This window comes from Erpetoichthys calabaricus, chromosome 17 (genome assembly GCF_900747795.2).
Source record: "Erpetoichthys calabaricus chromosome 17, fErpCal1.3, whole genome shotgun sequence".
NCBI classification, from domain to species: domain Eukaryota; kingdom Metazoa; phylum Chordata; class Cladistia; order Polypteriformes; family Polypteridae; genus Erpetoichthys; species Erpetoichthys calabaricus.
The window spans coordinates 52269900-52341988 of NC_041410.2; the positions used below are offsets into that span (position 1 = coordinate 52269900).

The 72089-nt window shown below is 39.7% G+C and overlaps 1 protein-coding gene across 3 annotated transcripts; it reads right to left on the reverse strand.

Moving 5' to 3' along the window:
• Positions 1-233: 233 nt before the first annotated feature.
• On the reverse strand, positions 234-50220 carry adpgk (ADP-dependent glucokinase). Of its 3 annotated transcripts, none has more exons than XM_028823932.2 (8): positions 50047-50220; positions 46374-46646; positions 29291-29516; positions 17985-18047; positions 14775-14895; positions 11735-11931; positions 7515-7613; positions 234-2696 (listed from the first exon to the last, which is right to left on the reverse strand). In XM_028823932.2, exons 2-8 carry the CDS (start codon positions 46613-46615, stop codon positions 2142-2144), a joined length of 1503 nt encoding a protein of 500 aa, XP_028679765.1. In that variant the 5' UTR covers positions 46616-46646; positions 50047-50220; the 3' UTR covers positions 234-2141. The 3 variants fall into 3 exon arrangements, with proteins under 3 accessions (XP_028679765.1, XP_028679766.1, XP_028679764.1); XM_028823933.2 differs by having other exon boundaries at positions 234-2693; positions 49952-50218; XM_028823931.2 differs by having other exon boundaries at positions 49952-50218.
• Between the last annotated feature and the right edge of the window lie 21869 nt (positions 50221-72089).

The following is a 72089-nucleotide window of genomic DNA, read 5'->3' on the forward strand; positions in this document are numbered from 1 at the left end:
GCCACGACAAAATGGATGATGTCAGTCTGTCTTATAGGGAAACTAAAAATTCCTAGAATTGTGATAAAAAGAGAAAAAAAAACAAACACAACACTATTCTATTGACCGATTCCAGGAATTTCTCGGTCCCCCCCTCATACATTCAAACAAAAAAAATCCTTCACTCTAAAAGAAAAAAAAAAGAAAAAGAAAAAACCATGACATTCCACACAACTGAAACAACTGCGAAAGCCGAAGTTGTAATACATTTTATTTTACACAGCAGGAAAAATTGCATAAAGGCTAAGGACTTCTTCATTTAATGCACAATGGTTCACAGGCTAGTGCAGTACCATATGAATCTCTTCCTTCCAACAATCCTATTCTCTACATTCCAGTATATACGAAATATGTGTGGAAGCAAGATGTCTGTGCTGACAAAGAGACTTTCCATGTCAAAATTAATTTTATGAAACTATTTTTATTTCTGCTCAGGTTGAAGCGATTGTAGTAGCACATTAAAGGGCATCTCTCCTAACGCACGACTGTTACTTTGGTGTTAAATTTGTTTACCGCGGCCGCACTGATAGCGGTTTAGTATGGAACATTTCACAAATTTATATTGTGAACAATAAATTATTTCGTATAAAAAATACCTTTTTTTTTTTTTTTCTTTTGTTACATCATGCACACACCTGAATTAGTTCACTTTGAGAAATCTCTATAAAAATACAATAGTAGTAGAGAAAAAAAAATAAAAGCTGGTAATTATCACTGAAATATATACTTGGATAAAACATTAAGACTTCACAAGAAGAGCTGAAAATTGTTTTGTAAAAAGCTGTAATTTTCATATTTTTTTGTTACATAAAATGTGGCTTTTTGGGAGACAATTTGAAACCTTACTGGTAATTTTATGGACATGAATTTCCCACAATTTAGCAAAATCTCAACACAGCACTAGAAATAGCAAATAAAAATATTTTACATTTTATCAAATCAGTTACTTAAAAACAGGAAGCTAATACTAAATGAAAAAAATTCTGCATTTGGAGTGCTTGTAAAGTACAGATTGACGCCATCTCCCACCTACTGCGAGTGCCTCCCATGATGCAGTTTCTACAGTGTTTCGAGGAGATCCCACTTTAGTTGCAGAAATCAACTCCATGGCTTTTAACCGGTGCTTTCTAGTTTTATAATTAATGAATAAGTTCAAACAAAGCATCCTCACTGTCCTGGTAAATGTCTCACCAAACACTAATCATCTTGTAGACTCTAGAAAAACAGCCAGAGAACTTAAAGAATTACATACAAATATATACATATTGAGTTAAATTCCTTAGAATTTTGTCAATTCAGACTTGCACATCAATCATCCCAACTGATTTGCAACACAGGACACTAAATAATCTCGCCATGAGCATCATCTTTCAGTTCACTCTAAAGCTTGATAACCCTGTACCTTTAATAATTAACTGATTTTGCATAATTTTAAAGTTGATGGCTATTTAAAAACCTCTAACTTGACCCAAAGTTTATGGTAACAGCATTATAGAACAGGATGTGCACATAGAAAAGCTCAAAGAATGTCAAGGCACTGTAGTGTCTCTAACCGTCTGCACCAGTTAAACCAAAGTTCCTCTGACAAAGACTTTTTGGACATTCAGGGTGTGCATTTTTTTACAACAGCATAAGACCCTCTAGATTCAAAAGTGAACAACATATTGGATGGATGATGGATACATTTACAGTGCATTCTGTCTAAAGGTCCATAAGTTTTATGAAAGAGAAAAACAAAGCCATATCTCCACTCATCCAACAAGTATTGCACACTTGAGATTTCATCTTCTAGAAACAGAGTGTTGTTCCACCCAGCAACAGACAGACACAAGAGTGCAATGAGCATTCCAAATTGAACATAAGGTAAGCCAACCCTTGGCCTGACCTTCACTAATGTTCAGGTATTGTGGGAAGTGTTGAAGAACCTTCCCCATTTGTATCAATGGAAATATCAATTCTAAATTTGAAATGATCAATTACTACATACGGTTACGTCTTAATCATCACTGTGAACATTATTCTTGATTATGTGTTCCAAAAAATCATTGATTTCTTTCTGTTTTTGCATGCTAAGGGTGATCATTTGGCTTAGTCAGTATTCATTACTTTTTGATCATTTCGGAATATAGCAGTCCTTCTGCTGAGATGGCGTCTCCTAATCCTACAGTCCGAAGAGGATTTTTACAGACTAAAACAGGTGTTAAAAAGAAAGAGGTGTTTTCTCTTTGCCACACAGTAACAGGGTTTGATGGATTTAATGTCACTTTATGTCCAGTGCCAGAAGCAGAAACTTGGAATTCAAAGGGAATTTTAAGAAAGACTCTGCCGATATCAATCCTTTCCGTACCACAAGCTTGAGTTCCTGCAACTCTTGCTCCTGCAGACACTGCCGACACTTGATTGGACCAAAAACCATCTGTAGTGACCAAGATATGATAGGCCAAAGTGTGGAAGTGGATACGGGTGAGACTGGCTTCACTGTTTTCTTCACCATGCCCGTACTCCTTGATAATCCAGAATAAGATGTCACTGACCTTCCCTATGTCTGGAAAGCCATTCCAAGAATGTAATTCTGAATGAGGGCCAGAACCAGCTTGAGAGACAAACAGCAGTTCTTGTTCATTCAGTCCAATTGAGTTCACTCTTGGCAGGACCTGCTAACAAAACAAAGTGAGAGGTTACATATGTAGAAAAACAAACAAACATTCTCAGACCCACTTACTCTAGCCCACATTATATAAGATTGGGCACAAGAAAGAAGTCAGCCTGGGTGGTGTGCCAGTCCATCACAGGCCTGCCTCACACAGAATGTTAACAATTAAGAAATGCCAATCCATCTAACACATATTATTGGAATATGGGAGGAATACCAAAATACCCAGAGAAAAATCCACACAGACACAGGAACAATATGCAGACTCCACACAGACGATGACCCAATATGAACCTAAAATGGTGGATCTGGGAGGCAGTGGCACAAAGCACTGCAGTTAGATACATGCACAGCAGTAAATTTTCTATCATCATCACAGGATATCACACCTATGACAACCATGACTTTGGGAGAAAAAGCTTAAAGAAGTTAGCTTTATCTGAACGCAAACACACAATACATACAGGTTGAGTAATCCTAATTTGAAATGCCTCTGATCATAAGTTTTTCAGATATTTTTGGGTTTGGAATATTTGCATATACATAAGAAGATAACCTGGAGCACCCTTCATCAATTTGGAAAAATGCAGTCAAACCAGCTAAATGATAACTCACGCATATAGTAATCCATATTACTGACCCATCATTATAATGTGCCTTGAAGTGACAAACATATTACACCTGAAAAGTGATGAACATGATGCACAGACTGTTTTAGTTCCCTCTTAAGAGGGCCAATGCTGCGTATTTGCACTTAAGAACTTTTTGTTTTTGCTGTTTTTCTTCAGTTTTTATCAGTTACCTGTTGTCACTTCTCAGGGAGCGACCATCTAGGTCGGTATGCCAGCCCATGCCTGCTGTCTTATCACAGCAGTGGCATTCTAATTCATCTGCAGTTTTAACAGTGTTGCACAGCACTTCTGAATGCAGGCATTACTGTGTCGATTCACTGGGGACAAAGCTTGTTAAGTGTATGTCATTGCTCAGAACAGCTTGATCCTTCACAGGCTCCCCCATTTCCCCCCCACATGGCCATCATGTGTTTCCTCATGGTGCTCAATGCTTTGCAGGAGCTCCTTCTCCCCACCCCCAGGTAGTCAATGGTGTGTAGTTGCTTTGTGGTGCTCTAAGGGTAGAAGGATGAGAACTGACTATGAATGGCAAATAGTGCCAACAAATGTGCCCAGGCCATTTAATATCTTTGTAGAATAAGCAATACTTGATCTCTTTCCATACCTGCTTTAGTTAATGACATATCAAAGGCATGCACGTATACAGGATACAACTGATTGTTATTTAATCACTTTTAAGAGGGCATATGGCACTTTTTCAGTGAGCTGTAACAGTACCAACTAATTTGTCCATCCATGTCTGTATAATGATAGAAGGAATATGTACAGAAGACATCTGAATTATTACAGACAGCGCCCTGCACTATCGGCCAGGCAGGCTTCACGGACCAATTGCTCATATGTGATATTTCTGAGGTGGTCTTTACTGCTGTAGGAGGTCAGATTCACAAGCACACCTGCAGGACATGCTCACTGTCTCTCCCTCTCTCTTATAAGCCAGATCATAGTTGAAGATGCCGATTAATATTGTAAAATAAGTTTGTAAAGCAGTCACTTTGTAACGGCCAACCCCGTACCCAGCCGGCAGCTACACCTCCAAGACCTGTGGCCTGGATAATTTACTGAGATGAATCTAACTATCAAGCCGTACCTCTTAACAAATTCATTTTCCCCCCACAATCGACGGTGTAAATATAAGCACGCAAAAAAGCAGATGATGTAAAATTAAACTGATTAAATGTATTAAATGAAACAAGACAAATGCAAAAATAGAAACATATATAAATATAAATATCCCTCCACCACATCAACAATGAGACACCACCATATATAAATACAACAAAACTCTCCCTTGCCCCTGTAACATATAACACAAAACATGAATAACAAAAATGAATGATATACTGAACGATTGTGAACTTGAGTCCGGTTATAAAAACTGTCCTGAATACAGATGACTGAACTAGTGGTAAATGAGTCGTTTGATTTTCCCGGCAAATGGAACAACCTCATCGTGATTCCTCGGCGTATGGTGGATGGCGAATCGACCCCGGGGTCTCAGCAGATGAAGGATGAAAGCAGTCCGGCAAAATGAAAAACAAACTGGTGCAAAGGCGCGATGTGGAAAAACAGCAAGTAAGTTGATACGTGGTTGAAAACGAATGGTCTCCTTTCTCCTCTCTTCTCTCCTTTCTGATTACTTAAATAGTCCTGTGACGGCTGTAATTGATTAATTGCGAACAGGTGTTTTCCAGGTTAGAGGCTGTGGTCTTCTTCCATCATCCGTCCCCCTTTACGGGGACGGCATTCACTGATACACACAAACAGCAAACGGGACAATGGAAACGAGACGCACTCAGAACTGACATTTGACAACACTAACTATGTAGCCCCGCTACAACTTAAGAAAATTACTGTGTAGATGCTTCAAGATCAGCTTCAAGCACAAAGGGTAAACATGTCTTCAAGAATGCCCCCCAAAAATTATTTAGCATGCTTGTTCATGACATATAAATAAATACATATCGAAGTTCATAACAGTTGGGCTGCTGCACAAGATCCATGTCTCAGAATTATTTTAGTAAAATACTCAACACTACACCCCATGAAGCATACCACCTGACTCTCTTGTGAATGGTAACTAGTGGGGTTTTTTTTATTATTATAATTATTTATAAAGTGCTTCTCGCACTGTACATAAAGAAAAACAATTAAAACACACAGTTACAAACAGTGCAAATTAAAAACAAACTAACATTCCAATAGACATAACCACAAACAGGATGACCAAATGGCTACCCAAATGAAAATGTACCTGTTTAGGCTAGCATCTGTTTATTTTTTAAATATATCAATTTTATCAACAACCTGTAAAGCACAAGGAAGGCTATTTTGGTGTAACGGACTGAAAAGCCCGATCCCCAGGATTACTTAGCCGAGCATGTAGAACAATAAGGCAGCTAGGATGAGCTGACCTAAGTGGGAGACTAGGTGGTATAATGGTGTAAAAGATCAGAAATATACTGTGGTATTTGACCATGCAGAGCTCTACAGGGGATTACTACAAGTTTAAAACAGATTCCAAATTTTATCGGGGGCCAATAAAGAGAATATAAACTTGGAGTAATGGGAGACCACATACTGGAGCAGGTTAACAATCTAGCAGCTGTACTTTGAACAGACCGAATACATAGAAGTAGGGTTTTGCTTAAACACATAAATAAAGAATTACAATAATCAAGGGCGGCATGGTGGTACAGTGGTAGCACTGTTGCCTCACAGTAAGGAGACCTGGGTTCGCTTCCTGGGTCCTCCCTGCGTGGAGTTTGCATGTTTCCTCTCGGTGCTCCGGTTTCCTCCCACAGTCCAAAGACATGCAAGTTAGGTGTATTGGCAATCCTAAATTGTCCCTAGTGTGTGTTTGGTGTGTGTGCGCCCTGCGGTGGGCTGGCATCCTGCCAGGTTAAAGTGATTTAATTCCCTGGCTGGGATTGGCTCCAGCGGATCCCCCATGACCCTGTGTTAGGATATAGTGGGTTGGATGATGGATGGATGGATACAATAATCAAAAAGAAAAAAGCATGAACTAATGTCTCCATTTGAGCACTGTACACAATTGTTCTTAGTCTGGATATAATCCTTAGATGATAAAAACAAGAATGAGATAAGAACCTAACATCAAGAATCACTGGTCGAACATACCACAAAGGTTCCAGACACAAGATATAAAGTTGAACTAAACAGTCGATAACCTGAGACTGATTGCAAGTGCAAATCCAGTGGGGCAATAATTAAAACCTCAGTTTTTTTTTCAGTATTGAGCTATACAAAATTAGCAATCAGACATTTATTAATTTTCACTCAGGCATTCAACCACTACAGATAAAGCATGAAAGATAAATATTGTCCGCGTAAATGTAATATATTATATATATGGAGAAGATTTAGAATGAGACAAAATGATTACAGCAGCATGGTGGTGCAGTGGTAGCACCGCTGCTTTGCACTAAGGAGACCAGGGTTTGCTCCAAGGTCGTCCTTACGTGGAGTCTGCATGTGTTTTCTCCATGTGCTCCCACAGTCCAAAAACATGCAGGAGAGGTGGATTACTAAATTGTCCCTGGATAGGGTGTGTGTGTGTGTGTGTGTGTGTGCTTGCCCTGCGATGGACTGGCGCCCTGTCCAGGGTTTCTTCCTATCCAGATTTTAGCCAGTGGGAGCAATGATTGATCCATAAAAAACATTTGCTACCTCTCCTGTGTCACATGTTGTTTAAATACACGTATCATGTCCAAAATCAACACAAAATCATATGCTGGGTTTATGAGCGGGCAGTGTTGAAATGTTTAAAAGATTAACACCATTTTCGTAATTCTTTCAAATTAAACATCTTGCAATCTTATGATTTCTACCAGTGTTATATAAAATGTTTATGGTCTTAAGTAGCAGGGCACTCTTTCAAATTAGTTTACAAATTTCTCCTTGTACATGCTTGTATTATTCACATCATTCCCATCATAATCATCCAGGAACAGGAAATCATACTTTTTTTTTTTTTTTTTTTTTTTATAGTATCACAAAACAGCCCTATAGCTATAAAACACAAAATGAAAAAACTAAAATACTCTGTACATAAACAACATGGAGATAGAGCCTTGTGCAGAACAGCATCACCTTCAGTTTCTAAGCCCTTGTGAGCATTAGAAAAATGCAGCAATAAGAAAAAACTGAGGCTAAACCTATACATTTACCTGTTTCACAATATTGTTCATATAATCTTTGTCAGTCATGCTTGCCAGCTCCAGGTGGATAGGCACTTTATTAGGGATGCTGGATATGGCTGCAACTGCCTAGAAAAGAAATATGTTATGTTCTTATATAAAGTAACTCAAAGAAAACAACATACTGATAAATGCATTTTTGGGTAGGGTTGTCACTTGAATCAAAAACCGCAATTCAAAAACATTCAGAAACATGCATGTTGGACTATATGGGGATGTGAAAAACTGTTTTTTGATTTCCTCTATTATTGCAGATTTTTGACACTCAATGTTCCCAGGTTCATCCAAAATCTAATGTTAGAATAAAGGGCATCTCACTTACAGTAGGTGATTTATTAAATGAGAGTCCTCTTGCACTTGATAAACGGTTTTGCTACTTTTAGCTGCAATGATTACAATCAGATTCTTCCTATATTTAAATATCAAGCCATTCATATCCCCATGGGGCACTTTCAGCCCACTGTTCTTTGCAGAACTGCATTTATTGAAAAACACTCGCAGGATTTTGTGCAGAAAAGTACTTGTTTCAGGTCTCGACACAAAATCTCTGTTAGGTTTAAGTCTGCACTTTCACTAGGCCACAACAAAATGTTTATTTACTTCTTTTTAAGCATACTAATGTGGACTTTCAGCAAGACACTGATCCAAATGTTCATCTTAAGAATTTTCTTATACTGAGCAGAATTAATATTTTTTCAGATATGGAAAGTTAAAGGTCCTGAGGCAGCAAAGCATCCTAACACCATTACCAAAAAGTACAATTGTTAATTCATTTTTTATAAAAATCAGAAAAGCCTGAACAAGCTTTTCATTTAAACATGTAAACTGAAGAAAAAAAAAATCATACAGAATATTAGCAAGTCGTGGTTTTCATTAGCCTTTCATGAGCGCAGTTTCAGGATATAACCAGTAGACACTACATTTCTGCATTCCATGGGTTAATCACATTATTATAGCCATAAAACCATAATATTTTATTTATCTAATGAATTAAGCTACACAACACCATCAGGCTTCAAAGCCATTCATATGGATTTGGGCCCACCAAACCATAATGAAAGCAATAATCTCCAAATGGAAAACACTTGGAATAGCTGGCCCCTGTAAATTACTCTCAGTGGTGCAGGGTACAATCACCCTGGAAGTCGCAAAAGGGTCCTTAAAAACATCTGAAGACCTGCTGGGTTTTTTACCTCAGCAAAGGTCAGTGTTCATGACTTTATAATTAGAAAGACAGCGGAATAAATTAAAAACAGATGAGACAAAAGTGTAATTTTTTTTATCTGGCATTAAGAAAAAATAGCATTCCACAATAAGACCTTGACACCAACCAACCAAAAAGGGTTGGGTTTTGCTACTTGTAGACATTATTCATAAGCATAAAAAATATGTTACATGAACACCCAAAAATATGATATTACATAAGAACTAGTGGCACTCCAATTGACCAGTGGTTGATCTAAATGGGCTGATTTTCACTCCATATGACTTGACTGGTGATTGATAAATCTCATAAACCGATCGGCTTTTCTGAGTTTTATTGTAGTGAAGTTGTGATGCCCCTTTACACAAAGTATTACAGTACTTAAAGAAGTGCACGTGTCATTTTGTCATGCTTTCTGTAAGCACAGAGCTGTCAGGCAGATGTTAGGAGAGAGAAGACCAGAATTTTGGCTTTTACATTAAACAAAGTGGCATAATAAGCTGAAACAACAGAATCTTAGGAGTCATCCCTGTGCAGGGAGAGGAGAGGCACTTTATATATACAGTATACATTTGGCAAGCTGAGCTCAGAGTGGAAGAAAAGTGCATCAGAGGTGCATTTTCAGCAGAAATTCAAAGAAAAGCTGCTTTAAAAAATTCAGGCCTTTTCATTTTGTTCTTTAATTAAAAACAAAAACACCTTGTCTGCATGTGGACAGTGAGCAAGTTTGTGTTCAGTAAAGGAGCTCATATTTTGATATAGAAAAAGAACAAAAAAAAAAAAAAAAAAAAAGGAAGAAGAATCTGTCTGCTTGGTAAACAATAGTGGATTTTTTTTATGGTCACTGAACAATAAGCCTACATAATTTAACTTTATTAATAAAAAATGAATATAATGCTTCTACATAGCTGGTTATGCAGGAGCTTACTACATTTTTAAGATGATCAAGAAAAGAAATTGTATTAAAATCATTCAATTGTAATAACATGAAATCGAACTGAAGGGTTTCGCGTCAGGCCCCATTGAAGGGCGTCCGGTTCCGGCCCCAAGAAGGACGTCACGTCTGGTTCTCTGCCTTAAATACCAAACAACTTTTCATGTACAGTGGAACCTCGGTTCACGACCATAATTCGTTCCAAAACTCTGGTCGTAAACCGATTTGGTCGTGAACCGAAGCAATTTCCCCCCATAGGATTGTATGTAAATACAATTTATCCGTTCCAGACCATACAAACTGTATGTAAATATATATATATATATATATATATATATATATTTTTTTTTTTTTTTTTTTTTTTAAGTTTTTAAGCACAAATATAGGTAATTAAACCATAGAATGCACAGTGTAATAGTAAACTAAATGTAAAAACATTGAATAACACTGAGAAAACCTTGAACAACAGAGAAAACTAACACTGCAATAGTTTGTGCTATAGCTCTACCAACCGCTAGCTAAAAACTTTTTGAGTTTTAAGCACAGGGAAAAAAAAATGAACATTTGAAAAAATCCGTAATTTAATAAACCACCAAGAAAAGTAACATCAAGCAAAAGTAACAAAATCAAGCCCAGCGCATTCTTTAACTGCCTTCCTACCTTATGCGTCCAGCTCTCTCTCTTGCGCTGCCTGTGTGTGTGTCGTGCTCTCTCGCTCGCTGCACAGGAAATGCACAGGGAGAGACTGAACACGTACAAACCAAAAGGGAAACTGGCTTGTTCATATACCGAGTGTGTGGTCGTGAACCGAGGCATAAGTTTGGCAAACTTTGGTCGTAAACCGATTTGTATGTGTACCGAGAAGTTCGTGAACCGAGGTTCCACTGTACCTCAGTTCTGTTTTGGATTCCATTCTGTAAAGATCATTGCTACTTATTTGTAGCCAGGATTCAAGTATACGGGTGGCTACCCCAAACGTTTTTTGTGTGTTGAGACTGGTTATTTCACACTACATACACATATCCATACATTGCAGAATATACATCTCAAACACCTAAGTTCAATAATCAACAATCAAGTGAAAGTTAGTGAAATGCAGTTTAGTTTCAAGGCTGAGAAGGGAGTCACAGATGCAATTTTAGTGGTCAGATAAATGCATTTAAAGCATCTGGCTACTTTTCTTTCTTTTTGTGGACTTGCTTAGATTGGAGCTATGTATTTTTTGTGTAGTTTGGGCATTTGAAAGACAGTGTAGGACCTGCTGTGCAAAAATTGTTTTAACCATATGGTCACGATTTGGATTGTGGACATTGCCAGCTATAAAAAAAACAAGCAAAAAAGCGGACATATCAAGATTGGATCTTCATTTAAACATGTTTAGATGAAGGCGATATAACTGGAAACATAAAACAGTGAAAGCTTAACTTTGCAATAATTTATTCAGTAAAAAATGAACAGACATGCCGTTTCTGTCACTGGAAAGAAATAAACCAACCCTTGACTTTCATAGCTGGTTTTGCCCCTGCAATAAGGTGTGTCCTTTAACTGTCTAGAGGTCTCCAACATTGGCTAGGGTAAAGTTTTTCCAACTCCTCCATGCAGACTCTCTTCAGCTCTGCAATGTTTGAAGAGTGTCCTGTCCTATTGAAAATCCCTCAAAATATCTGGATGGGATTCAGATTTAGGTTTTGCCTTGACCAATATTATTATTACACCTGTATATATCCAATTTTCTCTTTGGCGTGGTTTGCCACAACTTAAGTCTGCTGATAAGGAGAGATGGAGCATACAGGAGGACCTAAACACATTAAATTAGACTTCACTACATACGATCTGAAATTGATTACATAGAGAAAATGGCTTATAAATGGAATAAGTGTGTACGTTGGAATGGGATGAATGTCATCTTATTTCATATTACACTGTTTAAAGTGAATGTGCTACGTTTAAAATGCACATGGGCTGTGTAAAACCTAGTTTTCTTATTTGCTTACACAAAATTGTGACTGAGAGCAAATACTAAGTTTGTAGATAGCAATAAGAAATTCTTACCTCATGAAGTCGATGCTCCCAAACTTCTCTTCCTTGACCTTCCATCATATGAAGGCCTGACAACACCACCAACTCTGGTTTAAACTCTTCCAAGCTTGCAACAAAGGTTTCCAGCACATTCATCTCTCCATTAGACACATCATGAGAAAAGATAAAGCGATTTGCATTGGGGGCCTGAGATGAGCCCCACTTTTCTCCTAAAAGGGTAAATGAAAGTACAGTGGAACTTAATTCGTTCCAGCACTGAGCTCATATAGCGAATTTCTCGTATCTAGAACAAACTTCCCCATTGAAAATAATGGAAATCCAGTTAATCCGTTCCGCACCCCCAAAAATATCAACATAAAAATCAATTTTCCTAACAAATAACACTGATAAATAATATAACTGTAGTTTACCTTTATGAAGAGTCCTGGCTGGCTTGAGGGAGACGATAGGGAGGTGGGGAGGAGGAAACGGGTTACTGTGGGGAAGGAGAGTCCCCCTCTGATTCAGGAAGGCTCTCATGTTTATCTATGGTTTCTTTCTTAATTTCAACGGCCATGGCTTCCTTTTTTTTCTTTGCAGCACTATCTGAGGCAACAATCTTCTTGAGAGGCATCGTGGAATAATTATTTTCACGTTAAATGCAAAAAAAACAATGAAATCACAAGCGCACAAACGCGTAGATCCTCACTCTACGGGAGAACAAGGAACACTGAGTGAGCTGACGGGCGGGCAGCGTTAGCTTGGGTGAAACCCCGAGTCAAGGCGGATCGGGAAACGCGTCACGCATACCACCCACAGCCTGGCTTGTGGCTCGTTAAGCGAGCCAATGCTCGTATTTAGATCCGAATTTTTTGCTCATACTTTCCTCGTATCTTGAATTTCTCGTATACAGAGGTGATTGTATCTCGAGGTTCCACTGTATACTAGATTAGATAAATTATATTAATCCCAAAGGAAAATTTGGGTACATACAACAGCAAAAATATAAACTTGGATAGAGATTCACAAAAGATAAATAAAAAAATGTATATTGCGCAGAAATTTCAGAATAAACTTAGAGTACATTGGGAGGAAGCATTGAACTGCCTGATTGGGGGGCTTTTCTGCCCACTTCTGAGGCTCTTTTTAGCATACAGTGGATTAATGAGCCTGTGGCTAAAAGAGCTCCAAGTCTCCTGGAGGGGATTTTTCAAAATGGCATCCAATCCAATCGCCACCCATCTCTTTTCCACAACAGCATCCAGTGTGCCCTGTGAATGAGCAGGCTTTTCCAATAAGTTTGTTCAGGTATTGTGCTTCTTTCGAGCTCAAGTTGGTTCCCCAGAAGACCACATATAGAATACCACATTTGCTACTATGGACTGGTAGAACATTTCCAGCAGCTTGCTGGATACATCAAAAGACCAGAGTCTTTCCTTAGCAAGTCCAATCTGCTCTGGCCCTTCTTGTACAAGGCCAGTGTGTTGTCAGACCATCCGGTTTGTTGTTTATAATGACCCCCAGGTACTTGTAGCTCTGCACCACTTCCACATCCTCCCCCATAAGATGACTGGTCTCAGAGGCTCCTTGGCACACCAGACGTTCACCACCAGCTCTTTTGTCTTGATGTAGAGTTGCTGGTTGTTCTCCCTGCACCAAAAGACAAACTCCTCCATACCTTTCCTATACTCTGAGTCATCTCCATTATTAATGCAGCCCTTGATGGAGGAGTCACCTGAAAATTTCTGTTGGTGGCAAACGCCGGTATTGTACTGAAAGTTTTTACATATACACACACACACACCACACAATAAAATTACCAGCTACTTCAAAATTAAGATGGCTTTTAATAGTTATTTTCTATTTATATGCCATATGCATCCTTTTCCTTCAGAGCAGGAATGTAGGTAAAATATTTCAAAGACTGGTTCATTTAAAATAGTCCAGGGCCAAAGTTTGAATACCCTAAGCCCAAGAAGTAAAACACACCCACAAAATGGTCATTAACAGATAGAAAACTTAAGAACATCCAAATGTTGAATAAAAAAGCAATGGTGGCAGTGTGATGCTCTGCGCAATGTTTTGCTGGGAAACTGTGGGTCCTGGCATTCATCTGGATGTTACTTTGACATGCAACATTTCCCTAAAGATTGTTATAGACCATTTACACACCTTTATGGCAAAGGTATTCCCTGATGGCAGTGGCCTCTTTCAGCAGGGTAAAGCACCCAGCCAGTTCAGGAATGGTTTGAGGAACATGGTGTTGACTTGGGCTCCAAAGTCCACAGATCTTAATCCCATTGACAATCTGTGGGATGTTACGGAAAATGAAGTCCAATCCATCGAGGCCACACCTCACAACTTACAGGACTCAAAGGATCTACACTGCTAACGCTTTAGTGCCAGATACCACAAGACACCTTCAAAAGGTGTTGCAGAGTCTAAGCTTGGACAAGTCAGAGCTGCTTTTGTGACATGACAGGGACCCAAACAATATTAGGCAAGTGGTGTTAATGTTGTGGCTGATCAGTGTACAATATAAGGCATTAATTTTAAAAAAGCGAGTAATCTTATTGTACAGGTAATTGGGCCATTTGTGTAGTAATTCAAAAGTTAAATTTTCAGTAAGTACTTAAAAATATCCTAATGCTGAGGTTTACAGCTCTCCCTTTCTCTGTAAGGCCTACACTCTAATAGGTATCAGTATAACACAACAGAGAAAAGGCATCAGAATCATCACAGGGGCTGGTTGGGAGAAAAGTGAAATCAAGATACATTTAATATAACCAATTAAAACACAAGTTTAAAAACTGACCATAAAGCATGTGTCCCAAGATAAAATGGAATAAACAAAACACCCCATCCTTAGTGCTGGAGATAAAAACTGTCAAGTCAAAGCAAACCCCCACTCACTCAGTTTGATCAGAAGCATACATGCAACACATACTTCTTAATAACTTCTTAATAATGGCATGCCCTCCATCTTATGTCAACTGTTTACATTTCAGGATCCACAGCAAAACAATAATTTGCCTCAAAACTTACAAAACAGAACCATTTTTTTCTTATTTACCTGATTTGTACTCCAAAATGAGATGGTACTCATCAGTTTCCTGAAGGGACTCGGGTGGAACAAGGATCTGCTCATCTAGAAGTTCATGGAGTTTGGGGCCAACCGGACCACAGAGTAGCACCTAGGCATTATGGGGAGTGAAAAAGCAGCCTTTAAATTTTTGAACATAGACTCACACTGCAATTGGACCTGAGCTGAGCCCAGATTACAAACACTGTAACTTTATAGGTAAAGGTTAAGTAACTTCTCTGAAACACTGAGCTAGTTCCCATTATATTACATTTACATGCAATCTCTTAGCAGGCACTTTTATCCAATGCGACATACAAAAGAGCTCAACATGATCAAGTAAATGTCAGTCTGGGGACTGTTTTTGAAACAAGAACAACAGGACAATATTACAAAATTGATCTTCATAAGTGAAGTGCTTTAATCCAAACAGAACACAGAACTAGCTAATCATTTTACAACAGCCTATCAATAAATGCCATTGTCAATTAGACCAGTGACTCCAAATCTCAAACATGGGGACCACATGTGTCTACAGGTTCATTCCTACCAACTTGTTTTTACTAGAACTCCTAACTTAATTAAGTTAGCTGTTATTTCTGAGTTTCTATGTTTTTAGGTCAAATGTACGAATAAAAAAAACAAAAAAAACAACTATTACAGTAATCCCTCGCTATATCACGCTTTGACTTTCGCTGCTTCACTCTATCGCAGATTTTATATGTAAGCATATCTAAATATATAAAACGCGGATTTTTCGCTGCTTCGTTGGTTTCTGCTTGGACAATGGGTCATTTTACTTCTGGTACATGCTTCCTCAGTTGGTTTGCTCATTTGATTTCATACAAGACGCTATTAGCGGATGGCTGAGAAGCTACCCAATCAGAGCACGCAGTAAAGTTCCTGTGTTCCTAAGTTAACCAGGAAGTCTCATCTCGCTCATTCAGCATCAACGTGTTTCACTGTGTAAAGAGTTAACTTTTGTGCTCTTTTGTGTTTATCTTTTTGCATAGTCAAGCCCTTCATTATAGCTCCAAAATGATCTGCTCCTGCTTCAGGGGCCGTGCCCAAGCGCCAACGGAAGATGCTAACAATTGCAGAAAAGGTAAAAGTTTTGGATATGTTGAAGGAAGGGAACAGCTACACCGCTGGAAGGAGAACAACGGCGGTGCTACGCAGTCGCCTGAAGAGACTCCTTTAGAAGAGCTGTAACGTTCTCCTTTGTTATGCAGTAAAGTTAAACTCATCGTTATCGGACAAGTCGTCGTGTCATAATTAATTTTCTACGTACAGTACTTAGTACATGTACGTACGTTTAATGTCATTGTACACACATTTTACTGTATACAATTTTTCTTGCATTGTACTTATTTATTGCTGGTGGCTTGTCTATCGTAATGGCTGTAACATAACATTTAACATATGTGATATCGGAGACGCTCGATATCTATAATATTTAGGTTTTACTGTATATAAACAGTGTGTTTACATACATAATTTCAACGAATCTTACCTAATATCTAAGAGAATACAAAGGGTTTATGCTGTATAACTGTGCAGGAAATTTTTATAAGAGTGTGGGAGAGTTTATAAGGGCTTAAAATATATAAAAATAACCATATAAACATATGGTTTTTACTTCGCGGATTTTCACTTTCGCGGGAGGGTTCTGGAACATAACCCCCGCGATAGGCGAGGGATGACTGTATTTTGTAAGGATGTACCAAGCATTTACATAGTGATAATTTAGAGGTTTGGTTTTTCAGATTTTCAAAGTTGAAATAGTTTTTATTCTGCTTTTTCAGGTGTTCTGGATGTTTACTCCTTTGTCTCCTAATGAGCAGTAAGTGGGTCCAGCACTCAAGCAGTGCCCAGGTGCCTGTGCAGCTCTACTGATTTTTAAGTTTCATTGTAGATAAACATTTAAGGGAGCAAACTATACAGAAAATGGCAGATTAATAGACAGACAACTAAAGAGAGTTAACCATTGTGGAGATAAGCCCAACCACAGAGACACCAAGACACACAAGTCCCAAAACACGTTTATTTTCTTTGCTGCCTTTCCAGCACACAGTACACAAATCAACAACAGCAATTAAGCTCAGTCCTTTTCTTCCTCTTTGTTGCTGCTTCCATTCCTCTCCCACAAGCTCTGTCCTCTGTGAGGCGGCCCCTTTTTTATGTTGTACCCGGATGTTTTCCAGGTGCTCGTTGATGACCTTTCTCCAGCACTTCCTGGTGTGGCGGAAGTGCTACCGTCCAAGGTTTAGGAACTGTTCAGGTGCCTCCTGGTGGTGGCCATGGGCCCCAACTGGGTTGTGCTTCCAAGCTCTGTTCCCATGGCCCTGATGCCAACCAAGGTGGCTGCTCTCTCGTGCCCCGGGGGAGATATTATTTCTCCCCCAGTCCTTCCATTCTCCAGGCGCCCTGGCTTGGCAAGGGTCCCAGCCATCAGTCACACCATATAAGGCTATGGTAAAATACAAATAATTCTTAACGTCTTATAAAAATCACAATGCTCTGAATCTGGTTGTTGGTAAAATGACTCGCTGACTGCAACAAAAACCTGCAAGCACAGAGTAGGACTGAGTTTGAGGACCACTAAATTTGAAAGATATTCAGAGAACATGAGAGTCTCCAAACACTTCTTAAATACGGTGAGGGAGTCAGCAGTTCAGATGGAGGCAGGAAGCTCGTTCCATCAACTAGGAGCTACATATGCAAAGTATGGATTGAAATGTGATGCCACCATTCACTAGCAGACCTGACTGATCAAGAAGGAGCATAGTACATTAGGAGTGTGTCCGTATATATAGGTGATGACTCACTGATAACCCTGTAGACAAGCATCAATGATTTGGATATAAATGTATGCTGCTATATCTATCTATCTAGGAGAACCAGTGTAGTTATATGAAAAAAGGAGTGCCATGTGTCTGTCTGGCTGAGGAACATAAGACATGCTGTTACATTCTGAACCATCACATGATTATTTATACTTCAGGCTTTTCATTTTTTAGTTTTTTTTTTCCAGTCTCTTTAATATGGTTTTAAAACAATACACTTTTGCATTCACAGTCTTAATTATTACTTTTACTAATTATATGTTTCTTTCTCAAAGAATAAAGCAATGTTGCAATATATTTTTTTCAAAACCACAACCATTTCTGATGTGGTAAAATACATAAGAATTAAACTTACTGTCACTTGGGGATGTCTTGCTAACTTCTGACCGATGAGGGCTGCATTTCCTCCTACATACACCTAAAAGATGGATGAAAACTGACAGTTAGTGAAATGCATTAAAGTATTTTTTCTTTTATCATCTTTTTTTTTTTTTTAAACCTAAAATTACATACAATTAGTACTTTTTGTAAAAGTAATGGGCCACACAAAAAACAACACCTTTATCCTACAGGTTACAAAGATACAAGTACTGTATATCTTGTATGTTGAGGTCCAAGAGTGTAACTATAGTAATATGTATATAATGTGACATATTTAATACAGTGAGGTATACGCTTACATGCCTCGAATTAACAATACAGAGACATATGCCCTGATCTGGAGTCCAATCAATGAGATGCAATGCAGTTAATGTCTACCATGAGCTGTTGGTATTCTCTCCTTTTTCACTGTGTGCACAATTATTAGGCAAGTGAGTATTTTGACCATATCATAATTTTCATGCATATATTCCTTCTCCAAGTTGTATAAACTTGAATGCTGATTTGATTTAAGCATATCAGGTGATATGTATTTGTGTAATGAGGGAGGGTGTGGCCACCCTATAGGTGTGCATAATTATTAGGCAGCTTCTTTTCCCTAGGCAAAATGGGCCAAAAACAGATTTAACTGACTCTGAAAAGTCAAAAATTGTAAAAAGTCTTTCAGAGGGATGCAGCACTCTCCAAATTGCTAAGATATTGGGGCGTGATCATAGAACCATCAAGCGTTTTGTTGCAAACAGTCAACAGGGTCGCAAGAAACGTGTTGAGAAAATAAGACGCAAAATAACTGCCACAGATTTGAGAAGAATCAAACGTGAAGTAACCAGGAACCAGTTATCCTCAAGTGCTATCATATTCCAGAACTGCAACCTACCTGTAGTGTCTATAAGTACAAGGTGTTCAGTGCTCAGGGACATGGCCAAGGTAAGAAAAGCTGAAACCCGACCACCACTGAACAAGACACATAAACTGAAATGTCAAGACTGGGCCATACGGACTGATGAGATGAGAGTGACACTTGATGGACCAGATGGATGGGCCAGTAACGGGCACAGAGCTCCACTTCGACTCAGACACCAGCAAGATGGAGGTGGAGTACTGGTATGGGCTGGTATTATTAAAGATGAGCTAGTTGGACCTTTTCGGGTTGAAGATGGACTCAAATTCAACTCCCAAACCTACTGCCAGTTTTTAGAAGACACTTTCTTCAGGCAGTGGTACAGGAAACAGTCAGCATCTTTCAAGAGGACCATGATTTTTATGCAGGACAATGCTCCATCACATGCATCAAAGTACTCCACTGCGTGGCTAGCCAGTAAAGGCCTTAAAGATGACAGAATAATGACATGGCCTCCTTCCTCAACTGACCTAAACCCTATTGAGAACTTGTGGGCCCTACTTAAACAGGAGATTTACAGGGAAGGAAAACAGTACACCTCTCTGAACAGTGTCTGGGAGGCTGTGGTTGCTGCGGCACAAAAAGTTGATCGGCAGCAGATCAAGAAACAGATTCCATGAATGGAAAGCTTATTGCTGTTATTGAAAAGAAGGGTGGCTATATTGGTCACCGATTTTTTTTCTTCATACCAGAAATGTTTATTTGGAAATCGTGTTGTTTGTTTATTATTCTCACTTTAACAGATGAAAATAAACAAGGGAGATCGGGAAAATGTAAGTTTTTTGATTTAGTTGCATAATAATTCTGCACACTAATAGTTGCCTAATAATTGTGCACACACGTGTATTCCCCTGATAATGTTCACACTCACATTTCCTTTGCATAACATTCAGGTTTCAGGTTTATTAATATTTTGGATTGACTGATGGCACTGTATTTGTTTCATATTAAAATGAATCCCAAAAATACAACTTGCCTAATAATTGTGCACACAGTGTAATGTGACATATTTAATACAGTGAGGTGCACGCTTACATGCCTCGAATTAACAATACAGAGACAGATGGCTGATCTGGAGTCCAATCAATGAGATGCAATGCAGTTAATGTCTACCATGAGCTGTTGGTATTCTCTCCTTTTTCACCCTTTAAAAATAGACTAATTCTCTAATGCAATATGGTTCTCCTCATGAGTTTCAAATGTGCTTAGTGTACTATCATGTTGACTGCATTTCTCAGCCACTATCTGAGCTGAAGCATTTTTGGAAGGAGCAAAAAATACTTGTTTCTTTCAATCTGAAGAAAAAAAATCTTTGTTAGAAAGAAAAAAAAAATCCTGTGGTTCTTAACTGGATGGAATTATATGACATGAACACTGCTTCAGTAAAACATAACACTGACAATAAAGGTGAACTTTTCTTGGTCAGTTTTACAGCAAGCAAAAACTAAAAATGATGCAGATGTAAACTGTTTTATCAAGAGTACTACAAAAAAATGAGGGCATTAAATATATGATAGTTTTAAAATGGCAGCTAACTCTAATAGTTACATAAGATGGCAACTATAGATCAAATGATGTACTTTCTATACAGTTTCATCTTGCAAGACTCCACAATAGCTTTGATGATAACACTGTCAAGAACTGAACACAATGGAGCAGGAAATGGATCTGGCAATTGCAGTTTCATTGCATCCTAAGGGTATAAAGCTAACAGGGACACATTATCCACAACACATCATTATTTTCATGCTGGAAGGCTCACCTGTAGTCAAGCTGCAGTTTTCAGGCAAGTAGGAGTTGGACTAGAATAACCTAATAATTAACAATGAATTTCACAATACCACTGCTTACCACAAAAGCCTTGGCACAACTGGCAGTAAATAAAAAAAACAAAAACAAAACAAAACCACAACATCAACAATCCAGTGATTAATTTCAGGGTGCTTTTAGAACCACACAATCTTCTTGAGCAATTCACATATGCTTAGAAGGGAAAAAAAAAAGATTAGAATATGGCATCAAGTCATGCAAGCAACCCCTTGTTTTTTATTATCCTTTCATAACTGGCAGTAAACACTGCAACGTCCTCCATACTGTCAACAATGAATTTGTAAACGGGGGGAAATCACCAATGTTTCTGAATCTTGTAAATAAAAAGTTTTTTTTGATAACGTCACCATCAGGTAGCTTTAAAATTGTTTGTGTACCACTTTACTTAGTACTACTTTGCTATTGCCTACTCTTTGTCATCATTAATCACTCCAAAAGGCTGAGAATGAGATTATAGGAGAACCTAAATATATATATATTGTGGTGGATGGCCGGGGTCCATGACCGGCCGGGACGCCCCTTTGTTATATGCTCGGTGGGAGCAGCCATGGACAGTGCAATACCTCCCCCCTTGACATTAGATGGCCGCCCCCCTGGGTTGGAACGGTGCCTCAGTTTCCCGCAGGGCTCCATGGGAACTGGAGTTGGGGGCAGCCCTGTTGGGTCCTGCAGGCGCCACCAGAATGGGCTGCAGGTGAAACTCCTGAGCCCTTGTGTAGCCGGAACTCAGCAATCAAGCATCTGGAGCACTTCCGGGTGAACTATAAAAGGGGCCAGCAGCCACCATTCGAGGAGCCAGAATCGGGAGGAGGAGGACAAGGTTGCCAGGGAGGAGTGGTAGAGGAAGAGAGAGTGCTTTATTGTGTGTTTTATTTGGGGTTTTGTGCTTGGGACTGTGTACTGCCTGTGGGACACGGGGAAGACGTGCGCCCACAGGTGAAGAAAAAATGAATTGTCTTGTTTATTTTACATGTGCCTCCGTGTCGGGTCGGGCACCTATATAGCACCTTTTTCACAGTGGAACATCCTGGCATTCATCAGCAATTACAGTTACACACACAATTCTAATACATCCACAGACTGTATTTTACCACCCTACAGGTGTCACACAAATGAGGATTCATTCAGAACATTTATTGTCAAACATTTACAAAGGAACATTACTTCAATTATATGTTGTGACAGACAACACGGTTCAAGGATTATGGTGAGAAATAAATACAACAGCCAGAAGATGATTTACACAAGTCAAAATTGTAATGAGATAGCAACCCAACTAACAGGCAACCAAAGCATGAGGACAAGACAGAAATCAGTCAAAGACGAACAGGAGGTCAACTAAAGAAAATGAAACCTAACACTAGGGCTTACTAGTTTTAAAGTCAGCTACCGCTAATAAGAATTTCAAGGATTTTATCCAACTAAGGAATAAAGTGCTCCATATTTTTATCATTATATTTGATGATATAATGAATGTGACGATCGTGATCACGACACATTCTGTTGCATTACGTAAACAAAGAATGAGATTTAGGATTTAAAAAAAAAAAAAAAAAAAAACTTTCAGGAAATAATTCAAAACAACGCAAAACACCCAAAACAGAATCTACACAACAGAAAAAAATACCAGAACTAAAAATAAGTATAAAATGCCTTAATCATTATAAAATATTGTATTTGTATATTTTTAATACAGACTATTTTGAAACAATGTATTGTATTTTGATACCGCTCTATTCATTTTGACATATGTTTGCACTCTCATCAAAATCCTTTCTGCACCAGTGGTGAGATTCTGTTGTGTTGTGATGCATTGCAGTCGTGTATTTCCACTGAAGGTTCAAGCAAGTCAAGAAGAAACCAACAGCCCTAAGTAATACAGAAGTAAACATGGGCAGGCAGAACCTGAACCACCTAAGCTTCACCAATGACACTGTCCTTCTTACTAGGACATTAGAAAAAAGCATCAAAAATGCTCTCTGAGCTCACCCAGGCAGGCTCCCTTTAATGACTCCACATCAGCTGCTCAAAGAAACAAAATGATAGGGAATCTCATCACGGGCAAACATCCGGTGATGTTGGATAAAAAGGCAATGCAGACACTTGGATAGCATCTTATGATGCACAATCACCTTGACAGAGAGATAAGCAAACACAGAGTGGTGGCTTGGGTATACTTTATCAATAATGGGGATGTCCTGAGGAAGATGAAGAACCCCATGCTACAAGGAAATAACTTCAGTGCTGCTATAGGCCTTTCACTCCGACACTCTATATGACAGAGACTCAGACCACATCTCTCTGTTCCTGTACCCAGCCTACAGACAAAGGCTGAAACAAACAAACCCTATCATTAAGCAAGTTAAACTTTGCACCCCAGAGACTGAGAGCACCCTGCAGGACTGTTTTGCTCAGACAGACTGGGATGTGTTTAGGGTTGCAGCCACTCTAGAGGACTCTTCTATCAGCATACAGGACTATGCCGAGTACGTGACTGGGTACATTAGCACCTGTAATGACAACATCATGCCCACAATACCAGTCAGGAAGTTCCCCAATCAGAAGCCCTGGATAAACAGTCAGGTACGCCACATGCTGCGTGCCCGCTCTCTTGCATTTAGATCAGGCACTGAGACGGAGTACAAAGCTGCGAAGTACGGACTAAGAAAAGCCATCACAGCAGCCAAGAGGCAGTACAGAGAGAAGCTGGAGGGCTTCTATTCTACTGCTGACTCTGGAAGTATGTGGCAGGGCCTACAGCACATCACAGACTACAGGACCACCATCAGCTCCACAGACAGTCTGTCAGATGATCTCAACACTTTCTACACCCGCTTTGAGACATCCAGCAACAGCACAGAGTGGAGGCACACCCACTCAACCACCCCCCCCCCCCCCCCCACAGTCTCTTCAGGTCAGGTACACAAAGCACTAAGGAAGATCAACTTTCGTAAGGCAGCAGGACCAGACAACATCCCTGGGTGGGCTCTCAGAACATGTACGAACGAGCTGGCTGATGTTCTCTGCTCCATCTTCAACCTTTCCCTCAGTCACAGCATCGTTCCGTCCTGCTTTAAGACTACAATCATTGTCCCCCTTGCTAAAAAAAGCCCACCCACCTGCCTGAATGACTACAGGCCAGTAGCACTCACTCCAGTCATCATGAAGTGTTTTGAGAGAGTGGTGCTGGCCCACATTCAGAGCAGCATACTGGACACTCTGGACCCCCTGCAGCATGAATACCAGCCTAACAGGTCCACCTCAGATGCCATCGCGGCTACACTACATTATTCCCTCTCCCATCTGGAGAACTAAGACTCCTACATCAGGATGCTCTTTGTTGACTACAGCTCTGCCTTTAACACGGTTATTCCCCCAAAAACTCACCCATAAACTGTCTGCACTTGGCCTGCACCCCACCCTCTGTGACTGGCTCCTAGACTTTCAGACTGGCAGGCCCCAGTCTGTTAGGACTGGTAATAAAATTTCAGCCACCATTATCACAAACACAGACACTCCACAGGGATGCATCCTCAGCCCCATCCTCTACACCCTGTTCACCCACGACTGTATCGCTTCCCACAAAGATATCCTAAAGTTCGCAGATGACACCACAGTGATAGGACGCATCACTGGTGGGGATGAGGCGGCCTACAGGAAGGACCTCACTTTGACACTTAACACCACACAGCTGGTCAAGAGGGCTCAACCGTGGCTGTGCTTTCTGAGGAGGCTGAGGAAGTTTGGTATGTCGACTAAGATCCTCGGCAACTTTTACAGCTGCATTGTTGAGAGCATCTTGACCAGCTGCATCACCGTGTGGTACGGCAACACTACTGCTATGGACTACAAATGCTTGCATAGAGTGGTAAAGACTGCTGAGAAGATCACCAGGACCCCACTGCCCTCTCTGCAGAGCATCTACAACTGCAGAGTCCGCAGGAGAACTGCCTTGATCCTCAGGGACCCCACCCACCCCCAACATGAACTGTTCACACTTCTACCCTCAGGCAGGAGGTATAGCAGTATAAAATGCAGGACTTCCAGGCTAAAGAACTCTTTTTCCCAAGGCCATTAGACTCCTAAATAACTTACTGGAGTTTATAATCATGGTTCACCTCATTCTAGCTACCTCACACAACTGTATTTGACTTGTCCTTCACACACCTACCTGCACAATTACACTTTATACTTCTGTTTTTATACTTTATGCTGCCACTGTTACTTATCTATCTGCTACTTATTATTTATGTTTATCTTTATACATTGGTTTTGTCATTTGGAGTGGACAGCAAAGAAAGAATTTCATTGTACAGGGAAACGTGTTTCCTTAATGTGCACATGACAATAAACTTTGAACTTAAGCAGGAACCAAGTGGCTCCACATTATCCACTGCAGACTGGAATGCCATCCGACGGGTTACACTACAAGACAGCATGTAGAATGCCCAAGCAGTGATGATTTTAGGAAGCAGTCCATACTGTTGGACCCCCATCGACTATGCTAAGAAGTCCACACACAGATGTGCCAGAACACATCATGCACAGCACTAACAAAGATGGGCTTGGACAGCCATTGATTGGGTGCTCCACAACATCAAGACACTGATGTTTTATGCTTTCAGGGAGGCTTCAAATCTCTTCTGTGAGCAGCTTGGTATGTCTCCCTATAAGGTGTTGCATGGTTATGAGTCACACACACTGGATGACCTCAGATAGGGACCGGGTACTCTGGAGGACCATATTAGGATCTACATCCCAGAGCTGAATAAGGGAACCCGTAAGTTTTTACATAAGTTAGTCAAGGTTACCCTTTCAGGTAAAATACTTATACTATATTATGATAAATGAGTAATCTTTCATTTACTGTATATGGATTGCACCAACAGAAGAGGGTGAAGTGTTCAGGATTATAAATGAGATTAAGGAACAGACCTAAGAAACTAATGATAATCAGTTTGTACATTGCAAATGTGCAATCACTAGAGAATAAAACAAAGTCTGGCTGGGGCTTTTAGTGCATCATGGAATGAGGGCCTGTTGCACTTTTCTATTTACAGGAACCAAGCTTCACAAAATACTGGGGATTCCGTTAAATACTAAATGTGCCTCTCTATTTTGTTCAGACTGGACTGTGGCATATAGTAACGGCACAGTTGTGGGCATGTACAAAACTGTTCCTATTAGAAATAATGTATGCACACTAGTTTGCCTTAAGGGTCAAACAGACTGAAGAAGGGGACAATTCCTACAGCCAGAATGCAGTAACCCACCTTAACAAAAAGTCCTTTTTGAATTGTCATTCAGCACCATCATCTTCCTGAAGTCAATAGGCAGGCTTAGATCATTTGGACTCAGCTCACTTTTGCTTTCAATGTTTACAAATGGTTGTGTTACGAAACAAGAAACAAACACTATCATCATATTTGGTACTGGTTCTGATTACCAATTGTGCAATGACAAGATAAGCTTGTAGGAGGGAGGTTAATGTTTTCACCGAATAGTTCAAAAACAATTACATCCCCTAGCATCTGCCAAATAAAAGAACCTGTTGAGGAATATAGTGTAGCCGTATAGTGGTGTTGCTGAAATAGTAGCTCTAAGTTGCTTAGTGGTCAACATCTCCGAAGATCTCTTATGGTCCCTCAGTGCTAACTATTTCATTAAGAAGACAACAGTATTGTCACTTTTTCTGAAAGGGCTAAATAGCGCCAATCTGTTCAACACCCTGCATTCTCGCAAACCACTGCAAATGCACAGTGGACAATATACAGACTAGTTTCTTTTCAGTCAGGAATGGCAGACTGTAGTAGGTTGCCAAAATGGCCCAATTCATCAATTTACCTAGGCTTCTATGACTACGGGACATTGCACAAGAAAGGATTCTGAAGAAAGCATCTTCCATTGTCTTAAAACCTCCCCAACTCATATCAGTAACAAATGGTCCCACTTTCACCCAGCAAGTAATACCTTAGCATTTGATGGCACTCCAACAACCTTGCAAACCCTCAGGCCATTAATCTGTTAAGTTACATAGAGTCTGCTCTATGTTGCTTGACCTATGACCAAGACTACACTATGTAAACAAATGAACCACCAATCAACTTGTACTATTGATGCAACGTGACGGATAATTCTTCAGCACAGTTAAGGCCTTGTCACATTTCATGACTTTTGCAACAATTTTCAGTCACTGATTTTATTTACTTATCTTAGAGGGTTGGAGGCAATTGTAGAAATCTCCTGTGAGTGCTCGTCATGTAGTGTGAGTCACTCCAAATAGTCTGAGACCCACCTCAACAAAGTCAAACAGGTCAGATTTTGTCTTAAGTCACAGAGGTAGACTCTGTGTATGTGAAAGATGATAACCAATGACCACTCAGCATAAGTTAAATGCACATAAATGCAGTGATAAGGAATAAGGAACATATGTGTTTTGGTTGTCACAAACCAAAGAGAAGCTTGTCTGTCTGATGTCTTATATTGTAAAGAAAAATTTAAGAAAAAAGTGGACAAAATTGAGATTGAGGTTGCAGTACTGTAAATCTTTTGCATGGCCATTTGCTCCATTAGGCGGCATGCAACTGGCTGTAAGAAAAGTGAGGCAAGCTCGCAATACTTTGGAAATGTGAAAGTGTGCTGAAAAGCTGTCTCCCGTCTTCTAAAAGCTGACCACTCCAGCGATTTCTACTCTAGTAAACTGACATGCATATTGAGTAGCAACTGTAGTCATCAAATTTGACATCTGCTTCAACTACAACTCATGTAGTGTGGCATTGGCTATACTTGCATCATCTCATCATTTCTAGTTATGTCTAATATATATTGTATGTTAATAAAAGATTTATTGATATAGTTTGCCACTGATTTATTTGTTAAGCTACTTTAGAACACTGCAGCATGTATTATATTGTTGTTTCTACATTTTTAAGCAGGGGCAAGCATGGTTTTACTCATAGTTTGAGTCTGGGCCATACATTACAATTCAGTCCAAAATACCTGCCAGTAAAAATCACTAAAATCAAATATTATTTTCCATTCAGATGTATCAGAGCAAAACTTTTAGTTAATAAGTTTTTTTCCCAAATTACTCTTAATTTGAACAATCATGCATTTTTAAAATTTCTTCCATTAAACACTTCTGTAAACAATTAAACATTAATCAGGATTTTCAATAGATACATGCAATTATTTGGATAGAGGAAATTTTCTGAAAAATAAATTTTAAAAAGTAAGCTTTTACCATATTGCATGGAGTCCCCCTGCAAAAAAATAACACCATTTGTTTGAGTTGGAGCTCTCTCTAAAAAGTCACATTTTAAATATATAAGCATAAAATATTAAAGCTGAATGAAGAAAAATATCAATGTAATTGAAAACACAAGTTAGTAGCAATTTTTAAACATCAGAGTTAAATGATTATAACAGTCTAAGATAGTACTTATATGCATATAAATAAAGTAAAAAATGTTGGAGCAGAAACTAAAAAAAAAAAAAGTGTCTGGGTTGAATTTTTCCTTTTCTAGCTCTTATTTTATCAAATTATTTACTAAACTGAATATCTGAAATTGATTTCTACACAATTCAAATGAAATTTGAAATCAATTTAAAATGTACATTATACAAAAAAGATTTGGAAACAAGTGTCCAATACCTCCAGGGAAACAAAAATAAAGTGTGAATAAATGTACAAAGGTAGGGACAGTGAAGGGAACAAAACACCAAATAAGAAAATCTTGTTTCACATAGCACCAACACGCACGCTCAAAAATGAGATATCATCACTCCTGGCTTAGGGTGAGTGGAGTGTTTGAGGTAAAGGGCCATAATGAGTTGAGATGGCCATCTCAGCTTTTATTATAAAACTCCTGTCAAGAGTAAGCTTGGGCAGATGGATATTGTTAAACCATTGACCAAGTGCCTGTCCATCAACATACAAATCAGGCATTCTCCCACTGCCCCTTGTTAAATACCTTCTGTAAAACTGGCCATATATACAACCACTACAGTAAATATGCCCATTACATTTCCTGATTTTGCCCAAAACAAAGGCAGGTTCAGTTGCTTCTTCCCTAGGTACGAAACCAAGATACAAGCCGATTAAGAAGGTAGGCTCAATTATGGTGTGCACTCTTGACCTGTTACTCTTCATAACTCTGGTGTGTATCTGAGGTAGGCTGTTGTTCTTCATTGTAATATTTGTTGGATTAGATAAAATAAACTTAATTAATCCCAAGGGGAAGTTTATTCATTTATTTAGGTTCTGTAAAAAGCTACATTTCCCCTTGGGAAAAATATTGTACTGTTTATCTGTCTATCTATCTAACTTTCACCTGATCCTCAATTTTTTTTCTCTACCACTTTCTCAACCACCTTTACTGGATGCTTTGAAAACCTGATAGGTCAATGGATCACCCTCCACATTTCAATGGATCATTATTTTCTGAGCTCACTGAAAAAAAATTTACTTCTTTCCCAGCTTACTAAAATACTTCCTTACACAGGTCTGTTAAAGATTTGTGGAGAACATTCCAATAACAGAAAAATACCTGAGCACCAGGATACTCAGAGGCTGCCCGTGCAATCCTTTGAAACATCTCCTCATCAGAATAGAAGCGCTCAGCTGCTGCACCTTTTGACATATGATACAGAAATGCTTCCTTCAGATCTTCTTTTGAACGCAGAATTTCATGGTCTTTTCCCTTTCCAGGTTCTAGGGCAAGAGCCTGAAGAAGTCCAACTCCTGTCACCACAACATCTACACATGCATTCACTCTGAGAAAAAGGAGACAAAGATAATCAGTTCTGCACACAAGGCACATTTTCAAGCATCTGACATTATTTTTAAAACTATGTCAATTTGGTTTCAAGCATGGGAAATTGAGGGTGCTAAAACTAGTTTAACATCTTTGAATACAGTTTCTGAATTTTAGTTAATATATACATTACCAACCCAACAGAATAAACTCCTATTTACTATTGAAAACAGCTGTATACATCATATATTGCACCATACACGACTAGGGAAATATGCACAGTTGGGGGAAATAAAAGAAAATATAGCAAAACAGTACTTTTACTGAAAAACAGTATGATAAACCTATGCCAATATAATTTCTGAGGTGCACAGAACAATGCTATAATTGATGTTTGGCAATAAAAGACTTAGAAACATAGTATTGGATATATGTGTGAAGGGTCAACATTTTAAAAAATGTATGGTTGTGACATTACTAATAGGAACACCAAACCATACAGTATAAAAAGATTAATTTCAGTATAATTATGTATTATACACACAAACACACACTTATACAGCTCTATAAAGCTACACATTCTAGACTGATTATCTGATGATAACTGTTAAATGGAAGATTACTACATTTATTTATATATAAAACAAAAAATATGAGCGAAGGCTTTAGATTTGTCAAAAATTTCGATCTCCAGTTTTCAATGGATCTCAAGATTTTAGGGTCCCCTGATACCGAAAACATCAATATCTTGATGATGGGTGTGTGTCTGCCGGTGTTTCACAGTTTCTTAAGGACGGTCTAGAGCTAAAACAGCTGGACAGAAAAAGAAACAGGCACTGTGGAGGAACCCTCAAATATTGTAATTCTGCAATTAATTATGAATTCTTCTTGTCAATTGCTATCATAATGACCTATATTATGATCAGAAAGATTAGAATCAGAGCAGTAAATAATTACTAAAATGTTATAGAATAGATCAAGTAACTTGGTTCCTATGGCACAAAGCCTACTGACGCTTATGTCCAAATTTTTTTCTTTCATTATTATAGTAGACCAGATACCCGCCTCCTTGCCCAGCTCCATCCTGCCCCAGCTCATTACACCCGTCTCACTCACTCTTCTCTTGTCCCTCCCATGACAGATTCCTCTCAAAAGCCAAGTTATCAAAAAGCATTAATCGCACCCTCAGTACGTCCTATTTTTTCAATTCATGAAACGTTTATCATTGACCCAAAGCTGCATGGTGATTCACATATTCCTTATTGGCACAGCGTTTCATTAAAGCGCAATCTACATCAGGAAGCATACGAGTCGTGTCTACTGAAAGGACGAGCCTCTTCATGAAGGAAAACACTGGAGTGACGCGTTTTCTTCTCAATGTTGATCAGAATATTCCTGCTTCACAAATAGCCAATATTATATATATATTATATATATAATTAGGGCGGAGTGGTGGCTCTGAGGCTAAGGATCTGCGCTGGTATCCCGAAGGTTGCCGGTTCGAATCCCTGTCACTGCCAAAAGAGATCCTGCTCTGCTGGGCCCTTGAGCAAGGCCCTTAACCTGTAATTGCTCCAGGGGCGCTGTACAATGGCTGACCCTGCGCTCTGACCCCAAGGGGTATGCGAAAACTACCAAATTCCTAATACAAGAAATTGTATAAGGCGAAATAAAGAACAAAAAAAAAAAAATATATATATATATATATATATATATATATATATATATATATATATATATACATATACATATACATATATACACACACACACACACAAAATATGCTGTGTGTGGTCAACTGGACAAAAAAAAAAAAAAAACAAAGACTCCCTAGCAGTTTCACTATATTCATGAACTTGGAGAGGCATCAGCTAATTCTTAAGAATTACCCAGGGCAGAGGATGTGAGCTGCCCCAATGGGTTTCATAAGAACACACTGGTGATACCATATTTTAGCAGTATTCCTGGCATATGAGTCCTATTAATTTTTGTCTCGAGAAAATACCTTCAGAAAGACAATGTTTTTCGTGAAAACTTGCTGAGGTGTTTCACTTCCACGTTTTTAAGCTTCAGCATTTGCTTTCTTTTGATGTTGTGTCTCTTCATCTGTGTCATTAGCAAGATGTTGTTGTGAAGCAAGATTTGCTGCACAGAGATCTTTAGCAGCAAGAAGTGAGGTGCATGCAAGCGCTGAAAAAATTTAAAAGTACATGAATGCACCATCTAGTGGCTGTGGTTGAGTGAGAGCAGAGTGGACTGCTCCATACACAGACACAGACACAGACACACACACACACACACACACACACACACACACACGTGTTTTGTTTATATAGGTCTAACAATAATAATAATAATATTAAAGTGTATACCAGTGGGTGCTCCAGTTCTAAAAAACACCCAACACAAGCAGGCTTGGACCAAAACATAGAAGGCAAAAGGACTTTTATTGCGGGAAACTCTTAAGCAAGCGTTTCTCACCACAGCCACAAGTACCCCCAGCAGTGCTTCCAATGACATGATTCTGCAGCCCTGAAGCACTTTCTGATGGGGTTGAAGCCCTACGGAGATACACCTAGTGGCCCCCACAAGGCTGTCCCTCAGGACTGCAATATAAGGCATGTCTTGTGGGCACCCATGAGAGCATCCTAGCCAGGGGTCGCTGCCATACAGTTAGGTCCATAAATATTTGGACAGAGACAACTTTTTTCTAATTTTGGTTCTGTACATTACCACAATGAATTTTAAATGTGTCAACTCAGATGCAGTTGAAGTGCAGACTTTCAGCTTTAATTCAGTGGGGTGAACAAAACGATTGCATAAAAATGTGAGGCAACTAAAGCATTTTTTTAACACAATCCCTTCATTTCAGGGGCTCAAAAGTAATAGGACAAATTAAATAACTGGAAATAAAATGTTCACTTCTAATACTTGGTTGAAAACCATTTGCTGGCAATGACAGCCTGAAGTTTTGAACTCATGGACATCACCAGATGCTGGGTTTCCTCCTTTTTAATGCTCTGCCAGGCCTTTACTGCAGCAGCTTTCAGTTGCTGTTTGTGGGCTTTTCTGTCCGAAGTTTAGTCTTCAACAAGTGAAATGCATGCTCAATTGGGTTAAGATCAGGTGACGGACTTGGCCATTCAAGAATTTTCCACTTCTTTGCTTTAATAAACTCCTGGGTTGCTTTGGCTGTATGTTTTGGGTCATTGTCCATCTGTATCATGAAACGCCGCCCAATCAATTTGACTGCATTTAGCTGGATTTGAGCAGACAGTATGTCTCTGAACACCTCAGAATTCATTCGGCTGCTTCTGTCCTGTGTCACATCATCAATAAACACTAGGGTCCCAGTGCCACTGGCAGCCATGCACGCCCAAGCCATCACACTGCCTCCACCGTGTTTTACAGATGATGTGGTATGCTTTGGATAATGAGCTGTTCCACGCCTTCTCCATAATTTTTTCCTGCCATCATTCTGGCAGAGGTTGATCTTGGTTTCAACTGTCCAAAGAATGTTTTTCCAGAACTGTGCTGGCTTTTTTAGATGTTCTTTAGCAAAGTCCAATCTAGCCTTTCTATTCTTGAGGCTTATGAGTGGCTTGCACCTTGCAGTGCACCCTCTGTATTTACTTTCATGCAGTCTTCTCTTTATGTTAGACTTTGATATTGATACGCCTACCCCCTGGAGAGTGTTGTTCACTTGGTTGGCTGTTGTGAAGGGGTTTCTCTTCACCATGGAAATGATTCTGCAATCATCCACCACTTTTGTCTTCCGTGGACGTCCAGGTCTTTTTGTGTTGCGGAGTTCACCAGTGCTTGCTTTCTTTCTCAGGATGTACCAAACTGTAGATTTTGCCACTCGTAATATTGTAGCAATTTCTCTGATGGGTTTTTTCTGTTTTCGCAGCTTAAGGATGGCTTCTTTCACCTGCATGGAGAGATCCTTTGACCGCATGTTGTCTGTTCACAGCAAAATCTTCCACATGCAAGCACCAAACCTCAAATCAACTCCAGGCCTTTTATCTGCTTAATTGATAATGACATAACGACAGACTTGCCCACACCTGCCCATGAAATAGCCTTTGAGTCAATTGTCCAATTACTTTTGAGCCCCTGAAATGAAGGGATTGTGTTAAAAAAATGCTTTAGTTGCCTCACATATTTATCCAATTGTTTTATTCACCCCACTGAATTAAAGCTGAAAGTCTGCACTTCAACTGCATCTGAGTTGTTTCATTTAAAATTCATTGTGGTAATGTACAGAACCAAAATTAGGAAAACGTTGTCTATGTCCAAATATTTATGGACCTAACTGTATAGCATCTTTGTTTTCAGATCTTTTGAGAGTTGCTTTGAGGATCCCATGCTGTCACTCTTCAGAGGAGAGTCAAAGGGAAACAACTTGCAACTGACCACCTTAAAATACCTTTTCTCATGATTGGACACACCTGTCTATGAAGTTCAAGGCTTAACGAGCTAATCCAACCAATTTGGTGTTGCAAGTAATCAGTATTGAGCAGTTACATGCATTCAAATCAGCAAAATTACAAGGGTACCCAAATTTTTGCACAGCCAGTTTTTCACATTTGATTTAATTTCATACAACTAAATACTGCTCCACTAAAAATCTTTGTTCGGAAAACACCCCAGTACTCAGATGTTCCTAGAAAATGAAAGACATACCACTGTTATCTTTTTTGTTGATAGTAAATTCTTATGCAGGCTGAGAGGGGTTCCCAAACTTTTTCATATGACTATATATCTCTATATGTATATAGTCACACTTGGGTCACCGATTTGCACAGAAACATAGGAGGCTGTAGAGACAGGAACTTTATTCAAACACTCCAAACGAACATTTGTCTCTTTCAAAAGTTTAAACGTGCTCCTTGACAAGTCAGAGATGACAGTACCGTCTCAAAATTAAAAGAATGCAAACATATCTTCCTCTTCAAAGGAGTGCATGTCAGGAGAGAGAGAGAGAAGCAAACAATCTGAAATCGATAGGTGCTGTTCAGGCTTTTAAGTATGCAAAGTACAGCACGGAATGCATATCGCGTGACAGAGAAGCTGCAAGTAGGCAATGTGAAGGTAGTCTTTCAGTGTTTTTTAGAGGAGCGTCCGTATCCTGTAGGGGTGCGATCAGCCCCCCTGCTCACACCCCCTACATCAGCTTTATTCACATTTTTGTGAATTAAGCGACACTCCAAACCAGGTTCAAGCAGGCGTGACAGGACATCAGCATTAACGTGCTCAGAGCCAGGTCGAAGCCCGACAGTAAAACTGTAAGGCTGCAAGCTCAAAAACCATCTCGTTCGTATCTTTCTGACGGTATAACCATTGAAGTGGAGAGTGATCAGTCACTAATGTTAAATTTCGATCCCATAAATAATAACGAAGCACTTCCACAGCCCATTTAATAGCCAATCATTCTTTCTCAATAGTCGAATAATTGTGTTCCCTAGGAAGCAATTTTCTATTCAGAAATGTGATAGGGTGCTCTTCCCCATGAAAAACCTGGGACAGGACAGCACCTACACCAAATGCACTTGCGTCTGTCTGTAGAACGAAATCCTTAGAGAAGTTGGGATTCCGCAAAACCGGATAAGACGACAAAGCAGTTTTCAAATTAAAAAAGGAACGTTCACAAACCTTTGTCCATAAAACAGGGCATTTTTTCCTGCCTCTAGTAAGATCTGAAAGAGGAGCAGTTCTATTTGCAAAGTCAGGAATGAATCTTATATACTAACCAGCAAGCCCCAGAAAACCATGAACTTGTTTCTGCGTTTCTGGACGTGGGTAAGCAAGCATCTCTTCCACTTTTCTAAATTGCGGGCTTAGTAAACCCCTGCCCATGGAATAACCCACATAATGAGTCTCAGACATACCCAATTTACACTTCTTAGGGTTAGCCGTCAAGCCAGCCTGTCTTAAGCTTTCAAGGACAGCCTGAAGACGTTCTAAATGCGTTTGCAAATCACTGCTGAAAATCACGACATCATCGAGATATGCCCCGGAATACTCGGAGTGAGGACGCAAGATCTGATCCATCATACACTGGAAAGTTAAAGGCGCGCCATGAAGACCAAACGGGAGTCTAATAAATTCATAAAGTCCGTCAGAAGTCACAAATGCTGTTTTCTCACATCTGCCATTCTCAAGAGGCACCTGCCAGTAACCTTTCATGAGATCCAGCATGGAGATATAGGTCGCCTGACTCAGTTTTTCCAACAGCTCATTAACACGGGGCATTGGATAAACATCAAATATAGAGACTTTATTCAAGTGCCTGAAATCGATACAGAAGCGAACCGTACCGTCTTGTTTTGGGACTAATATGACCGGACTGCACCAGTCACTTTTACTTTCACGAATTACACCCAATGCCAGCATCTTTTTGACTTCCTCGCGCACAATATTCTGTCATGCTTCCGAAATGCGATACAGGCGCATCTGCACCCTAACACCAGGTTCAGTAGTGATTTTATGTCCTGCAAGGTTAGTCATGCCTGGCAAGTCTGAAAAAACATCAGTGTTCCGTTCAATCAAAGATAACAACTCTGTCTTTTGTGAGTCAGTCAAATTGTCTCCAATGGCAACACTGGTCTGAAAGACAGCAGCCAAGGAAGTGTAAGCCCCCTGTGGATCATGCCACTCCTTCAAATGATTAACATGTAAAATCTGGAATGGTTTGCGCCGGCCACATATTCTAACCTTGTAATTCACTGGCCCCATTCGCTCCTCAATAATGGCAGGCCCTGCCATTTCACTAGGAATTTGTGCGGGTCAGATGGAATCAGAACCAAAACACCATCACCAGGTTTGAATTCATGGAGCTTACAGGGACTATTATAAAGACGTTTCTGGGTTTCCTGCTCACGTCGCTGATGCTCAACAACAATAGAAGAAAGTTTAGAAATTCTATCTTGCAACGAAATTACCCGATCTGCAAAGCTTGGCCCGTGAGCTGTTGTCCCGATTCGTGTCCATTCCTCTCGTACAACATCCAAGATGCCTCACGGGCACCTGCCAAACAACAACTCGAAAGGACTCAAGCCAGTGAATGCCTGCAGTGATTCCCTAACCGCAAACAATAAAAGGCAGGACAGAGTCCCAAGATGTCAGATCATCATGAGTGACTCACCTGATCATCTGTTTTAAAGTCTTGTTAAATAGTTCAGTCAAACCATTCGTCTGTGGATGGTAAACAGTGGTACTCTATTAATAGCAAGGCTGTTACACAATTGTTTCATCACACGATAAGTAAAAGGTGTGCCCTGATCAGTTAAAATTTTTAAAGGGATGCCAATATGAGTAAAAATCTCGCACAAAGCTTCGGCTACAGTGGAGGAATTGGCGTTTTTCAAAGCAGCCACTTCCAGATATCGCGCTGCACAGTCAACCAACACAAGCATATAGGGATATCCATTTTTACTCTTAGGAAGAGGGCCTACAATATCTAATCCCACCCTTTGAAAGGGCACTTCCAAAATAGGCATAGGAGAAAGGGGAGCCTGCAAACGAACATTTGTCTCTTTCAACTGTCTAAATGTACTCCTTGACAAGACATAGATGACGAGTTCCATCTCACAATTAAAAGAATGCAAACATATTTTTCTCTTCAAAAGGAGTGTGCGTCAGGAGCAGAGAGAGAGAGAGACAAACAATCCAAAACCGATAGGTGCTGTTCAGGTTTTTAAGTATGTAAAGTACCACGTGTGAAGCATATCGCGCGAAACAGCAGCCACACGTAAGCCCAGCAAGTAAGGGAACAATGTGAAAGTAGTCTTTCAGCGTTTTTTAGAGGAGCGTTCATATACTCTAGGGGTGCGATCAGCCCCCCTGCTCACTATCTATATCCATCTATATATCTCTCTATATATCACATACATATACACAGTAGACCCCTGCAAAGTCGCGGTTCAGAGTTCAAGGCCTCAGTCATTCGTGGATTTTTCCTTACAACCTATCTAATAACTGTTAGTGGAAACCGCAAACATCCTCCTCAATTTTTATGCCTTTTATCGTGGCAATACTGTACTGTAGAGAGAACAGGAAGCAACTATTGAGGAAACGCGGCTTGGGATGGTGAAAGTAGCCAATAGAATTTGAAACTGCGACTCCCAGCAGTGGCTCGGATTGGTCTTCTGCCAAGGGTGCTGGGGCTATTGGGGTCAAAGGATGTCAGCACGGCTTTTAAAAAGGGGGCCAGTGACTAAAAGCAAAAAAAAAAGTTTTTGTAATTTGTGTTAAGTTCCTGTCTCTCTGCCTGCCTTCTGTTGGGTTACCTGTACTTATTCGTTTTCTCCTGGATAGTTTCGTGTTTGGCGTCTGCATTGTCTGCCGTCTGCCTGTGTACATGATGACCATAAGTGGATTCATGGCCATCATGCAAAGAAAGAAGCACTCCTGAACCCGTCTTCACCACTTCAGGAACTAACGGTAGGACTATCTTTACATTCCCATTCAAGAATTCAACGTGCAGATCTATGGACTATCTATTTTCATCATTACATTTCATCCGTTGCCGTTTATCATGAACGTTTTTCATTATTTACTGTGTGTGTTTTGTTGGTGCTTTGTTGTATTTAATGTGTAATCGCTGTAAGGGGAACAGGGGTGGTATCATTTTCATTTATTTCATTACATTCTTTATTTTCTGTTTGATTACCGGATTGCTTTGTTTTTGTGTCTGTTTGTGAGTGCGTGCAGGTCAGGTCAGGGCTGGGTGCGTCCCTGGAATCTCCACCATAAAAATAAATAAATCGCCGTCTTCGACGGTGTGAATCTTAGCGGCACTGGACTGCTACAGCGTTATTCATTTCTCCTTGCTGCTGATTGACTGTGATGCATCTCCAGCTGTGTGTTCTCGTGTTTTCCATTTTGTTCCTCTTAACCCTTAAACCACCACAACCAGCTATAGTCATTTCCCAGTGGCATTTGCGAGCATGCAAGAGCTGATCAGTCAGTGCCATACATTTGTTGAGCAGCCAGATCATGACCACTGTCAGCCCCTTGTGAGCAGGGGGGCTGAACGCAACCCCTAGAAGACACAGACGCTCCTCAAAAAAACCCTCTTAAAAACACTGATAAGACTACTTTCACATTGCTCCCTTACTTGCTGGCCTTACTTGCGGCTGCTCTGTGGCGTGATATGCTATGCATACTTAAAAGCATGAACAGCACCTGTCCTTTTTGGCCGATTGCTTTGTTTCTCTCTCCTCCCCCAGACATCCTCTGCTCTTGTTGGGGGTCCCGCTCCTGTTGTGCTCCCCTATGATGTTTGTCCATTCTTTAATCAAGAACTAACTGCTTGTTTTACTTCTGAAAGAGACATGTTTGTTTGCAGTGTTTGAATAAAGTTCCTGTCTCTACAACCTCCTATGTTTCTGTACAATTCTATGACCCAAGCGTGACACACTGCAGCCTTACTGTCTCTGGGATTGAGACAGATTCAGCATTTATCTCAGTGTGCTTGCGTGCTGCCAATTCAAGCACAGTTGGCTCGGTGATTTACTTAATTTCATCCATGGCGTCAGTTGCATCTTGTATATATTGTTCCAGTAGTTTTTTTAAATAGTTTTTACAGTTCATTAGCAGTGTGTAAAATGATCAGTGTTGCAATAATTGTGATGCTCTTTGCATGAAAAAAAAAAAAAAGCATTCCATTAAAATTTCACTTTTTCTTTGTAAATTGTGACGTTTACGTAAAGCAGGCATGCGCAACCTTTCCGCTATTGACGGCCGCACTACAGATTTTTTACTTTAATAACGGCCGCACTACAGACTTTTTACTTTAATAACGGCCGCCAGTAAGTCCAAGTAAACTTAATAATGTTTTATGATTTATGTAAAAATGTACAGATTACACATTAAAACAGAGTATGATATATCTGACAATATTCAATTTACTGGTCTACATATGTAAAAAAATGTCTACGAAACGTCATATAGGACAAAAAACCTTTACAGCAATTGTTTCAGGAAGTTTGGAAAACATCGCCATTAATGGCTTCCTTGCTCTTGCATGTTTGCAGACAGACTTGCAAAGTCAGGGGACTCGCTGGAGACCATTAGCCGTATTCCAGACTCTAGATTGCTGTCTACCAATCGGGTTCGGTACTTGTTTTTCAGATATTTCATTCTGGAAAACGCTGCTTCGCACAAATAAGTGCTTCCGAAAAGAACGAGAATGTTCCTGGCCAGTTCTCGTAGTTGTGGGTATTCTGCTGATTTCCACGATGAATATATAAAGGGCAACATTTTGGTCAACATACCGACCCGGCTAAGGAAGGTTCTGCGGTGTTTGAGATTCTACACTTGCAGGAGTCTAGAGACCCCAGAGTCCAAATCGGCTTTCGGCGTCACCATACCGACCCAGCCGACAAAGATTCCGCGGCGTTGAGACCCCTTACTCGCTGGAGTCCAGAGACCCTACACCTGCACGGCCGCCATTACGTACACTTTAATATACACGTCCACGGCCGCCAAAGTCCTTGCCCACGGCCGCATGCGGCCGTACGGCCGCAGGTTGCGCACAGCTGACGTAAAGTGTAGCAAAAACAGTATTTGGCGTCCAGGGATGCATTAACCCCAAAGTATGTGGCAGTTTAAGGGTTAAAGCCCCATGATGCCACTGAAACACCCTGCACCTTCTAAGGCTTCTGGCAATAAAAATGCGCTTACATGAATTACAGTACATATAGCAGTAACATCGGTATTTTACATTCTAGCACTGTGGGAGACATAGCAGTACAGTATACAGGTTTACCTTTACATTACCTAAAAAAAAGAATGTATTAAGCTGAGATTGAAATTAAATTAAAGTGTTTTGGGGGCATATTTAGGTTTTTTTTTTTTTTTTTTTTTTTTTTTTTAAGTTTATTCATTAATTTTATTGTAATCATTCCATACAAATAGATCAATTTATACAAAAAAGAATTGAAGACAATTCAAAACCCACCCTTGAGAAAGAGAGCATGGCCAAAGGAGAATTGCTTAGGGCTTTTTAATAGGGCAAAAATAAACAAAAGAAAGGAAAAAATAAATAAAAAATGGAGAAGGGAAAGAAATATGGAAATAATTATTTCTTCTTATTCTAAAATATTATTGATTAGATCCTGCCAGGTTTTGAAAAAATTCTGTACAGATCCTCTAACTAAGGATTTGATTTTTTCCAATTTCAAATTATGTAAAACATCGGATTCCCACTGACTTATCAGAGGAGTGTTAGGATTCTTCCAATTTAACACAATAAGTCTGCGTGCCAAAAGTGTAGTGAATACAATCATAGTTTGCTTGTCCTTCACTTTAAGTCCGTCTGAAAGAACACCGAACACAGCTGTTAATGGGTTAGGAGGGATTGTGATACCAAGGCTGTCTGAGAGGCACTTAAAAATTTTGATCCAAAATGATGTTAATTTTAGCATGCCCAAAACATGTGACCCAGTGAGGCAGGAGCTTGGTTGCAGCATTCGCAGGTTGGATCTTGCCCTGGAAACATTTGACAGTTTTAAGCGAGACAGATGAGCTTGATATATAATTTTTAGTTGAATAATTCTATGCTCGGCGGCACGGTGGCGCAGTGGGTAGCGCTGCTGCCTCGCAGTTGGGAGATCTGGGGACCTGGGTTCGCTTCCTAGGTCCTCCCTGCGTGGAGTTTGCATGTTCTCCCCGTGTCTGCGTGGGTTTCCTCCGGGCGCTCCGGTTTCCTCCCACAGTCCAAAGACATGCAGGTTAGGTGGATTGGCGATTCTACATTGGCCCTAGTGTGTGTTTGGTGTGTGGGTGTGTTTGTGTGTGTCCTGCAGTGGGTTCCTGCCTTGTGCCCTGTGTTGGCTGGGATTGGCTCCAGCAAACCCCCATGACCCTGTGTTCGGATTCAGCGGGTTGGAAAATGGATGGATGGATGGAATTCTATGCTTTGCGCATATGGAGCACGAGTGAATTCTCTGCAATGCTACCTTCCACTCCTTTTCTGATATATTAATTAAGAGATCTTTTTCCCATTGTCCTCTTGGATCTTTGAAAGGAAGGGACACTAATAAAATTTTATATAATGCGGAAATGGTGTCTAATTACTCGAAATTGAGCAGTATTTTTTCCAGCATGGTGGAGGGTACGAGATGAGGAAAATCGGGCAGTTTCTGTTTAACAAAGTTTCTAATTTGAAGATAGTGAAAGAAATGTGTAGCTGGGAGGTTGAATTTGGAATGTAATTGTTCAAAGGATGCAAAGATATTGTTTATATAAAGATCTCTGAGCAATTTAATCCCAAATCTTTTCCAGGTATTAAAAACTGGATATGTTTGCGAGGGTTGAAAGAGGTAGTTCTCCTGCAGGGGTGCCACAGATAAAAGATTTTCCATCTTAAATTGTTTTCTAAATTGGTTCCATATTCTGAGTGAGTAAAGCACAATTAGGTTATTAGTATATTTGTGATAACTTGCATTTATTGGAGCGCAGAGCAGGGAGTATAAAGAAGTACTACAGGATTTTACTTCTATTGCAGGCCAAGCCTGTGTATGTTCATTTATTTATGTCCAGGTTTTTATGGCTTGCTGCCCAGTAATAAAACTGAAAATTAGGTAAAGCCATGCCACCTTCTGCCTGAAGACTTTGTAGGCTCGCTCTTCGGATACGTGGGTGTTTGGAGTTCCAAATGAATGAGATTATTGTTGAATCTAATTGCTTAAAAAACGATTTATTGATATATATTGGAATGTTTTGAAATAAAAAAAGAAGTATAGGAAGGATATTCATCTTAACATTAATTCTACCGGAAAGAGTGAGATGAAGGGTTGACCATCTATGCAAGTCTTGCTTAATTTTTTCCATACAGACGGCAACATTTTGTTGATAAAGAGCTTTATATTTACTTGTGATATTTACCCCTAGGTATTTAAACTGATCTGCTATGGTAAAAGATAGGGTGTCCAATCTAATATTATATGCTTGTGAATTCACTGGAAAGAGTATACTTTAATTCTGAGACCGGATATCTTTTGAAATTCTGTAAGTGCTGTTAAAACTGCAGGCACAGTGTTTTCTGGGTCTGATATATATAAAACCATATCATCTGCATATAGAGAAATTTTCTGTTCCAGTCCTTCTCTGATAATCCTCTTTATCTGATAAGAATTTCGAAAGTGAACCGCCAGTGGTTCAATGGCAACTGCAAACAGCAGTGGTGACAAGGGGCATATATTTAGGGTTTAAACTATAAAAATAGGCATTTTTTTTTTAACCATATCCAAAATTCACGGTTTTTTACAATTCGCGGGTGCTCTAGGAACGTAACCCCTGCAAATTTGAGGTGTACTATATATATATCTCTAAATCTATATATAGATACACTGAAACTACTAGATTAACTACTAAATACTAAATTAAAAAAGCAGTAACCTTAGCAAGAGAATGCAGCACTAAAACAGTGATTCTTCAGCTTTAATTTAAAGGCTGAGACTGAGAAGACTACTCTGGTATTAGTAGGCAGACAATACTACAATTTAGGGGTCCTAGAGCTACAGGTTCTACCTGTGATGTTCATTCATTTATTGCCAGCTAACTGGCCACATTTCCATATTTACTCCAGGGTTAGTTTGCTGTAAAATCTCTACGGGGACCCAACCCCTGTTATTTGATGGTATATACCCATTCTTTGTAATATCTCTGAGGGGACAACCCAGGTTTTGACGGGATTTAACTAATCCTTTTGCTTGGACAACCAAACCCACTACCCCCAACCTCAACCTTTGCTGTGCGTCATTTTACTACTTCAGAAACAAAGATATTTTTTGGACACAATTACTTTTTTTAAGGACCCGGCAATCTTGAGAAGCAGTGACAAAAATATTTTTGTTGTTACTCCCAAATTCATAAAAAATGTTTCCTGGCATTTTTTTTTTGTGTATTTGGAAGTCAGTAATATACAGTATTTCACATTTATATATTTGGCTGATGCGTTATCCAAGGTAACTTACAACAATTGAGATACAATTGGTTACATTTCTTTAGTTTTTCCAATTGGAGCAGAGGCAGGTGAAGTGACTTGGTCATGGCCCAACAGTATCAGCAGCTGAATTTGAACCCACAATCTCAGGGTTTGAAATCCAAAGCCTTAACTATTACTCCACATTACCGGTTGGTCATCATTTTAGAATAGTTAACCAAATGACAAATACTTTTATTTGAACTACTTTTTAAGGGAAAGTACACATTTGCTTAGGCCCTTTTGGCAACTGAATATTTCTAACATAAAAATCAGTTATAAAATCTAGAAACCTGAAGTAAACAAGCTGATAAACATCATATCCTGAAAGATGTTTTGCAACTACCCAAATCCGTTTGGTGGGTATTACAAGGAGTCACTTGTTGAGAACCTGATAAGCAGGACTGCATTTAGGCAATCTTGTCATTAGTTAAAACAATGACACCATCAATTCTAATCAGCTCTACTTAACACCATAATCAAAAAACAAGATTTAAGTATGGAGTATACTTAAATAGTAAAGAATTAATTCATTCATTCATCATCTCCTTAAAATAAAGCTCAACATTATGTTAAGAAATAATACAATTACTTTTTTTTGGGAAAAAAAAAAGTTTCATAATTTTATATACAAAATAATCTAGAATGTGAATATTTATATGGTGTACCCCTTGAACTAAAAAAGAAAGGAGTCAGTATTCTTAACAAAGGCAATTTACAGATTTCTTCAATCACCATAAATTATAAAATAATGCAATATGTAACAGTAAAGGACTCATGTAACTAATTAAACAGCAACAATTTTAAAGCTATATAAGGCTTTCTTGTTTAATGCATAAAAAGATTACATGTATTTCTATCTCACATATTTCAAACTCAACTTGAATTTGCAGATTCTTATGTACAATTTCTCAATGTTACTGATAAATGCAGATGCTTTCATTTACATTCTATAGAAAAAGTTATGATATGAATGCACCAAGCTTAGAAAATGTAATTTCTTGGCTATTAATTTTTTTGTAATCTGTCCTACAGCATTTTTCTATCAAACAGTCACTTTACAGAGGAATTACACCATTAAATCTTGCCTCTTGTGCATTAAAAATGTAATTGAAAGTTTAAATACTTTCAGCTCATCTTAGCATTATTCAGGATGCCAACACTAATCATTGCATGGTTTTTTTTTGTTGTTTTTTTTAACTCACCCTCTATATTTTTTATATCACTTCCAAGAACTGCCTATTTGCATTTTCTCTGGATAGCTCCTATTGTCATCAATGAAACAAATAGTTTTGTACTCAATGAGGTTCGTGTTCAAATGTGGAGTGTCATTGTGGCTCAGTGCCAGTAACAATGCCAGCTGCTTTATCTGCACAGAATGACATAACTGGAGGAAAAAGTAAAGAACAATTTGATTTTGTGATAGTATTCCTTCAGGCTGAGTAGCTATGCAAGCTTTAAGACCCTGTCACCCTACAAGTCTTTTCCAGGGATTTTCAGTGGCAGACTTCATTTACATAACCTTAGAGAGTTGGAGGCAGTCTTGAAGTATCTCCTTGACCAGCAGTCAAGTAATAGGACATACAGCAACTGTCTAACCAGTCTGCAACTCACTTAGATGGCTTAAATCACAGAGCGTGGTTCTGTGTGCATGAGAGTTCAGAACCAATTAGCACGCAGTCAGAGATACAATGCACAGAATGCAAGCACAAGGAATGGGGGCGTTTAAGACCTTGCAAACAGAAGAGAGGGTCATCTGACTAATGTCTTGCGTTTTACATGCCAAGACAGAATAGAAAAATAAATAAATAAATAAATAAATAGGTCTGAGATTGTGGTGTTACTCACCAAGGTAGAATTCAAATAGCACTGGCTCAAGCAGCACACTATTGACTTTCAGAAAAAAGAAGCGAGTCTGTAATACTTTGGAAATGTGAAACTGTGCTGAAATGTCGTCACAGAGTCATCTAATTTGTCATAACCTGTGGTGTGTACTTGTGCAATCTGACATTATCATGTGACGAAATCAGTAATTGCTGCCTACTAAAAAAACATTTCCAAGCTCTGATTTTTGCCAGTCACTGATGCAAAGTATGGACTATTTACTTATTAGAGTGGGCAAACTTTGGCAAAGAAAACATTTACTATTTTTTATGCATCAAATACTTTATATCTTGACTGCACATGAACATTTTCATAAAATGCCACTGTTTCATTTATTATGTTAAAATTGGTTTTACTATGGTTTACTTCAAATATTACAAAACTAAGTAATTCAGCCAGAGGTGTCCAAACTTTATGAACTTTAACACTGACAGGCAATATAGTTGCTAGGAATTTATCTTGGTGTTACATCCATATACTGCACATAACAGATAAATACAATTAGACAATACAGTATAGTGTTTTACTACAGTAGCTTTAAAAAATATTATATATATATATATATATATATATATATATATATATATAAAAAATATAGTAAAATAGAATTGCACTCCCACTCAGTAATATATCAAGTCCTTATAAAATAAACTAACAAACAATATGTTTTTGGGTTTATTTTATAAGGAATTGATATATTACTGGGTGGGGATGCATCTTGACTACTATATATTTTGTATTGTGCAATACATTACTTTAAAACTACTGTATAAAATGTTGTGATGGTGTCATATACAGTATTGTACAGTATATTGTGTTGGTTAATTTTGCACAGAACTGCATGTGATTTTAACATAAGCAACCAGTGATGTCAGTCAATCGCACTTCAAAATATACAGTAGATGCTCGATTTGAGAAAAGATTTTAAACAACAACTTAGGGGCACTTTCAAAATGTTTTCCTAACAGAGGTCTTCATACAATCATCTGACTTGCTTACCCAACAGCTATTTTGCTCCACTGTTTTAAGGGGCTGGTGATTAGAGCTTCCCAAGCCAATGAGATGGTCAGTTCAGAGGAGGCTGTATGACTGTTGACTTGAAGAGATGAGATATGGGCAGAAAAGGGCTGAATCAGGCTGTAGACATATTGCTTGGCAAGTTCTGGAAATTCTGGGTGCATCTGATAGTAGTAGCCTATACTCAAAGCTAGCAGCGCAGCCAAGAAAGCTTTATGCCACATCTTGAAGCACTTTAGTAGTATAATGTTGCACCTTAAAGAAAAAAAAATTAAAGTGGATGAAATACATAAGCTGAAATACAGTTGATATAACATGTACCATAAACATTTTTATAAAGATATTGTTTGAATAATAGACAAAATATGTCTGCACTGTGGTTATTCTTATAGCTCCCATAGCCTTTCAATATACATTGGCAGTTTAGATGACACTGACTATATAATTTTTTTTTTATTTTAGATTATTATAAACATCAAGCAGTAGTTAAAATTTCTAAAATGGGATGTTACACACTTTGTATTTACTAAATTCCTTTGTCATTATTGAAACTGTCACTGAGCAGAAATAAGGTCATAAACACTGTAAATTTAACACAACTTTAGAATGCTGAATGCTACGCAGTGTGAGTCTGCCTATTCTCCATACGAGTATGTATGGAGGGGTTTTACTCTAAAATCCCAAAATTATGCCAGTTAGGTTGATTGGTGAATGTAAATATAATTGTGCACTTGTGACCTGGCACCATGCCTTAGTATGGGTTCCAACTTACTGCTAATGCTGCACTAGTGGGCTCCAGGGTGCTATGACCCTAGAACACAAAAGTTCTGATGATGGATGTACAATTTAAGGAGACTACTTAGAAAAGAAAAAAAGTCTACAGATGCTTGAATATGTACATGCACTTTGTTCCCAATGCACTTCAAACTTTATTCTTGAGACTATAGTGGCTAAATACTTAGTTCACGTACTTACGTATGCTATTGCAGAAGCAGTCATGGAAGAACATGGAAGAACTCATTGAAAAAAAATGAACAAACATTTGCTTACCACACTGCCACAGAAAAACAAATCAGACCAAACCTCATATTTGAGGTGAACTCTCTCACCTCAAGCCAGTAAAAAGCACCTAAAGAAGATGGTGGAAAAAGACTCAACCCCTGAGCTTCTGTGGTCACTGGAAGAACAAATGGAGTGTGTTTGGGTCAAACAGAGACAATAGTTCTTTATGTGTGCCAGTCTGACTCCAGGTTACAAGGTGGAAGTCTAAAAGCACAAAATTCTCCTTAAGTTTCCAGAACAGAAGTATTTTGATCCAGTATATCAGATACCTGGTATATCACTTACTCCTAGCTCCTTGATTCACGACATCACAGCTCAAAATGCTTTGACCCTTTAAAGCAGATTTCAAAATATGTGACCTCTTGTCATGGGGTATGTCAGACTTGCCGACAACAGTTGATCTCGTCGCCGGACCATGTTAGCTTACATGAACTAACTCCATATTAGAATAAAAGTTTGTTTTTGATTTTTGCCTGGAAAGTGCAGTGGGATTTCCTTGCTTTAAGGATTTTTCAATAACAGATATGATTCCAGTAATTGTGTACTGAAATTCAAGCACTGATAAAATATTTAGTATATTGAGTGTGTATAATATAGAAGTGTGATGGCATTTTTCATTAAACTATAGCTGGTTAAAGGATAAGCTTTGTATTTTTCAAGTCAAAGTTATTTCTTCACAAAAATGGTATATATGCCATCTGCCACATAATATTGTGTTCTAAAGTTAAGCATTAAGCAATTTATACAAAATTGTTTAAAAATCTTGCCACTCTGGTACTTTAGATTGGAGGATATGTGGCACAGTGGAAATGCTTAAAAACTTACAAGTTATGTCCATTATTCATGCTAAGACAGCTGTCTGCACTTCTGTGTTTCTAACACGTTTGCGACAACAAAAGGGATCCTTTAAAACATCTTAAGATGAAAAATCAATTTGATGGGTCTTGATTTTAGCCTTCACAACAAGAAAGCTTGCATTTTCAGTAAGGCTGAGCACACAAACACAGATGCATGCACACACGTGGCTACATACCAATAAATAAAATATAAAACCCCTTTTTGGAATGTCCATATTTTTGAATGCCCGAATGCTTTGACTGCACATAAGTTGATAAACTTTGGGTAACTTGACTAATCGTTTAAGACAACGATTTGGTCATAAAACCCAAAACTGAATGTATACATATTGGCCAACAAAATCCTATCAAAGTTAAAAATATACACCGAGATTTCAGAGTTAACACACTAATATGGGTGGAAAAAAAGCACAGAAACACTGCATTTCAACAAAGAATATAAATTAAGCCTAAACTGGGAATCTACTTACAAAAGGTACTCATGACCCTATCAGTAATGCCTGAAAGTCTTCAGAAGCAAAGCTTGCGACAAGTCTGAAACAAAGCACTGCTTTACCCAAACTGGCATATGAAGAGATCATGGAGTCCATTTAAATTAATTGTGTCATTTATGGCTCTTACTGACTGCAGCCTTTCGTTACAATCAAATTTATGGCGCTTTATTTACAACTTTTAACGCACATTAGCTTCTTGGTAGGTATAATTAACATGCCCTTTTCTGTCCTTGCACTGTGGTCTGAATGGCACTGCAGCATTCAATATTTTCCATAGCTTTTAATATTAAAGATGATTTTTTCAACCCTTGTATTCTATTTACTGCACTTTTTCCTTTGAATGTGTTCCCTTAATTCTATCCATATAGTGCGAATTAAGTCCAGGCTGATCAGAGTACACATTAATGAAGGAGTTTGGGGAAGTTGGTATTTCGGAATCTATACACACCTTTGTGATCTTTGCCCAGGTGCAGATGGAACAACCAAAACATACCTAACGAAGTGCAACTTCAAATCCAGTGAAGTAATATAAAGAAGCGCATCAGACACAAAACGTGTTAAACGCCCACGAAAAAGGAACAACATCGAGTTTAGAATCAACGTAGAAATACCACTCGGCGTACCTAAGGAGTCCAGCCAAAGGCAGGGGTTGGATGAAACGAGGACCTGCACACCCGGGTGACTGGAACCAAGTTTACAAGAGCCTTGCTTTGAGGTTACATTTTCTCGAACTTCCAATAGTCTTTATGTATCAAAAGGGCAAAAACTCCCGTGAAAACTGCAGGAGACCGGAGCTGAAGTACCCAACCAACTCCACAGAAATGCACCCAACAAAAATAGATGTGAATGGAGCTCGACGTACAGTCCTGTAACTCCGATCGCAACATTCTGACCGACTGACCTCAGAAAATCAATATTCTGGAATCTCACTTTCCCACACGCTACACACGTAATATCTTGAAGAATAAAAACAAGACAAACCGCGTGCTTTAACTGTTTATCACTGAATGATACTTATTAATATTTATTAACATTACACCATATTTCAGGGGTGTATGGGCTGAGTGCACGTAGACACCCCGACACCTGTGTCTCTGAAGTTCTCAGAGAATGCCTTACTATGCATATACGAAAACGAAGTACAAACCAATTTCAGCCTTAGCGAGTAAGAGTGCTTCTGTGGGACCGCCACGTCTAAAGCTTCGAGGGTCTTGCTTACGTCAAACTCAGAACTCCACTCACCCGACTGAAAAGCGCACAGCGGATACTGCGCGCCCGGGCCCCCTTTCTGGCAACCAAGGTGTCCGTAACGCCGTATGCGTACGATGCAAGGTACACACCGCTTTACCACTACGGGAAAAACGCAACCGTGTTTAGGAATAGCCCCATAATACCCGGAAGACACAACCACGAAGCGAAGTACGCGGATCACAAGAAAACACTGCAAAATAGGGGGAGAGTATATCAAAGCCTGGATATAATTTGTATACAAAAGGTAAAAATGACATGTAATTGCCGAATTATTAATATTTATAATCTTAAAATAAAGTTTATAAAATGTCTTAATTGTGGATAATACTAATTTGCAAAGAGTGTTTTTTATAATCATACACAACACCCTATTATTTGGTTTCGACTTGAATGAATGGGGAAAATTCCAATCAATATGGCGCTTGACTTTCCTCATCACTTTAATTAAAGCCGGCTTTTTAATTATACATAAAATTATGTGGCAGTCGGCCAAAGCCGACAAATTGTGCAATAGCTAAGTTCTAATTAGAATGAACTATTCTTCTTTGTCTTTGGAAGAGAAGTGCCTTCTCAATCCCCTGCGTCGCTGAATAATGAATTAAACTCACTCGCAAGGCTTGAGGTGTCGTATCTGAGTTATTAATGAGCAACAAATACCGCCCGAGTTCAAATAATAACGTCTAGCTAGTAGAGGGCTTCAGAATTAGGAACGATGGTTGTTTATATTTTTCTCTATATTTTCACGAAGAGGCCAGCTGCCGAGAAAAAAAATACACGCGTAAAAAGAGAAAATAGCGCTGCATAATTTCAGATTCATTTATCCACGTTATCCGATGGTTGTTAACTTCTTACTCCTCCTCGAATCCTATCAGATATTTTTACATAACGAATACTTTTACAGTAAATTTGTTTTATATATTTTACTCTTTAATACCCTTTTCGGCTCATGTTCAGAAAGCGGACGCCACTTGGTTGTTTTACAATACTTAAGATTAGGTATATAAGTAGGTTTCACATTTCTGTTATCATTTTAGCCCTAAAATAGTGAGTTAACATCAGGGACCTGTTTTACTGACCTTAAGGTTAGTGTTTCAGCGAGGGGATTCCCGACTCAAGTGGCGTCCGCTTTCTGAACAAGACCCCCCTTTTCACTAAAATCTTGTCAGTTTTCTTAATTTACTTTTTCATACAGGGAGATGAAGCCTACTCTGACAGCTTCTGGCACAACCAGATGGAACAGCAGTTTCACACTCTTGATTCATTTGTCTCAAGCAAACTGAGAATGATAATGCTATATTGTCTGACTCTTCAAAATGTTTAATTCAAATCAGGGCAGCAAGGATCATACCTAAAAGTTGAATGTCCAACCATATACATCTGCTCTTTAAATCAGTCCATTGCTTTCAATTTTGAGCCAGTTTTAATGTTCTCCTTCTTACATATTGAATTGTAAATGGTTTAGCCCCCTCTTTTTTATTCATGTATATTTTCCATAATGTACAGTGGGTTGAAAAAGTATTCGACCACCCAGACAAAGTTTAAATTTCCTGTAATATTTTTCTTTGAAAATGCATCTTTAGTTTCATACTGTTACATATAAATGAGGGCCTCTTGGGCAATAAAGTTTCACTAAAAAATCCTAAAAATCAAATTATGCTGCAACGATAAAGAACATATTAGTGAAATCTGCTGTTGAATAAGTATTTGACCCCTAATAGCTTGGAGACTGTATGATTGTTAACATTCTGGCAACAGGGAGTGGCGGAAGTGCTGAGGGCCAGGGCTCCATAGGCATTGGGGCGCCCCCTGACGGTGACCACAGGCTCCTATAGGGTTGAGCTTCAAAGCTCTGTTCCCATGGTCCCCAAAGCCATCGGGGCGGTCGCCCCCACATGGTCTGGGGGAGGTGTAAGCCCTCCTCCGGTCCTCCTGGGTGTCTCGGCTGGGTACCACCCCTAGCCTCCTGTGACACCTGGAAGGAGGCATCACTTCTTTCCTGATTGACCAGAGCAAAGGAGCTCCTCAAACATCCAACAGTAGATGAAATAGCTATTGTTGTTGCAGTCACGTTATTCTAGTGGCGAAAGTTTTTGTTTCATTTCATGCCATCAAGCATTATTTTTGTTTATACTGTTAAGTAAATGGGGATGGCCGGGTTGGTGCCCCAAAATTTATCCTTATCTATCTATCTATCTATCTATCTATCTATCTATCTATCTATCTATCTATCTATCTATCTATCTATCTATCTATCAGTTTAAAAAATAAGAAACCTGAGGCAGGATTGAGATCAGATGAGACCACTATGTAGGTAATACTCAAAAGATGTTGAGGGATATTTTCTAACTGAGAAGCTTTGTGGCCAGAGGATAGAAGTTCCTCTTGATGCCTCTCTGTTTTGGCCATAAGACTGTGGAATTTTTTTGTCCAATTTCAGCAGGCAGTATGGTTTGTTAGTGGGGTGGGAGGATTACTTGATGATTTTGGTTGCTCTGATCAAAATGAGAGCAAATCATGCTTGCACGGTTTTGCAGTCTTGGTCAGAGCAGCTGCCAAATCAGGATATGATGTTCAGTTTTAAGATGTAGAAAGCTCTTAGGATTGTTGGTTAGACCCTAAATTTCTCCAGGTGTCCACAGATGGCATAGACGCTGCATTTGTGAATTTCCCATTGGGATTAATAAAGTATCTATCTATCTATCTATCTATCTATCTTGTCTTTTTGACCTGAGCTTGGATATGCTGAGTCCATATCATGTCCCCCATGGTACTTGAAGCTGCTCACCCTTTCCATTGTAGCCCCATTGAAATGGACTGGTGTGCTGCTTTCTGCTGAAATCCACAACCAGCTACTTAGTTTTGTTGAAATTCAGTGAAAAATCATCTTTAAATAGTTTAACAAATTTTTATTAGTATTTTAATTTAAAAAATGGCTTTTTATAGAATCACAGTTTCCTTTGTCAACTTTATGTAAAATTAGGTTGGGGAGCACATTATTTTAAAATAATATTACATCTGGTATTTACTTTTTTTCTGGTTTTATACAAGAACACATATTACAGATCAGGAAGGCACGTAGTCCTACATTAATATAGAACAGGAAATGTTTTTCCTGCCCATCTAGAGAACAAAGAAAGAGATATATTTAATATAACATAATCATTTGAATAAACTAAATTGTCCAAAATGTTAGTAGTGAGTCAGTATATTCCAGACAAAATTGATAATCATTAATGCCAGGCAGGAAAAAAAGCTTTTGAATTGTTTCTCATAAAGTAATTTTTTTATGTGAGCAAAAACACATCCTTTAAAAATTGATTCTTAGATTCTTTAAGGTGAGCAAAATAAGACAGTGTGCTAATGTTAGCAATCAAAATATTATACCTCTAAGTGCCCATTTTTCCCAATTTGCATGTGGTACCGACTTTTTTTTAATATTGATCCTTTTTATCATTATCTCACCATTTTGGGCTTTGTGTTGATTTCATGCGCACAGCCGCATTGTTTACCATTGCCAGGCGCAGCTGCTGGTCACATGATCTGTGACATCAGGACTCAGTGCATACAGTGGATTCAGGATGTATTCAGGACCCTTCACTTTTGCATGCTATATTATATTATATTGTAAATTTGATTTTAAATTGATACATTTGCCATTTTGCCCACCAATCTACACACAATAATAAATAATGTTTTCAGAAAGGTTTGCAAATTTATTAAAAATCACTAACTGAAATCTCTCGTGCATATAAGTATTTAGACCCTTTACTGTGACACTCCAAATTGTGCTCAGGTACATCTTGTTTGCTTTAATTCTCCTTGAGACATGTCTAGAACTTGATTGGAGTCCATCTATGGTTGGACGTTGTTTAGAAAAGCACACAAGTACAGGGGTATATCATTTCCAAAATTGAAAAAAACAAGCCATGAATTCCAAGGAACTCTCTGTAGACCTCCATGATCAAACTGTGGCAAGGCATAAATCAGAGCAAGGGTATAAAACCATTTCTAAAGCTTTGAGTGTTTCCAGAACATTTTTCACATTATTTACCATTGTACAGCATTGGTCATTATTGTGTGTTATTATATCATGAACTTTTTTACCTCCACTCTGCATTAACACATGAGATTAAAATCTTTTCTCAGCCATCACTACAAATTGCATGGGGTAAGTAACATATAGAAGATACCATTTATAGGAGGAGTATTGCTTTAATGTTTTCCTGGAGGTCTAATCATCACAGTGTAGGCGGGTATCATCGTCTCAGTGTAAGTTGGCATCACTGGGAAACAATAAATGTTTGCCTTAATAGGACGGTAGGATTATTTAATTCACATAAGGCAGCATTTTTACAAGTGTGTTATACAGAAAGAGTCTAGGGGTGAATCTTCTTTACAAGATTTCAGAATGTGAAGTTTTTATTACTTGTATTACTTATCCTGTCATGTTAATAATATGCATCTCTCTGATTGTATGTTTTGTTGCTTCCAGCATAATTGTGAATTACAATCTCCCTCATCTAAGCTCATGCTGACTGCTCATTAATCTGCCTGTTTTAACATGGGATGCTCTGTAGTTCCTCTAGATATATATTTACCTTAATAGCTATCGTGCATGCAGGCCTGTTAAGTCTCTTAAGGGATTGTTTCTGTGGTACACAAGGTTAGTAGTAAGAGAGTGAAATGATTATTCACACAGTTTCTGTTTCTGTTTGTTCTGTCTTGTGATGAGCCATCTGTTGGAATGACAAATGAAATACATTTTATTTCTACCAGTATTTGAGATGCACCATATGTTGGAATGGAAAATGCAATGCATTTTATTACTATATATGCATTGCTGTTGTGGAGTGATAGTTTGTTTTTTATTTAATAAATATTTTGTATGTCTTTATTTGTAAGTCAGAAAAAGCAAATGCAATGTTCGTGTTTCAGGAGAAATATTTTATTTCATTGATGAGAGCAGCAGTGCCTTGATGTCTATCTACTCAACCCCCAGTCTTTAGGACTGACTCCAGATGTACATTTTATTGCAGGGTTGGGCAAGGTGCCTAAAACCAGTTTGGCAAGGGGAATTCTCGGACAGACATTCTTAATAAGCCAACTCCAGAATGAATGCCATAAACCTACAGCAGCTGGCAAGCTTCATCTCAACAAATGGTACCACAATGCCCTTTGGACTGAGAATGAATGTATAAATCTGATCTCTTTACCTTTCTCTCTCACACACTGACCATGAAGAGAACACAATGATAAGGAGCATAACTCTGCAGCCATACTGAGACATACTGACTAGAAATGATGAACTGACCAGAGACATTTGAGCAACTACAAGTCTTTGTGCTGCCCTGAAACTACAAATCTAGCATTTATCAGGTCGCATGGTTGCCAATATTCATATGTACTCTGCTTCCTTATTATTATTATTATTTTATGAACATTATCAATTATACATTATTAAGTTGTAACTTAACTCCTGCTTGTCCTTTTACTCTATATAATTGCCTGAGTTTGTAAATGTATAAGGGAAGGTGGGGAGAAGTTATAAAGTACAATATTTTATAAACAGTTGTAAATCTAGGGGATCTGACACATTTGAGGGAATGATGAATCAAAATATATGTTGTCCCTGTTTACGTCTAATGTCCAACAAAAAATAACACCCAATGGCATTATAAATAACAGAAACCATGCCTCTCAAAGGCTTCTTTAGGTTACATCGGATCCAGTGTGGACCACCAAGGTGTGTACAGCCGCCCTAACCTGACACAGACAGGCAGAGACACAACACACTTTTATTTCCGTGGGGAAGCGCTTTTCCCTTGCTTCCCACAGCAGCACAATACAAATAAGTATCAAAGCACAGTCCTTTTCTTCTCTTCGTCTCTGTCTTTCTCCGCCTCCACTCCTCTCCCAGCAAGCTTCGTTCATTTCCTCCCGACTCTGGCTCCTTGAATGGCGAGAGGCGGCCCCTTTTGTGTTGCTCCTGAGAGTGCTACAGGTGGCTCATTAGCATTACCTGGAATCACTCCCAGGTGTGATGGAAGTTCAAGGTATGGCTCTGCAGCTCCCCCTGGCAGCCCCCATGGGACCCAACAACTCCCAACATGCCCTGTGGGAATCCATGGTGCCACGGCCGCCCAGGAGGGCTGTCACTCTAGCGTCCCAGGAAGTAGTGCCTTGCAGATGCAGTCCTTCCATCCAGCTCGCATCCAAGCCGGGTAATGGCCGTGGCCACCCATCACACAAGGTACAAAGGAACTCCATCTCTTCACTCTCCCAGTCAGTGAGTGATGCTTCTGTATATATTCTGTACTGCATATATACAGTATATAGTCTCCCAAAATAATATAATCTGAAATTGATACACAACGAAAAGAATTAACATAAGCATACCTTGTAGAGAGGTGCACCATAAAAGATTTTTTTATAAAAAGAGTTTTATTAATAAAAAATAACAAAATATAACAAAGTGCTGAAAAGAGCATAAAAGAGGCAAAAGCAGTTGCCAACAAGGCAGACTGAAAACATACAAATCCCAAATTGTAATCCAACAAAGTAAACCAATAAACAGAATCAAAATGATCAAAATAATCAGCAAGCAACATAGAAATGATTTGATTTGAAACAACACTGTTAACAAAAGCAAAAGCATATTCAATGAAAAACGAGGGGTTGCAAATCCCATCAGCCTTTATAAGGCCAGGGGCAGTTCCCTCAACATTAATGGACAGGTGGCCCCGGCCCACCTCTTGAGGAAACAAACACAAAACACGGGGAACAAAAAGAAATTTAGAAACAGTACACAGATAATCTAAATATAACAAAAACAATAAACATATTAATTTAATCATAACTGAATAGAAAAATATTTGCAAAAATAATCATAATAAATTATCCAAACTGAAAAATGAAGAAAATAGAAAATGAATATAAACATAAGCCAGGGAAAAAACCTTGGCTAACAATTAGCATAGCCCACTTCTCAAGGGGTGGCTTCCAGATACCCCAAACTATAGCCAAAAGCAGTTCAAAATAACAAAACGTTCATATTTTGGTTCAGGCAAATAGGCAGGAAGATGTTGGCCCAGCAGATCATATGAGACAGCAGGCAGTGCACCTCCTGGTGTGGGCGACTAGACTGTGGGGAAAATGCTAAGAGATGAGCCTCTTGGCTGTCATGGTCCATCAGTATTGATGCCATCTCGGTACACTCTGGCAGCTGCAGGGCAGAAGCAACCTCTTGGCAGCCCACAGAAGCAGCACATTTACGGATGCAACAGTCTCAGGATACTCAGGCAACGAAGCAGGCACCCATAGTTCTTCCTCTTGGGAATGTAGAGCGTAATTTAGAAGTAAAAGCTGAAGGCCCAGACTCATCAAGTAAAATAGCTTCAAGGGCCTCAGTCAATTTCACACAAAAAGTAACTCAAGATAAGAGATCAGTTGACCAAGCAACAGAGACAGATATGGGAGATTCAAAAGTGACTGAAATGTGAACTGGAGTGTGTGGATTAAGTGATAGAGCACAAAACAATAGAGTGGATGTTCCAGAAACAATACAAGCAGCACAAATAGGAGAGGGTGGCTTAATGGAGGCAGCAGTAGAAAACACAATTGGTGGTTACATGATGGAAACAGCGTTTGTAATTGTAGTGGGTTTAAATAATCTGCAAAAAATAACAAAACAAGTACCTCAAAAAATTCAGATGCATAAATCGGAGACTTGGGTGTGATGACTGAAGACTTAGATTTGGAGATAACAGCAGGTGGCTTAGTTTTCTGGCTTGTTTCAGCTTTCCTAGGTGCATATCTGTCCACCGTTTGGCATATAGCTGCAGAATCAGGTAGGTCAAAAATATCATCTTCTTTCAAATCTTTGATTCTGGCCGTGAAGGAAGAGACTAAGCAATTTATCTTTAATGTCCTGTAAATCATTATACACCTATATATTGTATTGCTCTAACAAGTTTCATCAGCCAGGGATGAGTCATCCATAGTATGGCATCCATCATGTAAATGAGTTGCTTCAGAGGCAGTAGCAGGAGCGCCTATAAACATGGCAAGCCAACAATGTCTAGTTCAGCAGAAGTTCTTTTAAGAGTAGCGCAAAGAATCCATTCTGGAACTTGGTGCTGGCACTACATTGGTGTTGGAAGCAGGACAAGAAGACTTCCATCCAACCATCCATCCATCCATTTTCCAACCCACTGAATTCGAATACAGGGTCACGGGGGTCTGCTGGAGCCAATCCCAGCCAACACAGGGCACAAGGCAGGAACCAATCCCGGGCAGGGTGCCAACCCACCGCAGGACACACACAAACACACCCAAACACCAAGCACACACTAGGGCCAATTTAGAATCGCCAATCCACCTAACCTGCATGTCTTTGGACTGTGGGAGGAAACCGGAGGACCCGGAGGAAACCCACACAGACACGGGGAGAACATGCAAACTCCACGCAGAGAGGACCCGCGAAACGAACCCAGGTCCCCAGGTCTCCCAACTGCGAGGCAGCAGCGCTACCCACTGCGCCACCGTGCCGCCCCACGAGAAGATTTACAGGCCAAATTTTCAAAGCACAAAGTTCTGCAAAGTCCTGCAATAGATTGCATGCCTCTTCTGAGGAGGTGCTGGAGAGTCCTGAGGTTAAGATCTGCAATCTAGAATAGCATTTGCAGCATCAGTATAAGCGTAAGGCAGCTGACAGACTGCTACCCCTGCAGCTCCGCCACTGCTTCTCTATATACTAAGGCTTATTGGCCTGGGCACATGGATGCCAGCAAAGCTTCAGGCTCATGGAGCTGGGAAAAGTGTGGCAGATCGAGTTGCCCCTGACCCCAGGTGAGCAGCGTGAAGCAGGGCTGGTGGTGAAACTATACAAGCAAAAGACAAAGCAGATCATAAAGGTGTTGCAGAACAGCACTGGATGGAGTTCTAGATGTAGAGTGCTGTTTGCAGCAACAGTTCAGTGAAGGAAAACAGCTGAGAGACAAACAAATGTGCAGCTACTCAAGGAGGATCGCCTGTTCTCTTACAATCGATAGATCACTGCACAGAAGTGCAGCATTTAACACCTCAGCTGCACTGCATAAGAGTGCAGCACACAACATCCCTTCTGTGCCATCTGACAACAAAGCTGTCAAGACCTCTGCTTATGTGCACTCATCATCACCAGCTGCATAGCTGAAGAGAAGATCACTTGGCAATTTTAAAGAGATGTGTGCCATTTCGAGGGGGACAATGATTTCAAATGGAGGGCTATGTAGCAGCACTGACAAGCTGCATCAGCCAGGCATGAGTCACCCATAGTACGAGCTGGCATTCCATCACCAGCGGCAGTGGCGCCTATAAAAATGACAAGCCTGTCTCAGTGGCTCAAGCAGAATTCCATCTAGTCCGGCAAAGGCAACCAGTTCCTTAAAGCACAGGGAGCCACCAAAAAGAGCCATGTAAGGAGCAAACCGTCCATATCAGCACTTGACACCAGCGCTACAAATCATACTCTCTCAGATTTATGTATGTAATCATTCTGGGCATCACAATTGTCACAAGAAAATCCATCCACATCTCTCAAGGCTTTCTATAAATAACATAGCTCTCTTTGCACAGAGTTACCTTTTTATAATATTTTTTTTCGATTCACTTTCAAAAATGGCAAAAAAAGGTGTGAGGCCCAAATAGAGTCCAAAAGGAGGCCAGACTCCCTACTAGTTTCCCCAGATATAGGTCACTTCTGGGCAGCATGACTGCCTACTCCAGCAGCTGGCTTCACCCTACACCAGGCCAACTGGGCATTGGCTTCAAAAATTCAAAAATACGTCCATTACAATACCAGCATTTGCGACGTACAGAAATTTGACACCTCCATCATAGGTAGCCACCCAACACATAACAAAGATGACTCCTCCGTCATAGGTTATGTTCACATCACAAAGATGACTCCTCCGTCATAGGTTATGTTAATAATAAAGATGAGCCGGTGTGCAGGAGACTAGCGGAGGACTTTGCCTTGTGGGGCAGGGAGGACCACCTGCAACTCAACTTCAGCGAGATAAAAGAGCAGGTAGTGGACTTCTGGCGTGCCAAGAAGCCTCTAAAACCAGTCACCATTCTGGGAGAGGACATGGAAATGGTGCAGAGCTACAGCTACCTGGGGGTTCACATAAACAACAAACTGGACTGGTCTGACAACACAGTGGCCAAGTACTTGAAACGCCAGAGCAGACTGGACCTCCTATGGAAACTCAGGTCTTTTAATGTATGCAGTATGCAGATGGAAATGTTCTGTCAGTCCATAGTAGCCAGTGCGGTGTTCTACGCTGCAGTCTCCTGGGGAAGCAACTTGATCTCAAAAGAAGTACAATGTCTGAACAAACTTATCAGGAAAGCCTGGTCCATCACAGGGTGATCCCCGGATACACTGGAAGCTGTAAAGAGAATAACAGCAAAATTGAATGCCATCATGAAAAATCACCTCCAGGAGGCATTCTCTTGGAACAATTTTGGCCACAGACTCATTCCACCACGGCTTGCTAAGAAATGTCTCTGGGGGCCTTTACTTCCAGTTGATATCAGACCATTCAATGTTTCCTCCCAACGTCCCAAACTAAATGCTGATACTCTTTACATTCATTTTGAAACTTCTGCACAATGTACATTTATTGATTGTTTTATTGATTGATTGATTATATTATTTTTCTGTGAGTCTGTATCCTTGTTTTTTATGTTTCTACTGGTGTATGCATTGTCACACGCGTGCAAATAGGGGACAGTTTAAGGGCTCGGATAATTGTAATATTACGACTGAGGGTGCTGTTGACTAATGCCTTTTCTCTTCCTCTTTCTGCAGACTGGAAAATTGACAACCATGACACCTCTGACTTCACTTCCATCTTCCATCCACTTGAATCCACCTCTTCCTGCCCAGGACCTTTATCACCAGAAGCAACCCCATCTTGATCAGTCATATGGAGACTTGCACTGTTTCAACTTCTTATTCTTTTCTAAGCATACTATACCACACATTTTATTTTGAATATACAGGGTTGACCCTCATGGTGCCCCAAAGATTTGTAATATCCCTTTGTCCCATTATTATAGCATTTAAATTACTCCTTGGATCAGTAAAATTTATCTAATCTAATCTAAAGTGCCAAAATATAATCTGAACTCCCTCACAAGGAAGATAGTTACTGTTAACCTTCCTTGTAGAGAGGTGAGCCACAAAAGCACCTTTAATAACACTCACCTCTAAAGTGTATTCAATGAACAATGATGGATTTCTTCTTCTTCTACATCTTTGATTTAACAGCAATCACACTAACTTGAAGGTGTATTGTCGCCACCTACAGTACAGAAGTGAAGCTGAACAGGCAATTTCAGATTCATTCACTTAGGTTGGGAGCATGCACTGATAACCATGTGCTAATTCAAAACAATACTAACTAAAAATACTAACAATACTCACTTTTCCTTTCTTTGCTTCTAGAATATCCTTAATGTCAACATCTCCTGTTATTTTTCTAAACATCCTCTCCTGCTCTACACAATATTTACCACATTCCATTATCACGTATTCTGCTGTTTCTGGAACCTTACACTGTTCACACATACCATCCACATGATTTAACTAAACCAGTGAGACCAAACCTGAGTTGTGCCACCCATACTGTAAAGTGTTTAACCTGAAAAGATCTGCATGGTCCATAATACCTCCACCTTCCCAGTGCGGATCTGTTCCACATCTCCCAACATTTCTGAATTCATACCTTCTTAACTATGGATTTTTTCTCGTCTTTATCCAAGTCAACTTTAATATCCACCTCCACATTTTTAAGCATTTCTTTTGCAATTGAATGAACTCCTTCATTTCCCTACACTCTCGCATGAGATGGGACCCAGCAGGACTGGATCTCTCTTCCCAATCTTACAACCTCATACAAAACAGACTACACTTCCAATTAGTAAATCCTGCCTACAACATTGAAACGATTTCAAACTTCGTAATACAGATTCAAAATTAGAAGATATGATTGCCTCTTGTTAACTTCTTTAACTCACTGAAGCCCACTGACAATTGCTACAAATTCAGCTGAATAAACAGACAAACCACCTGACAAGTTTCTCCTTACAAGAAGAATCAAAGACTGCTGAACGCACACGATTAGTTAATGAGTCCTTAGAGCCTGTGATGCTGGGGTTGCTGGCAGCTGGAAGAACATCCTTGAACGCTGGTGTCCTGCAGTGGAAACTCTTCTGTTTTTGAATTGTGGGCTGATTGTATTAAATTTTAATTATTTTGCTCAAACGAACCAGGATGAACTGAATTTACAGGACTTTAATTACAGGCATTGCAAGCATCCTTTCTTGTACATTCTTTCTGTTCTGAACTCGTAAATTATAATCTTAGTGCATCTGGGTTTATTTGTTTACAATTTAATGGTAGAGAGAAAAGATGGCAAGTAAACACCACAGAGCTACAAAATCTGTTTCAGTTCGTTTATAACCAGGGAAAGGCTGTACGCTGCAGGAAAGAATTAATTTACAGCTTGCGAAAGGAAGAAGTATGGAGGTACTTAAAAGTTCAAACATTCTGATAAGAGTCTTTCATCATAAGGACAAGATAGCCAATCAAATGTGTATAACGTCACATGTCCCAGAATCCCATGTGCACATTTTAACATAAATATGGCTCGCCCGAAGGACCAAAAGAGATGATGACAGAAGGGCAATGAGAGAAGAAGTGACGTCAGTGATCGAGACACATGTGACTGTTTTATCTTGACGTAATCAATGAAGAACACCAATCACTAAATTTAAAGCCACTCAGGGCCACATCCACACCTTGACATTTCTGATTTTCACTAAGCTTTTCTAAGACTGTTTATATCCAGACTTTGCTATCTATTTTATTTTCTATTTGGACATTAAAAAATACCACATTGCTTTGGTATTTTGTATACTTTGTCTTTTATCTTGAGTGATTGAAATAATGAAAGGGTGCCAAGTGTGGAAAGATTGCTGTTCTCTTGCCCACATGGATTATCAAGGTTGCTCCTCAATAATTAAAACAACTGTGGTAAAAATAAGACATTGTTTGGTTGGTAAGTGGCATATACAGTAAACAAAAGAGCTGAGTTTTTTTTGTGTGTTGTGAGGACACCTGCCTGGTTGTTAGTGCTGGTGATAGTGAACCCAATGGAGGATATCCTATATGGAATATTATGGAGTGACTGGTAATTGGCACCACTCAAGACTTTGTTTGGATAGGATTGCTATGTGTATTTGTGTTAATCTTCAAGGGTGAGAGTAGATGAACCTGGTAAACATTCCTGGTAATTCTCACAAATGTCACAATAATACGCTGGCATAGGCAGAGGATGGACCGGGCAATGAAGACCCAGAACAACAAGGGTAGGTGCAAAGCGATTTGTGCTTTTCATTCCATTCAATCAAAGTGCAAACAGTGCAGTGCACGTTTCAAGTAATAAATAATCTCCAATAAAAAACAGTGCTCTTCTGACTGAGAGTTAAAACCAGCAATAAATAGATGAATACATCATTACCACACAGATTAAAATCAGGAAGTTAAAATCATATACTCCTCTTTCCCTCAAAGCCCCTGTGCCTCTCTTCATCATCACAGCCCCAGCTCACTCATTAAGTATATTCATGGGGGAGATGAGACTCCAGCATGCACAGTTAACTTCACATTCCCACCATCTCCTCTCACAGCCTTCTGCAGGATGATATTCAGAGCCCTTTAGTCGCTCCTGCTCCCTGGACGCTCAGCAGGAGTGATCCTACCCCATGTGGGCTGTCCATGTGTGGCTGTATGCCTCCCATGCCTGCCATGCCTCCTGTACTCTGTATCGGCTCACACTCCTGATCTCCACACTCTGTTCAATGCACCTTCACTCTGATTTTTTTTTCTCCTTTCTGATCTTTTCCCCTTCACTCTCCTTGGGCTCCCCTTTATACATGTGTGGGTGCAGCACCCTAATTAATACATGCGGAGTGCTGATGAAGAACGGCTGATCTGATCGTGTTGATTAACAAGTAATCAGCCTGCTTCCACACTGAACACCCTACAGTCACACAGTTCCAGAGCAGCGCACACCCACCCAGCCCAAAAACTTACCCACTGCCACAGACCCCTAATACACTGTACCACAGAACCCTCCTTCCACCATATGTTTTTCCCTGTTCTTGAGAAGTTCACTGTTAACTGCTGGCTCATTAAATTTCCATGGTGGGATTCCTGACCAGATTACCAATTAATCAATTCCATATTCCTTTCCATACTTCTTCACTATCCACCCAAAACTATTCCCATCATTAAATGCATATTCCCTACAGTCCTCCAAATCAGGTTTACCCCAATGCTGGTCATTTCCTGCTTTTAAATTCGTCCAGTAGGTTAGACTTAATTTTCTCTCCTTAAGTTTAAGGTATTTTGGCCATTTTAGCCCTTAATGCATCCACTGGAGTGGTCCTGAATGCTTCACAACCACTTCTCAAAGCATTTCAATTTAACCAATTAAATACTGAGCTAACATCTTCACTATTAACTATAAGTCCATAATCCAGAAGAGACTGCAACAGAGGGTTATATGCCATCAGCAAACTATAACTAGAAGTTCCTTTTTCATACCCAGTGTTACAAATGCACATCTGGGGCCACCTCAAGGAGTGTGAGGGGGTGCTGCCACTAACCGGCTTGTGTCTTTTCTCTTCCTCAGCCCACAGAAGACGCTCCCTGAGGATTACTGACCACAGCCCTTCCGGTGGGACTGCTATCAAAGGGAAACGCCCCTGAATATCAGCGTCTCATTTGGACCTGAACATTAGAAAAGGATAGAGCTCCCCAGACTTTTAACACTGAACAAAAGCTTCATTCACCTTAGCCATACAGGTAGGTTATGTTTTATTTGAGCGCCATTTAGCACCTGAGAATGACCTCTAGACATGGAATGCTGTTTGCATCATCAGTTCAGTATGACCTAGCTGGCACCCCAACACTTTGTAAGAGCACAGAGTGTTCCTTCCACCGTCCACAACTTGGTGTAGTTGTCAGGATTTATGTCGAGATGAATGATCCTGCGAGCTTAACAGACTGGCTGACCAGGTCAACCAACTACTGATGGAATTTGCAGAGGCAGAAGCGTGTCTCACCCCCAGTGCACAATGAAGGACTGGCATGGGACAATGTAGAGGCCTGTCTTCTCATTTTTTAGCAGGCCACTGCTCATCAATGTGCTGGTCAACATTGGCCAACACGACAATGGGCACATTTACTCGCCTCATTTCTCACAGGAGAAGCCCAGTGCGCATATTATAATCCTGAAGAAAACACCACCATGGACTATGCCACCCCTAAGCGTGAGATCCTTGCATATTGTGGACTTTCCCCTTCCTTTCAGGGCCAGCACTGCTTGGACTGGCGGTTTGATCCCAAGCACCCCTCAAGCTTTTGATTTATAGAGTAAGGATGCCTGATGACTGTGCCTGGGCTAAAACACAACTGAAATAGTTGTGAGGACAATGGTAGCCAACTTCCTAATACACGCCCTCCTGGAGCACCACACATTATCAGTAAGGAAACAGTTGTGGGTCATTATGGAGGGACTCGTGGAAATCAAGGAATGACAACTTACTACACACCAGCTAATTAATAAACTTGTTTCTCAAATGAGATTACATGTCTGGGAACAACTTGCTAAAATGTTTGTAGTGAATAGCAGTGAAATCTGCCACAACAAAATCCTTGCCAACAAAGCTTGAAACCTAAATAATTCAAAAACATCCTGCTTTTATTATTTTCCCTGTCCTCTTCCACTCCTTTTCCAAAGTTTCACCAGTTTCATTTTAATTTATTAATAACCTGCTCTGTAACCAAGGCCTACTACATGAGTGCACACTTGTCAAATCTGCCTTCATACCATAAACCTGAATGTTACAACAATAATAAATACACCCCTTGACTCCGGCTTTGTGCCAGTTACTTTGAATATCGCTTCTGTAATCCCAACTTCAAAAAAGTCTGGTTTTGATGCCAATAATCTCAACCATTTTTGGCCTATTTCTCACTTAGCTTTCCTGTCAAAAGCACTTGATCATGCTGTAGCCTCCCAATTACTTAACTTGTAACAATTTGATGGAACCCTTTCAGTCTGGTTTATATGCACAGCAGAACTGTGAAACTGATCTGCTTCAGGTGACAAATGATTTACTTATGGCAACAGACTCTGGGCAAACCAGCATATGAATTCTACTAGCATTTGATACTGATGATCACGTTAATCAGCTATCCACAGTGGAGAATATTCTGGGTATCTCTAGCACTGCCCTACAGTGGATTGAGTCCTATATGACCGATAGGCAAGAGTCTGCTAGTGTTGGTAACAGCAGGTCCACCTCAGTTCCGGTCACACAAGGAGGTCCTCAGGGCTCTGTGTTCGGCCCTCTGCTCTTCTGTATCTACATGCATGGCCATATCATTCGTAGCTTTGGACTGGGTTTTCATTTTTATGCAGATGATACTCAGATCTATTTCAATGTTAAAAGTGAAACATCAATCAAAACTTTGTCACTTGCCTCAGAGGAATTAAAATGTGGATGGAATATAACTGTTTAGCAAAAAACTGTAACAAAACTGAGCTTTTGTTAATTTCACTAAATGTCCTTTTAACTCACTCTTGGTGGTGATCTCATCAGACCTTCTTCTGCATGGAATGTTGATGTCATTTTTTTTTCCTCCCTTTCTTATTCTACACACATTCATCACATTATAAGACTTTCTATTAATTTATCTATTTACTTATTTTTTACTAGCTTTAAGTTTTACTCTGCTGGCTTAGCTCTCTTTCTTAAAGGTAGGGGTTGATTTGTTTCAAACCTTTTTTAGTAAAATTTGGCTTATTTGTATGGAATGCTATTTGATTTTAATAAAATCAATAAAATAAAAAGAAGACTTTCTTACTTCCACCTTTGTAAGAAGGTTTGCTAATTCTTCTCCTTTTCCAGTACTGAGAAACTTGCTTTTATCACATCCCATATTGACTGCCTGAGACTCCCTTACCGCCAGGCCCCCCTTCAAATCTTATATCACAGCTCCAGTTGGTTTAAAACTCTGCTGCAAAACTCCATACACATAACACCTATCCTGCTTCGCCTTCACTGGCTTCCTGTGCATTTCAGAATTGAATATACATTTCTATTATTAACCTACAAAGCTTTAAATGGCCACACATCGAACTACATCAATGATCCTCTTCATCACTAAGGTACTCTGATTCTGGTAATCTTTTTGTGCCCCACACTAACCTGCACTCTATGGGTGACAGGGCCTTCAGCTCCATAGCACCCAGACTTTGGAATGACATCCCAAAATTAATTAGATCAGCTGACTCCAATCATTCTTTTAAAAAACAACTTAAAACTCATCTATTTAGGAAGGATTTTAACTTCACCTGACATTCTGACTCTTCTTCCAGTTTATCCTCTTTGACCAGATAACCAGGAAGATTTATGTTTGCAGCACAAATTGACGTTATTTGTTCAGGGTTTTTTTGTATTATTCATATTTTTGTAATTTATTCCTGTTTATTCTCTCTTATTCTATTTCATTAGATTGCATAATCATGTATTTATCTATATTTAGAGTGCTATCCATCCATCCATTGTCCAACCCGCTGAATCCGAACAGGGTCACGGGGGTCCGCTGGAGCCAATCCCAGCCAACACAGGGCACGAGGCAGGGAACCAATCCCGGGCAGGGTGCCAACCCACCGCAGGACACACACAAACACACCCACACACCAAGCACACACTAGGGCCAATTTAGAATCGCCAGTCCACCGAACCTGCATGTCTTTGGATTGTGGGAGGAAACCGGAGCGCCCGGAGGAAACCCACGCAGACACGGGGAGAACATGCAAACTCCACGCAGGGAGGACCCGGGAATCGAACCCAGGTCCCCAGGTCTCCCAACTGCGAGGCAGCAGCGCTACCCACTGCGCCACCGTGCCGCCCCTTTAGAGTGCTATGCAGATATTAATTTTTTCCAATGTTGTATATGCCCTGTTGTTCTCTCTGAATTTCTGTGAAGCGATTTGTGTGTAGGAAAGGTGCTATACAGTATATTATTATAACATATATTATTATTGTTATTATTAAAACACCTGACCCAAATTCCTCCAGTCCATGCACTTTAAATTACCAGGGTTTCAGGGAGAGAGCAATCACTTCCTAAATTTTCCTCCATGACCTTCCATTCATTGCGTCTTGCCAGCAGGATGCACCGTCAAATCCAAACAGGATGCACCTCTTCCTACAACATCAACTCTAGTTATTCTTTCATCATTCAAACAAACTAAGTCATACTGGTCCACCCAGATAACAAGAGAATATAGTTCTGCATTTAACACAAATAATCCCCTTGAAGCTCATCTTCAAGCTCAGGGACCTGAGTCTGAACACTTCATTGTGCAGCAATTTCCTGACAGGCAGACCCCAGGTGGTTCGAGTGGGTCCGTGTCTGCGTGGGTTTCCTCCGGGTACTCCGGTTTTCTCCCACAGTCCAAAGACATGCAGGTTAGGTGCATTGGTGAACCCTAAATTGTCCCTAGTGTGTGCTTGGTGTGTGTGTATGTGTGTGCCCTGCGGTGTGCTGGCGCCCTGCACGGGGTTTGTTTTCTGCCTTGCGCCCTGTGCTGGCTGGGATTGGCTCCGGCAGACCCCCATGACCCTGTAGTTAGGATATAGCAGGTTGGATGGATAATTCTAAACATAATAAAAACACTAATACATTATGCATATCAAATAAATGATAACTGACCAGACAATATTAACAGAAATAGTCATAAAAATATTCAGACTGAAAAATGAACAAAGATAAAGGTAAACATTAGCAATGGAAGAAACCCTGAATAAAACATAACAGATTCCAATTTGTTATGAGGATTTTGCCAACTGTGGGGTTAGGACCACCCTATTCTACCCAAAGCCCCCCCACAAACTGCATGTGGAGCCACTGTATTAGAACTTCCATACCAGACATCAAAAACTGTGACATGTGCTGTTTAATACAAGTTAATACTGATATTAAAAATGAGAAAAAGTGAGCAAAAATGTCCCAAAAGAAGATGTGGTTTCAAAAATGAGTAACCCCTATGACCCTGCCCTTTCATAAGCAGGTTAGGAAAATGGATGGAAAACAAGTTTTAATAGTGCATTATTTTGTGAATGAAAATCTTCATGCATTTATACGTTCAAGCAGCAGAGGGAACTGTTCTCATGCGATAGCTACATCTGCATGTCCAGCAGAAGCTGCCATGTTTTTTTTTCTCCAGCTAGTGTAATAAATAACTACTTGATGGGAAAGCAGCCAAAGTATGGCACACACTTCTAACAGATGTTATATACCGAACCACATTTGGGCAGAAAGTATTAAATATTTCATGAAGAATTTATCTTGGAACTGTGTAATATATTACAGTTTGAATTTTCTAAGATGTTAGATATAATGAAAGATGTTTAGTTCATTTTCATTGATTATAGCCCTTTATATGACTGGGATGATAATAGGAGAAAAATAGGAGTTTAATTGCATAATAAATTTTGATTTTCCTAAACTAAGGCTACTGCAGGGGTTATCTTGCCAAAAGGCTTGATGCAGTCCCACAAGCAACATCCTTGCATCATTGTTACTCTTTCACATCCTGGAATATTTCTGTAAGTTTTCTAATGTCTGCTTTTTATTTTAATTCTTTACACGTTTAAAACAGGGATTTCCAACTTGGGGGGCGAGATGGCATTTCAGAGGATGCAACAAAGAGGAAGGCTGCATCACCAATTACCAAAATGGAGTGAGGTGCGTTGTCTGACTTTATCATGGTGCAATGAGAGTGTGCCACCATTTGTAGGTCAATTATTAGTTCTTCAGTTCTATGATATGAAAAGAATCAAGCAATGTGTGCACAGTTGCCACCTATGAATGAGCCACACAAATATGCGTGGAGTGTTAATAAAGGCAAATCATTTTTTTGCAGAGAATGGAATTTGGACCTCACAATGATCTGTACAATAAGGGCAAGGTCCAGTATGGCGTTCTGTGCAAGCCCTGATTGTGAAATGTCATTGACTTTGAGATGTTATTGATATGCCCATCTCTCCTGCAGATGGCCCAGGCAGTAGTGCAACAATTTTAATTGTGTGGCTCAATTGTTTTTGAACTTCAGTACAAGCGTTATCATGTGACAAAGAGTGTCAACTGCGTTTCATTAGCCGGTACCCATTACTTCATGAGGGTCTCTGTGGTATAGCGGGTCCACGGTTCTGAATGAAAGGCCAGTTCTTAAATAAGCTATTTTGCTGTGTCAGTCTCCGTGGGTGCAATCGTGCAACCGCGGGGAGTTGATGATATAATTGGGGCGAGTTGCACCTGCACGTGAGAGTGCAATCGTTCTCAATTGAAAATTGGCTTCCTGTGGTGAATGATTGAGGCGCTGCGCCCATGGAAAAGAAAAGAAAAGAAAAGAAAAGAAAGAAGAAGAAGAAGAAGAAACAACAACAACAACAACAACAACAACAACAATGAGAGAGAGGCTTACAGAGTGAGAGCAGCATTGGGGTGAAACAGAGAAGACGAGTGAGCCAGCTGAAAGTGAGAGGTCAGCACGGTCAGGGGTCCTGTGTGGAGCGAAGAAGGGACGACTACGTATGCGAGAAGGAAGACGAGAGGACAACCAACCCTCTGTGGTCTGGCAGACACCGGCAGAGGCATCCAAGATGAAAGTCGTTAGTGTGAGGACTACAGCAACTAAAGTCTCTCCTGCTGAGCAAACCATAGGTGAGCTAGAGAGACTGGCAAGGAGCTGTGTTTAGCTGCTGTGGCCCCTATGACAGCTGCAGGTTTTTTTAATTCTCATGTTTTAGCCTTGTTTTAAACCTTTGGGATTTTGACCTTTTTTTGCAGTTTTGAACACTTTTTGGTTTTGACTTTTTTTTTGGAATAAAGGCACTTGCACCATCCCCTTGCTCAGTTTGATTTGTCCCCATAGACCAGTTCATCTGGTTACATTGCCAACGGTGTTGGACTTGATGGCTCCCAATGTGGAAGTGGGAGCATGTAGCAGGACCTGCACAGTCAGACTCCAATCCCCCAAACCCCTTGATCGTGAATCGTGTGTCATTTCCTCTCAGCGCTTGATACTTCGTGGGATACCATAACCCCAATCGTCAACTGAGTGTCAAAGCTTCATGGGGAGCACATTTACAAGATTATTGATATTTTTAAAGGTAAATTGCTGAATTTGTTTACATTATATTTTTGTTAAATGTTTTTTTTTTTAGTTCAATTTGTTCACCCACAGCACTCTATGTGGTTGTAAAACTAGAACTTTGACTTCTTCATCTTCACATGTGACATTACTTTTGTAGGGTGTGCAAACATAAACATTTTCCCTTTTGAAGGGTCATTATTGCCATCTGTACATACTGTATTGCCATATTCGTTACATAAATACAAAGACAAAACAAAACCAAAAACAGTAACATACTATGAACAATTATATTAAAATGATAAGAAAAAGATCAAATAAACAACAATCCTGGCTGTACCATAACAGTCACATGGCTTCCAATATAAATTTGGCAACAACCAGTGTGTTGGCATCCTTTGGTGAATATAACTTTCAGAAAACATTTCTTAACGTTAGTTTCTCTTTCAAGTAGGCCTAGTGTCAGGTTCCTTTTGGTATTGACTTTCTTTGTGTCCCTGACTTCCATGTTTCCTTTGGCCCTTTTGTCACACACGTGTGATTAGGAGACAGCTAAAGGGCTTAAATACAGGTAGTTCCATGCCAGACCAGGGGGTGGCGGAGTGCACTAATTTTCCCTCTCGATCTTTTGCAGACCATTCTAGGGAAATCCCACCCGGCTCTGGGGCAGCCACTGATGTCACTTCTGGTTCCGGTTTTGATGATATCTGTTCCGCTACTGGCCTTTAAAGCTGCCATCTTGCTTCC

Bases quoted from the DNA above. Each gene is read 5' to 3' on its own strand.
- adpgk (XM_028823932.2), bottom strand. From the start codon at position 46,615: ATGTGGCATAAAGCTTTCTTGGCTGCGCTGCTAGCTTTGAGTATAGGC. The intron at 18,048-29,290 runs GTATTTTTCTGT...TCCATCTTTTAG, and splicing joins CTGAGTATCCTGGTGCTCAG to GTGTATGTAGGAGGAAATGC. The intron at 2,697-7,514 runs GTAAATGTATAG...TTGTTTTGTTAG, and splicing joins TGAACAATATTGTGAAACAG to CAGGTCCTGCCAAGAGTGAA.